At 50.8% G+C, this 58,287-nt stretch overlaps 4 protein-coding genes and 1 long non-coding RNA gene across 9 annotated transcripts; 1 reads left to right on the top strand and 4 right to left on the bottom strand.

Annotated features, from left to right (window-relative positions):
• Positions 1–525: 525 nt before the first annotated feature.
• Positions 526–26,098, bottom strand: USP49 (ubiquitin specific peptidase 49). Of its 3 annotated transcripts, none has more exons than XM_058855940.1 (7): positions 26,037–26,098; positions 10,354–10,479; positions 7,911–9,300; positions 5,987–6,191; positions 5,508–5,616; positions 2,515–2,720; positions 526–844 (listed from the first exon to the last, which is right to left on the bottom strand). In XM_058855940.1, the coding sequence occupies exons 3-7, from the start codon at positions 9,270–9,272 to the stop codon at positions 678–680; spliced, it is 2,049 nt and encodes a 682-aa protein (XP_058711923.1). In that variant the 5' UTR covers positions 9,273–9,300; positions 10,354–10,479; positions 26,037–26,098; the 3' UTR covers positions 526–677. The 3 variants fall into 3 exon arrangements, with proteins under 3 accessions (XP_058711923.1, XP_058711924.1, XP_058711925.1); XM_058855941.1 differs by having other exon boundaries at positions 2,515–2,636; XM_058855942.1 differs by having other exon boundaries at positions 672–844; positions 2,666–2,720.
• A 3,001-nt stretch (positions 26,099–29,099) lies between these two features.
• MED20 (mediator complex subunit 20) lies at positions 29,100–33,180 on the bottom strand. The gene is made up of 4 exons (XM_058855840.1): positions 33,075–33,180; positions 32,239–32,390; positions 31,213–31,466; positions 29,100–29,691 (listed from the first exon to the last, which is right to left on the bottom strand). The coding sequence occupies exons 1-4, from the start codon at positions 33,086–33,088 to the stop codon at positions 29,476–29,478; spliced, it is 636 nt and encodes a 211-aa protein (XP_058711823.1). The 5' UTR covers positions 33,089–33,180; the 3' UTR covers positions 29,100–29,475.
• LOC131587705 (uncharacterized) lies at positions 29,879–31,206 on the bottom strand. Its single transcript, XR_009279411.1, has 3 exons — positions 30,268–31,206; positions 30,050–30,215; positions 29,879–29,997 (listed from the first exon to the last, which is right to left on the bottom strand). It is a non-coding gene; the product is annotated as an uncharacterized LOC131587705 (long non-coding RNA).
• On the top strand, positions 33,137–37,206 carry BYSL (bystin like). Its single transcript, XM_058855836.1, has 7 exons — positions 33,137–33,484; positions 33,566–33,722; positions 34,013–34,151; positions 34,279–34,412; positions 34,516–34,676; positions 34,861–34,963; positions 36,511–37,206. Exons 1-7 carry the CDS (start codon positions 33,220–33,222, stop codon positions 36,857–36,859), a joined length of 1,308 nt encoding a protein of 435 aa, XP_058711819.1. The 5' UTR covers positions 33,137–33,219; the 3' UTR covers positions 36,860–37,206.
• A 591-nt stretch (positions 37,207–37,797) lies between these two features.
• On the bottom strand, positions 37,798–51,344 carry CCND3 (cyclin D3). 3 transcript variants are annotated; one of them, XM_058855839.1, is made up of 6 exons: positions 51,229–51,344; positions 50,692–50,999; positions 49,243–49,458; positions 42,610–42,769; positions 42,046–42,188; positions 37,798–39,438 (listed from the first exon to the last, which is right to left on the bottom strand). In XM_058855839.1, the coding sequence occupies exons 2-6, from the start codon at positions 50,887–50,889 to the stop codon at positions 39,280–39,282; spliced, it is 876 nt and encodes a 291-aa protein (XP_058711822.1). In that variant the 5' UTR covers positions 50,890–50,999; positions 51,229–51,344; the 3' UTR covers positions 37,798–39,279. The 3 variants fall into 3 exon arrangements, with proteins under 3 accessions (XP_058711822.1, XP_058711821.1, XP_058711820.1); XM_058855838.1 differs by lacking the exon at positions 51,229–51,344 and adding an exon at positions 51,106–51,127 and having other exon boundaries at positions 50,692–50,996; XM_058855837.1 differs by lacking the exon at positions 51,229–51,344 and adding an exon at positions 51,099–51,117.
• Between the last annotated feature and the right edge of the window lie 6,943 nt (positions 51,345–58,287).

Here is a 58,287-nt window from a genome sequence, read left to right as displayed (position 1 = left end):
TGATCCCATTCCTGCCTTGATCCCATTCCTGCTCCCATCCCATTCCTGCTCCCATCCCATTCCTGCTCCCATCCCATCCCATCCCTGCCCTGATCCCAATCCTTGTTCTGATCCCATCCCTGCCCTGATCCCAGTCCTGCTCCCATCCCATCCCTGCCCTGATCCTGTCCCTGCTCGATCCCATCCCTGCCCTAATCCTATCCTTGTTCTGACCCCATTCCTGCTCCCAACCCCAATCCTGCCCTGATCCCATTCCCACTCTGATCCCATCCCAGTTCCGATCCCATTCCTGCTCCCACCCCATCCCTGCCCTGATCCCACCCCTGCTCTGATCCTGTTCCAGCTTGATCCCATCCCTGCCCTGATCCCATCCCTGCCCTGATCCCATCCCTGCCCTGATCCCATCCCTGCCCTGATCCCATCACTGCCCTGATCCCATCCCAGTTCCGATCCCATTCCTGCTCCCACCCCATCCCCGCCCTGATCCCATCCCTGCCCTGATCCCATTCCTCCTTGATCCCATCCCTGCCCTGATCCCATTTCCACTCTGATCCCATCCCTGTTCTGATCCCATTCCTGCAGTTTTCCCCACAAAGAAGGGGAAGATGAACACCAGAAGTTCCCAAAAGAAGCTGGCAGTGTTTTCCCCTCGTGGGAATGTCAGTCTTGTGTCCTTGTCACTGGTTTTGGGTGGCAAACACCTGAGCTTGGAGTTGTTTTTCTGGGATTCCAGCTTTGTCCTGCAGCGTTCTCTGAGTGTAGAAGAGGATGTAGGCCTGGGTCTTGCACACCTCCTCCACGCTACATACATTCAGTTTGGAGTCATTGCAGTGCACCCAAAAACCTGGGAAAAAAGGGAAAAAAAAGCTCTTAGCTGAGGCAGGATCCCTTTGGATTCTGGAACTGCTCACAGGAAACATCCACAGGAGAAAAGGAACCTCTGTCTTTCCCTCTAACCTGGAAAATGGTTTTAATGTCATTTTTTTAATATATATGTATTTTTTTTTGTGCTTTAGAAATATCAGCTCTTCATTTAATCAGCCCAAGAACTCAATTAGGCAGCCAGCGATTCCCTGGGGCCCGGCAGGAAGGCAGAGCCCATCCTGATCCAGCTGCTGGGATCTCCCAGCCCCCTGCGGATGTTATTCATGAATAGTTCCTGTTTTTTCCCAGCCTCAAAACACTTTCTGTTCATCTCCTCAATCCCCAGGATCCTGAGCAAACCCAGCTGCAGCAGCTCCGCCTGGCAGGATGAAGAATTCACACCATTCCCAGGGAAAAAAATCCCTGATTGAAACAACAAAATAAATAAATAAAAATGAATAAACATAAATAAAAATAAATAAACATAAACATAAATAAATAAAAAGAAATAAATATAAATAAATATAAATAAATAAAATAAATATAAATACATATAAATAAATACAAATAAATAAAAATGAACAAACAAATAAAATTAAACATAAATATAAATAAATAAAAAGAAATAAATATAAATAAATAAATATAAATAAATAAATAAATATAAATACATATAAATAAATACAAATAAATAAGAATAAATAAAAATTAATATAAATAAAATAAAGATAAATAAAAATTAATAAAAATGAACAAAATAAAAAATAAAAATAAATACTAAAAATAAATAAAAATAAAAATTAATAAAAAGAAAAAAGGAAATAAAAATAAATAAAACAATTAAAAATAAATTAAAAATAAATAAAAAAATTAAAAATAAATAAAAATGAACAAAAATAAATATAAATAAATAAAAATAAGTAAGAATAAATAAAAATGAATATAAATATGAATAAAGATAAATAAAAGTAAATAAATATGAACAAAAATAAATATAAATAAATAAAATGGAACAAAAAGAAACACTAAAAATAAATAAAAATAAATAAAAATTAACCAAAAATAAATATAAATAAATAAAAATGAACAAAAATAAATACTAAAAATAAATAAATAAAAATAAATAAGAATAAATAATAATGAATATAAATATAAATAAAGATAAATAAAAATAAATAAAAATGAACAAAAAAAATACTAAAAATAAATAAATAAAAATTAAAATTAACAAAAAGAAATAAAAGGAAATAAAAATAAATAAATAATTAAAGATAAATTAAAAATAAAGATAAATAAAGATAAATAAAAATGACCAAAAATAAATATAAATAAAAATAAATAAGAATAAAAATGAATATAAATATAAATAAATAAAGATAAATAATAAAAATAAATAAAAATAAAAATTAACAAAAAGAAATAAAAATAAACAAAAATCAATAAATAAAAATAAAAAAAAATTAAAAAAAGTATAGTAAAAATATAGGAATATGGGGAAGGGATGGGGAGAAACAAACTACTGAAGGGCAAGGAGCGGATCCTAAGGAAATGGAATCCCAGGGAAGGATTCCCAGAGAGGGAAATGCAGGGAATGCCGAGGGGAGGAAGAGGATGGGGATGGGATTTGCCCCACGCCCCCAGCACACGCACCTCCCTCCGTGTTGTAGCAATAGGCTGTGTAGTGTCCTGAGCCAAACCCCTTGCCGTGATGCATCACCACAGCCGAGAGGTCATACACAAAGGTCTCAGAGGCAAGGGAGGGCAGACAGTCCCTGCAGCAGTAAGGTTCCATGTTTAATACCTGCTCAAAGAGGACATGGACCCCGATCTTCTCGCGGTGATTGCGCTCAGACCACCTGCCAACACAAATCCCACACTCAGGGCTGCTCAGCATCACTGCATCCCGGCTCTTCACCCCAAAATCCCCAGCAGACACCTCCCCCAACCCTGCAGCTCCTGCTGCTGCTCCTGGCCTTGCCTGTGCTGGGGTCTCCTGACATCGAGGCCTTCAGCTGGGGGCTCCCCCTAACACCGAGGGCTTTCATTTCAGGTGGGGTCTCTTCCTACCATGGATGACTTCTATTTTAGATGGGGTCTCCTCCTACCATCAATGATTTTTATTTCAGATGGGGTCTCTTCCTACCATCAATGTTTTTTATTATAGATGGGGTCTCTTCCTACCATCAATGATTTTTATTTCAGGTGGGGTCTCTTCCTACCATCAATGATTTTTATTTTAGGTGGGGTCTCTTCCTACCATGAATGATTTTTATTTCAGGTGGGGGTCTCTTCCTACCATCAATGATTTTTATTATAGATGGGGTCTCTTCCTACCATCAATGATTTTTGTTTTAGATGGGGTCTCTTCCTACCATCAATGATTTTTATTTCAGGTGGGGTCTCCCCCTGCCATTTCAGGTTTTTATTTTAGTGGGATCTCTTCCTACCAGAAATGATTTTTATTTTAGGTGGGGTCTCCCCCTGCCACTGAGGGGTTTTATTATAGATGTGGTCTCTTCCTACCATGGATGATTTTTATTTCAGGTGGGGTCTCTTCCTACTATCGATGATTTTTATTTTAGTGGGGTCTCCCCTTGCCATTTCAGGTTTTTATTTTAGGTAGGGTCTTCCTCTGCCATTGAAGGATTTTACTGCCCCTGCTATTTAAGGTTTTTATTTTAGGTGGGGTCTCCCCTTCCACTGAGGGTTTTTATTTCAGGTAGGGTCTCTTCCTACCATCAATGATTTTTATTTCAGGTGGGGGTCTCTTCCTACCATCAATGATTTTTATTTCAGGTGGGGTCTCCCCCTGCCATTTCAGGTTTTTATTTTAGGTGGGGTCTCCCCCTACCATTTCAGGTTTTTATTTTAGTGGGATCTCTTCCTACCAGAAATGATTTTTATTTTAGGTGGGGTCTCCCCCTGCCACTGAGGGGTTTTATTATAGATGTGGTCTCTTCCTACCATGGATGATTTTTATTTCAGGTGGGGTCTCTTCCTACTATCGATGATTTTTATTTTAGTGGGGTCTCCCCTTGCCATTTCAGGTTTTTATTTTAGGTAGGGTCTTCCTCTGCCACTGAAGGATTTTACTGCCCCTGCTATTTAAGGTTTTTATTTTAGGTGGGGTCTCCCCTTCCACTGAGGGTTTTTATTTCAGGTAGGGTCTCTTCCTACCATAGATGATTTTTATTTTAGGTGGGGTCTCCCCCTACCATTTCAGGTTTTTATTTTAGTGGGATCTCTTCCTACCAGAAATGATTTTTATTTTAGATGGGGTCTCTTCCTACCATCAATGATTTTTATTTTAGGTGGGGTCTCTTCCTACCATCAATGATTTTTATTTTAGGTGGGGTCTCCCCCTGCCATTTCAGGTTTTTATTTCAGGTGGGGTCTCTTCCTACCATCAATGATTTTTATTTCAGGTGGGGGTCTCTTCCTACCATCAATGATTTTTATTTCAGGTGGGGTCTCTTCCTACCATTTCAGGTTTTTATTTTAGTGGGATCTCTTCCTACCATCAATGATTTTTATTTCAGGTGGGGTCTCTTCCTACCATCAATGACTTTTGTTTTAGATGGGGTCTCTTCCTACCATCAATGATTTTTATTATAGATGGGGTCTCTTCCTACCATTTCAGGTTTTTATTTTAGATGGGGTCTCTTCCTACCATCAATGATTTTTATTTTAGGTGGGGTCTCCCCCTGCCATTTCAGGTTTTTATTTCAGGTGGGGTCTCTTCCTACCAACAATGATTTTTATTTTAGGTGGGGTCTCTTCCTACCATGGATGATTTTTATTTCAGGTGGAGTCTCCCTCTGCCACTGAGGGTTGTTATTTTAGGTAAGGTCTCCCTCTGCCATTGAAGGATTTTACCCCCCCTGCTATTTAAGGTTTTTATTTTAGGTGGGATCTCCCCCTGCCACTGAGGGGTTTTATTTTAGTGGGATCTCTTCCTACCATAAATGATTTTTATTTTAGGTGGGGTCTCTCTCTGCCACTGAAGGTTTTTATTTTAGGTAGGTCTCCCTCTGCCATTTAAGGTTTTTATTTTAGGTGGGGTCTCCTTCTTTCATTGATAATTTTTATTTTAGATTTAGATTTAAGGTCTCCTTCTACCACTGAGGATTTTTATAGATGGGGTTTCTTGACACTGAAGGTTTTTATTTTAGGTGGAGTCTCCCCCTGGCATTGATATTTTTTGTTTTAGGTGGGGCATTTTGGGGCCAGATTTCTCCTCTGACCACCTTTAAAAATCCTCAGCTCTACCAATAACCTCCCCAAGCCCAGCCTAACCACTTTAGAAACTTGTCCTAACATTTTCAGCTTTTTCTACTTTCTATTTAACAGGTAATTTAAGGAATTTAATTCTCTCAATCTCCCACCTTCACCAAATCTTTCATCAGCTTGTTTCTCCTTCCAAGCTGCCTGCAAACTCGAGTCAAACCCGAGGAAATTAAGGATTAATATGCACAAAATATTAAATTGTGGCAGAAAAACGCCCTGCAAATGGGTAATGGGAGGGGCTCTCACCAACCTGATGGCTCAGAAATTACACAGCTGCTTTCAGCAGAAATTGAGGGAAATTAAAGGCCCACTTTTGGTCACTTTTTCCCCCAAAAATGCAGGGCCCAGTGCCTCACCTGAAGCGTTTAAGGTGCAGCCGGAGGACCTGAGGTAGTCTGTAGATCAGCAACTGCTTTTTAGCTTCACTCAGAACAAGAGGTTTGGGAGAAGATTTTCGCCGTTTGCCTGTCAAAAAAACCCCCCCAGAAAACCCCCAAGGCAAAGATTATCAGGATTCTGTTAATTGCCCCAGGAGAAAAACCAGCACAAGGTAAACTCTTTTTTTTTTTTCCTTTTTCCAGCACGGGGATGGCCACAGGAATAAATATTTCTAAATTCCTCCAGAAGTTCTGTGAGATTCAAACTTTCCCTTCTCCTCATCACACAAACATTTGTCACCTCTGAGCTGTTCCTGCTGGAAAAACACCAGGAAACATCGAGCCAAAGATATCCTGGGCTGCAGCAGTTCCAGCAGGTGAATTCCAGCTCACAAATATTGGATATTTTATTCTCCCTGCTGCTTTGTGCTTTAAAAAGGGGAGGAAGTGGCACTCACTGTTGCACTGGTCACAGGCGTAGATCCTCCCCTCCAGGGCTTCTGTCTCGGTGAATTTGGCCAACATTTCGGTCAGCAAGCACTCAGCCTGGGGCAGGGGCACGATGCCTTTCTCCAGGGAATGGTAACGCTCCGGGAATTCCAGGGAAAGGTCCCAGAAGGGCTCCACGGTGTTGGATTTGTAGTTGCACGTCCTGCAGGTGACCTGCAGGGGACACAGGGACAGCCAGCTGGGTGTGGAGCTGCACGGGGATGTTATTGTACGTGTGGGATTGTTTTTATGTGGTGTTAGGAGGTGTTGTGCATGGATTTAGCTGGTTGTTAATTACTGAAATTAATAAAAAGTATTGAAAATTAATAAATAAAATAAAAAAGTGATAATATATAATAATATAAATAATATAAATAAATATAATATATATAATATATATTATATATAATACATACTACATAATATATTATGTATTATATATATCTATATATATTATAAATATATAATATATAATATAAATAAATATAATATATATATTATATATATTATATATAATACATACTACATAATATATTATGTATTATATATATCTATATATATTATAAATATATAATATATAATATAAATAAATATCATATATATGTATATTATATATATTATATATAATACATAATATATATAATATATTATGTATTATAAATATTTATATAAATTATGTATTATATATATTTACATATTATATAGAATACATATTATATATATTATATTTTACATATTTATATTATATATTAATAATATAAATATATATTTAATATGTAGAAATATATAATATATTCATATATAATATAAATATATTATATATTAAAATATATTAATATATAATATATAATATACAATAAGATAAATTAATAAAAAAATAATAAACCCCTAATTTATTGGTTATTTAGTAATTTTATAATTTGTTAATAACTTAATTTAATAATTTAAAGTAATTAATAAATTAATTAATAATTATTAAATTAATAAATTTAAATTTATTAAAGTGATTAATAAATTAAAAGTAAGTTAATTAAATTAATTATTAAATTAACATTTAATAGGTAAATTAATTAAAAATCGCTGTAGGTCCCTTCCAGTTCAAGATATTCAATAATTCTATGAACCATAACTTCAGGCATCCTTTCCCTGAAAGTCAAAAGTTTTCAGTGGAAAAATTCACCTTTTAATCTCTGACAAGCACAAAGTCCTAAATATTGCTGAGCTCAGTGGCTCGGGGCAGGGTGACAGAAATTTTCCTGACCACAAACAGAGAACACACTTTGTGTCTGATCTCACAAACCACCAGTTCTGCTCCCCATCCATTTCTCCTGGAAACCAAAGGGAGCTGGAACTTCCAGAATTCCTGGGGATTTTGGGGCTCTTGGGCTCTGCCTTGTGGGGAATGAAACGTTTCCAGCAAGGAACAGCACAGGAAAAAGGGATCAAACAGCACCACAGGCACCTTCACCTCCTACAGGAACCTTGGTGTAGTATGTTCAGCATCTCTTGTGCCAGCAAAAATCAAATTATCACAAAGAGATTGTACAGAGGTGTCTCACCATGCTCTTCCCAGGCACAGAAACACCACCAGAAAGGGGCAAAAAAAAAGCAAAGGCACCTTAAAAACACATTGAAACCCTAAAACCAGGGGCTCAGGGCTTCTGTGCTTGTGCAGGTTTCATCCACAAGTGGCACAACTGAAGTGAATTTGTGCCAAATGTGACAAGGGTGGAAACGGTGGCACCTGCACAGCAACCCAAGGGATTTTTTTTCCTCAGGAATTGGGATGTTGGGAATTCCTAAGACACTTCTAAATGGGATCCTCAACATGCAGAGCCTTTGCTCCTCGGTGTTAAAGCCTCAGCTGATCCCTGTGGGAAAGCAATTCCATACCTGACTGAGCAACTGCCCGTGGAAAATGGTGTTGACCACCTTGAGGACCTGCTTGGTGAGCTTCCTCTGCGAGAAGGGGATGAGGATCCTGCGCCTGGTCCCCTCGGACTCCAGCTCCTGCTGGACCTTGTCCAGGAGCTCGCAGAGGAACTCCTGAGCGTCCTGCTGGTCGTAGCCGCGGAACGCCGGGATCAGGCTCCACACGGAGTGCAGCATGGCAAAGGGGGACACCAGGGCCCACTTGCCAGACCACATCACCCTGAACAGGGTGTGCAGCTCGTGGCACAGGGAGATGTGCTTCGAGCTGGGCTCCTTGGGCTGGATCAGCTCTAAACTGCGGCTGATGGAGGAGCCGCCGTTCAGGCTGGCCGGAGAGCTCTGCGTGCCGGATGATCCCACCCTGTCAGGCTTCCCCGGCTCGCCGGCAGCAGCCCCGTTTGCCAGTCTGCCAGGCATCCTGGCCCTCCCGTTCACAGTTTTAGCTAAAAGTTCTTCTGTTTCACAGAGATCAAGAGTCAAGAAACATTCTCGGAACTTCTGGAGGTGGCTGAGCACCTGCAGGATGGAGTTCATGTAACAAGTGTTGCCCAGGTTCCTCAGCCCCGTCACCCCCGGCGTCATCAGGGGCTGGCGCCGGATGGAGTAGAACTGCTTGAATCTGCTGCTCTGCACCTGCCTTGAGGTAGGGGAAGCTGTGGCCACTTCCCTGAATTTCCTTGGGATCAAGCTCTCCCTGTGCACGTGGGACAGCAGCCTGGCGCTCTTCCTCGGGGGAGTGTTGGCCAGCTCCTCCAGGAGCTGCCTCTTCATCTCCTGCCGCCGCTGCCGAGCCGCTTCCTTCTTCTTCTCCAGCTCCTCCAGCTGCTTCTTCTCCTTCAGCTTCAGCTGCCCCCGGGAGCTCTTGTGGAACCAGGTGCGCAGAGCCCTCGCCAGCAGGGCCTGGCGCCGGTGCCACAGCGCCACCAGCATCTGGGACTGGCCCTGAGGGCTCCTCCTCCTCCAGGCATCCTCCGCCAGCGCCATGGAGCGCAGCGTCCTGCCGCTCCTCTGCCCCTTGATGGCCGACAGCGAGCTCCTCAGCAGCTTCAGGTCGCCCTCGGGGTTGTCGTTCAGGACGTAATCCTGGCACAGGTAGCAGAAGACGTAGAGCTCGTGCACTTCCATGGCCAAGGGGTGCCGGGTCTCCTGGAAGTGCCTCAGGGCGTGCTCCTCGATGTAGCGGCCGCAGGCCACGTGCGAGCACTTGAGGCAGGCCCAGAGCGACTCGGTGGTGTGGCAATCCACGCAGTGCCACTTCTGGGGGTTCAGGATCGAGTGGTCCTGGGCGAGTCGTAGCCGCCCCACATGTTTGCATCTATCCATGTCTCACAGGAGGCGTCGCTGCTCTGACCTTTTAGGGGGGCAAAAACACAAGGAAAAGGATTTTAGAGCCGTGACACACGTTTGAAATCTCCTTGTAGGGTCGTTGGAAGGGTTAGGATCATTAAATCTGACTCCTGGCCCTTCACAGGACACCCTAAATTCCCTACATGTGCATCTATCCATGTCTCTTACAGGAAGTGTTGCTGTTTTCACCTGCAGAGGCAAAGAACACAAGGAAAAGGATTTTAGAGCTGCAATGTGGATGTGAAATGTCATTGCAGGGTTATGGGATATCCTGATTGGAAGGCAGCCAAAAGCATCATCAAATCTGACCCGTGGCCCTGCACAGGACACCCTAAATTCCCTACATGTGCATCTATCCATGTCTCTTACAGGAAATGTCACTACTCTGACCATGGGAAGCAAGAAAACACAAGGAAAAAGGTTTTAGTGCTGCAACCTGGATTTGAAATCTTTTTGTAGGGTCATGGGATATCCCCAGTTGGAAGGGGGTCAATAGGGTCATCAAGCCTGACCCCTGATCCTGCTCAGGACACCCCAAATTTCTCCTGTTTGCATCTCTCCATGTCTCACAGGAGGTGTCACTGCTCTTTTGGGGGGCAAAGAACACAAGGAAAAGGATTTTAGAGCTGCAATGTGGATTTGAAATGCGATTGTAGGGTTATGGGAGATCCTGATTGGAAGGCAGCCAAAAGGATCATCAAATCTGACTCCTGGCCCTGCACAGGACACCCCAAATCCCCCATCTTAATCTTCCAATTCCAGCTTCAGGTAATGAAGTCATTTACCCTCAAAACTCCCTTTTGTTTCCATCTCTGGGGGCCTGAGGCAGTGAATTGTTGTGTCTGAGCAAAACGGGAAAGCAGCAGCTGACCCTGTGTGTGGAGTTTAGAGTTATCCACTGAACAACTGCAGGACTATTCCATTTTCTAAAATAGAAAAGCTAAAATCCTAAAGCATCAGATTGATAAAAGATTCCCAGTGAGCTGTGGATCCCTTTTTCCAGTCCTTGCAAGGCTCTGAGGGCAGGGAAGGAGGTCAGAGCAGCCAGGCTACTCACGGAGTGCAGGTCACACATCCTTTCCTCCGCCACGCCGCGTCCCGGGCGCGGAGCAGCCCCATCTTCCCACGGATCCCGGAGAATTTAATTACTGGGAAGTCCTCACTGCCAGGCAGCTTCAAAGCCCTGGAGAGAGAGGGAAAATATCCTGGTGATGCAAAGAAACCAACCCTGAAACGCTGGCAGGAGCATCATTAACCCCTCAGTGCAGAACTCATTTATTCCAGAAATAATTCTCTGGAATTACCCCCAGGATCCCGAATTCTCAGATGTGGAGACACGTCACACACAGAATCCCATTCCATTTCATTCTCTGCTTTCTTTTCTTTTCTTTTTTTTTTGGTAGGCTGTAAAAATCTGCTGATCACATGGAGCCTTTTCATGGTGAGGCTTTTGTAGTGGATGACCCAACATATGGCAGAGGGAAAAAATGGGAGTCAAAATAAAAAAAACCAAAAAACCAGGAGGAAAAATGTGCCCCTCCTGTGATCACTTGGATTTTTTTGGCTGCTTCTATTGCCTGGTGAGAGACAGGGGGAGGAGAAGGGGGAAAGACAAAAAAAAAAAAAACAACAAAAGCTGTGCTGAGTTAAATTTCATTTCTAGGTGTTTTTTTTTCCAAACAATAAAAAGGAAGCTATGAGGAGTTGGCAGGTTTGAACTGCTACAAAGTAAGAACCACAGATGAGAGAAAAATGGGAAAAAACCAGAGGTAGAAAAGACTGGAGTAACAGATCTGAATTCAGTTGGTTACACAGGGACCTGGCACACAGAATATGTGGTTAAAACATCATTTTATGAGGTGTAAAGTTTAACACTTGCCAGAGTTTTGAGGCAGGGACTGAGTCCTCACCTGCGTGGGTGGCAGGGACCTGGCCAGATGAAGGAAATGCATTTTTAGTGGCCCTAAATGACACAAATTTGCTTTAATTACCACCTTTATCAGTGCTATTGCTGCTGAGGATGGAATCTCTTAGAGAAAAATCAAAGCTCTTCAGTTTTTTCTCCTGGACTCCACTGAAAGCTCAAGTGGCCACTTCAGCACCCAAAGAACCACCGAGGTTTTTATTTGAACCAGCTCAGAAATTCCCACATTTCCCTTGAGCTGGGTTCATTCCCTCCCAAATCCCAGGACGTGGACAGGATTTTGGAAATCCTCACTTAAACAAAGGATTGATTTGATCTCTTTTTTCCAAGTTGGAAAAACCCCTTCCCCACCTTTTCCCCTCCTTGAGCTTTTTTTCTCCTCTTTGCTCTTCATTTTCCTCCTCAGGGGTGGGTATAAAAATCATGGAATTTTGTTTAGAATCCTGTCTAGCCTCGGTGAGAGCAAGTGGCAGAAATTCCAGCTTGCAGGAGTGCAGACACTGTGGTAACATTGACAGCCTTCATTTACATAAAAGAATACTAATTATGTTGTATCATCAACATCTGTGATTCTGCTCACTGCCATATGCGACAGTGTGGGGAATTTAACCCTTCAGCCTCCTCAGCACACCAGATTTATAGTTTGGAACAAAAAATAGGCCTGAAAGACACCATTTTTTAGGGGTTCATCAAACAGCCGGTCGCTCACAGGCTCTGCAAAGTCTCAGCACACAAAATTTTCAAAAAACACTGAATTTCTCCTCAATTCCCAAGGAGGAAGAGCTGCTGGATTCAGGCTCCCAGGGAATCACTGCCCAAGCAGATCCAGGGAATTACAAAAAATACAGATTAAGGAATCCTGTTTGACATGCAGGAGATAAATCAGCAGCCTTTTGTCAAGTGCTTTGACTTTTCCTGTGCTGAGCCAGAAGATTTCCTGCTTGGAAAAGGGAAGAGGTTCCAAACACCTCAGTCAGCTGACAAAGCAGCTTTGTTACTTCTAAATTCAGAAATTCTCAGCACAAAAGCACCTTTGATGCTACATTTGATATCCCCAACCTGGTTCTCTTTAGGTATCTGCAGATAATTCCCTTACAGATCCAAGCTGTAATTCCATGTGCATCTGAAAGTTAGGAAGGAATTGTGTTTATTTAACCCCAAACCGCTTGAATGAGAGGTTTTTCCTCGAAAGTGAAGCTTCTCCACCCAGCACGCTTCAGAGCTCTCATTCACTTTCAAGATTTCTCTTGCTGACTCATATTTTTGACTCTTTCCATGAAAAAAAAGAAGGATTGGAATCAACTCTCACATGTTCCAAAGGCAGCTGGAGCAGCTGCAGGTCCAGCCCTGCACCCCCCACACACCGCAGAGTGGAACAAATCCCTGGAAACGCTGGCACAGGAATAAGGAGAGGAGTTTTCCTCTCTTTTCCACATGTACACAAACACTTTGCCACAATCTCCTCCCGGGAACACAGAGCTGCAGCTCCCAGGGGGAATTCCAAGGCTGGGATTAAAGGAGAGGAGGATTTGTGAGTCAGGAGCTGTAAACACAGGCACGAGGTGAGGGAAAAACAAACCTTGAAGAGATCACAGGGCTGGAGCTGCCCCAGAGATCCCAAATTGCTGCCGTGGATGGGATAAGCCATGAGCAACGCCAGGATTTAAGGATAGGGAATGAACACCTTGGATTTTAAAAGCTCTGGAAAGAAACACTCAGAGCTCTGCTCTCTGTAATTACAGGTTTAACTCCTGGGTTTGGTTTTTGTTTGTTTTTTTTTTTTCCACCTAAGCTGATTTTAAGGAATCTCTATAAAATCTTCCTTTTCTCACCTACTTGGATCTTTTCCAGAGAAGGGCTGGGGAGGGAGAAGAAGAGGGAGAAGAAGAGGGAGAAGAAGAGGGAGAAAAAGAAGAGGGAGAAGAAGAAGAGGGAGAAGAAGAAGAGGGAGAAGAAGAGGGAGAAGAAGAGGGAGGAGGAATCACGTGGTTGCTCTTCGTGGAGGGGGGGAAGGAAAAGAGGGAGAAGGAATCACTTGGAGCACCGCAATCCACTAAAGATGACTAAAACACAAATAAAAAAAACCAGGGAATAAAAGCGAAACAGGGGTATTAGTTCAGCTAATAACATTTTAGAGCCTGTTTGAAAACTTCTCACCTTGTAAATCACTTAAAACACTGGGGCAAACCCCACTTTCTTGCCTTGCATGGCTCAGAATCCTGGAAAAAACTCGTGGTGAGATCCTCTAACAGCTCCCAGAACCAAATGCAGCAGCAACAATTTGGCTGCTGCCCCTATAAGAGCCTTACAAGAAACCACCCGAGCTCATTCTGCTCCTTTGTGCCATTGTTGCACATTTGGAACCTGATTAAAGCCATCTGCAGGCATCTGGTGACAACAGCTACTTTCTTTTTCTAAATCAATCTGCAAGAAGCCAAAAAAAACCAGTCCAGGGGCCAGGAGAGGTGCTGGATGTTCAGCCCTGGAATGATGCTGCTTTTATTTGTCCAAAAGGTGATTCCAGAATAAATAAGAGAGCACAACCTCCTGGGAATCGTCTGCCAGGACAGGTGGGAAGCCCAGATTGAAGGATTTTTTCACTCATTCCTTCATCCCTCTCCTGGGAATGGCAGAAGTGAAGCACAGAGACTTTTGAGAGTTGGTGCCACATTAAATAAAGCACACTTGCCTTTTTTTTACCAATTTTTTGCAGCACTGTAGGAAAAAAAATCCTTGGATAGTCTTGTTTTCCACCAAAATTACATAAGGAATAGACAGAGTTTGGTCAAATCATAGTGACAGGACAAAGGATATGGCTTCAAACTGAAAGAGGGAAGGTTTAGGTTGGATATTGGGAAGAAACTCTTCCCTGGGAGGGTCAAATGGAATTCCCAGAGAAGCTGTGGCTGCCCCTGGATCCCTGGAAGTGTCCAAGGCCAGGTTGGAGCAGCCTGGGATAGGTGAAGGTGTCCCTGCCTTGGATGAGCTTTAAGATCCCTTTTCTAAACCATTCTGGGATTCTATGGAATAGGTTTAAAAATCCTGGATGCAAAACCCAAGTTCCCACCCCAATAAACCACTTTTTATGTGGAACTCTCCAATTTCTCCTGCAAACACTCCAAAATGGAAATCTGGGGGTATCAGAGCAATCTCCTAGAATTCCATACAAAAGAAAAAAAACAACCAAAACTTTCTTCCCCTGATTGTTTTCACCTCCCTGTTTGTGAGGCACCAATTATTGAAACAGATGTGCAAATGCAAACTTGTAATCTGAGCTGCCCAGAAAATGGGGAATAAAATCCTGCTCCAACATCCCCATTCCAGCTCTGGCAGGAGCTGTCCCAAGAGGCAGCCAAGGCAAAATCCTTTATTTATGGAATTCCAGAATCACTGAGGCTGGAAAAACTTCCAGGATCATCAAGCTTTGCTTGTCACATTCCTTGGACACCTCCAGGGATGGGAACTCCAAACCTCCCTGGGCAGCCCCTTCCGTGGAGAAATTCCTCCTGAATTCTTCCTTGCTTCCCAAAGACACCAGAAATGACACTTTTCCAAGGAAAAAAACTCTCATATAATTGATATTCTGTTAGAAAATAGGAATTGATGCTCCAAGGAAGGAGTAGCACCACCACACCCTCTTATACTCTGTCCTTAGAGACCTCGTGCTCCAGAATTACTCACTCAGAGCATGGAAAATTCCCAGGAAAAGACGCAGGAATCTCATTTTCCTGCTCTTTTCTCCAAAAATCCAGCAGGGTTTCTTCCCTTTACGCCTCTCCTTCAAACCCCGCTGGGTTCTGACTTGCAAATTCCATCCCTGAGGAGCAAGAGATTTTCCAGAGAGATTTTTCCAATGATTCTGGAGCTCTTTTCCTGAAAACTCTCAGGTTTTCTAGCCTAGAATTGCTGCTTTCCCTCTCTCCAGGCTGGCACAACAGCCAGCTGGGTACAGGAAAATTAACAAGGAAAACAGAGGAAGACAAATCCTCCACACCTGGATCTCACCAAATCCTGAGAATTCCCAACTTTCCCATGCCAGGAGGGAGTCAGGATGCCACAGGAGCCATGGAGGAATTCCTGCTGGATTCAGCTGTTGGATACAGGAATTGGAGGATTCCACACCCCATCCAGCTGTGCTGAACTCCAGCTCTGGCCACAGGGGAGCTTGAGGAAAATGGGATTTTCCTGCCAGCTTCGCCAGCCAGTTCAGGTTTACAAAGTCCTCCCAGTTAATTCCAACTCTTCCTGGGAGCTCCCAAAATCCACTCTAGGCTCAAAGCTGGAATTGTCAGGAATCAGTTTTCAAAGGAATATTGAAAAATTCCAACCAAACCCAAAAAAAAGAGTCAAAAAACCCAAAGTACTCAGATTAGGAAAATCCCATTCCCTGCATTGGCAGCATTCCTGGTGGGAACAAGGATTCCTGCAGGATTTGGTTGTCTGGATCCTGTCAGGAAGCTGAAGTTGGCAGATTTTGATCCATCTTTGACTTTGGAGCACAACAAATATAAAAATGAAGCATTTCCAGGTCCAACCTCCACACAAACCAAACTGCTCCAGATAATTTAAACGCTCAGGGAATGGAGTCCCAGGGATGAAAAAGCTCCTTTCCTAAAAACTCTGGAATTCTGAGCACTTTAGAAAAGCCTTTAAGGCCTTCAAGAGCGCTTTAAATACAACTTGGGGATTTCTGTGAACTGGAATGTGCTGTTACCTCACCTACAGTGAAAAGGGAATTAAACATTCCCATTCCTAAAGGCTGGAATGGATAAAACAATCAAATTCTGCCTTTTTTTGTTCCTGGGGAACTGGTGGAGCTGCACTACCCCAAAACCTCCTCTCTCTGCTTTTCCTGGTGAATTCCAAGGAGTCAGAGAAGGCACCAAACTCCTTTTGGGTTGGTTGGGAGAGAAATTTATGACTCCACCAAAAGCCTTGGCCTCTTCCAAGAGCTGGAATTCCAACTCCACACAAAGGGCTGCACATGTGTCTTCTATTCACATTCCTTCCTGATGAAGATCCCTGGGAATGGAGCAGGGTTTGGAAATAATCATGGAAAAGGCAAAGAGGAGGTGAAATCCTTCAGTCCACAAAGGGATGAGTTGTTGTGTGTTTGCACTGCCATGGGAGTTTCATGTTTTTTAAATTTAATGTATTTTAAAGATTTAATTTAATTCAAATTTAAAAATTCGAATGTTCTTATTGAGCCAAGCTCAGTTTTTCATCAGAGAGATGAACAAAAGTAACTAAAACCTCAAGTAGATGTATTTTTAATTTTCACCTCTTGACTTCAGCTTTAAAATTCCATTTCCAGGTGAAATATTGTCTATACATTCCTTAGAATCACTGAAAACAAACAAACAAGATCCATACCCTACAAATCTGTGAAAATGTGGGAATTTCTATGTCATGACCCTGGATGTTAAAAAGCATTGTTAAAATGCTATTTAAGTCATAGTTCACAGCTTTCTAGAAGTTAATTTCTCTGTTTACTCCAGCACATAAAAATCCCTTCTCCCCTTTCTTTCCATCCAGGTTTTATTTTTGGGATGGCTTTTGGAAGGGTCAATAAACTGGGAAACACGAGCTGAACACTGATCTGGCATTAAAACAATTCACTACTTTCCTGAGCAGTCCTCCTGGACCAGTCCAAAGGGAAGGAAGGAGTTCACAGCAATTCCCTGCTGGAATTCACAGCATTTCCCTGCCTCTTCCATCTGCAGAAGCCTGAAGGAATTACAGCAAAACCACACAATTGGAATTATCAGCCTGGAGCAGGAAAAAGAATGGAATTAGAATAGGCTGAGAGATTATTTTGACTGAGAAAAAAAGTTCTAATTTCAATTTACAGTCAGCTTGGCACAACCCAGGAATTCCCAAAGAATTCTGTGTCCACAGAGGTGACAACAGCAGAGGGTGATATCCCATATCCTGAAGTTTTCCACACAAACTTCCCTCCTGGAACAGCTCAGCTACAGCAGGCAGGAGAGGAGCTTTAGGGGCACAAAATCAGCAGCACAAACTCCAAATCCACTGGAAATCCACTTTTTTTTGTGCCCCCCATCCCCAAACTGTTTGGATTCATATCACACCCAGCATCTTTGCTTCCTTTTACACTTCCTGTTGCCTGGGGATCCTGCTCCAGGGATCTGTGCCATGGAATAATAAACCAGGGACAGGTTAAACCAAATCATCCCAAGGTGACAAAGCAGGAGCAGAGATCAGCAGCCTTCCCTCAGACTCCCACTTTCCCTGCCTTATCATTCCTTTAAATCACAGCCAGCCACACAAATCCCTACATTTTCCAGCCTGCTGGAAGCATTTTTGCTTTTCCCCATGCTCTTGAACCATTATGATCCCACTCAGCACATCCCATTTATCACCAATCTGCAGGAAAACAACACATCCAGAGTTGAGGTTCACAGCAACAGTTCACAGATGATGGATTAAAAATACCAAAAATCAGCCTTTTCACAGGGAAAATCCTACTCCAATCCCATCCAGCTTCCCAATAACAACAAAATCCAACCTCGTTTTGGACTCGATCACCTTAAAGGTCTTTTCCAGTTTCAACAATTCCATGACTGAAAAGCAAAGCCGGTTACATTCTGACCCTGAGCACCTTCAGCATTCCCAAACCTGATTAATTCTGTCTCAAACCTCAGGGAATTTCAATGAAACCAACCCCAAACCCCTCCATGGCACAGGGACGAGGGGAAGTTTGGCAGCTCTGGCACCTCGGTCGGCCGCAGGGATCCACGAGCAGCCGCGGGATTGGGGATTCGGCAGCGGAATCCCAGCCTCTCGCAGGATCTCTTTGTGACAGACACAAAGAGGGATTACGGCACAGAGCCAACACTTGCTGAGTTCTGGGGTGTCCTCTGCTGTTCTTTCTGGAACAAAACTCAGATCCATGCTGGTGAAATCTCTGCCGGATTAGGAAGGAGCCCATCCTGGGAGCGGATCTGGGAGCCATGGGTCACAGCAAGGTGGCAGAGCCATCTCAGAGTGAATAAAACACCAGCCAAGCCCAGCAGGCTGTGCCTGATTCTCTCCCCAGCCAGAAGGAACAGAGCATTCAAGAGGAGAGCACAATTCCACAGCCTGGGCTCGGAGCAGGGAAAGAGCCTCTGATGCGTTCAGGATCCAGAAACAAAAATAACGCCTGGTTTTGACTGCCCTCTCCATCATTTGCTTTGCCTTCACTCGCCAATCAATTATTTGGGGTTTTTAACCCCAAATGAGTGAGGTAGAACAGCAGAAAATTTTCTGTGGGTTTTGTAACAGCAGAAAAATTTCTGTGGGTTTTATGAATGCTGTGAATTGGTAAAAATGAGTAAATCACAGCCATTTATCCAAATGCAGCGAGAATTTTGGTGTTTGATTTGTCTGCCCAGCAAACCCCAAGGTGCTCGATGGGATTTCTGTAGAGGATCCGTAAGGATTCCCAAATTCCCATATGGAGAGTGCTGCTGTACACCCAGCTCTGGAAACAGAAAATCTCTGAGCCCTCCATTTGGACCCTGGGCCTCCAGCAAGGGCTTCTGTGTTTTCTTGCCAACAAAGAATTAAGGGATTTACACATCCTCTTCCCCTGCTCAGCTGCTGGGCCTGGTTTGTGCTGGGAAAAGCCAATCCATCCAGCAATCCCTGCTCTTCCTCAGTGTCCAAACAGGGATCTGAAGTGGCATCAATAAAACTGAAATTTGTGTTTTCAGCCCCAGCCTCACCCAAGGTTTGTGCCTCTATTTTCTGGTACAAAAGGAAGAATTTCACTTGTTCAAATTACCTTTCCCTGCCGTTTCCTGATGGAATGATTCCTGATTTGCATGTTAGGAATCCTGCTCTGGCTGAAATCCTTTTTTTTTTCCTGAACTACAGGATGTGAGTGCTGCCTTTGTCCTGCTCACAAGCCGAGGTCGGAAGCAGGACCCCGATTTGTGAACTCCCAGGTTGTTAATCTTCCTTAAGAACTGCAGATCAAGCCAGGCCCCATTCTGCAGCATCTGTTATTTTAATAAATTATCCTCCTAAGAGGTTAAAGTTCATCCCTTCAATTTGTCCTGAGATGAAACAACAACAGGACAAGGAGAGTAAAGAAGGAGAGGTGAATTTGGGTTTGATGCTACAAAAAGCTGTTCCTAAACCCTTCCAATTTTGGGATGAATAGGGTATTTCCTTCCTTACTCTGACTCATTTCCACATTACCCAAACCAGAAGCTCCAACCATCCTGGGAAGTGCAGGAAAAGAGCAGAACAAATTCCAAAGGAGGTTTTTTCCCCCCGCTCCTTTGAAAACCACTTGCTGTTTCCACTCTCCATCATGAGTATATTTTATTTCCTCCAAATAAACTCTGGTGAGCAGGATCTTCATCCTTGCTCTGATTCAGGTGAATTAACTATTCTTGGTTAAACAGATTTATTTCTAGTCTTAGTCTGATGACAGATTAACTCCTGACTGGTCGGATTATGGATTTACCTCTGGAACTAAATCACTTTTGAATCTGAGTTATAGCTATTAGTTCTTTCTAGCTCAGCTGAACAGCTTTTAGTGCTTCCTTTGTGTTTTTGAAAGAATGATTAAACATCATTAAATCCAAGCTCAGGGCTCTTTCTCACAACTCCAGGGAATAAACAGCTGATTTCAGGGGGTTTTTTAAGAATAGCAGAGTTTTACATGGATTTTTTTTCAGCATAATTAGTGCCATTCTAAATCTATAATGTTTGTCCTTAAAATTACAACATGTTTTTTGTGCTTGTGTGGTTTTAAAGGACACAACCCCCACTTTGTTCTCCTCACAGGATCAACCTCCTCTTCCCACATGATATTGCCATTATTTTTCTCCAGCTGCAGAAGACACAAAAAATTCCCAGAATCACAGAATATCCTCACAAAAATCATGGAAGTCCAAATCCTGACTTCTATACAGCAACCAGCAGACATTTAAACATGGTTTGCTCTTAAATGAAACATTAAATATTCTAAATATGCCACCAGGAGAAGCAGCCACTAAGAGGAGTTTCAAGAACAAAAATAACCCCACCTGTAACTGCCTTGGGAGGTCACTGGATGCTGAAATCCAGGATTGAGACCCCCTCATCCCAAATCAAGGGGTTTTTAAATAGCACAGCCCAAATTTCAGTTAATTCATCTTAAAGCAGCCCTTTGAGCCAGCTACAATGTCTGAATTATTTAATTTCTTACTGTTAATGACTTGAAAAGCCCTTAAACATCCAAAATCAGACTGTGCTGTTCGGTTCTACCACCACACACAAATATATATCCATATATATTAAAATATATCCCTGGATTTGTGTAACTCAATCCTTACACCCCTCCCTCCACCCAGAACCCTGATAAATCCCCACAGTGACTACAAATGCAAACAAAATTAATCAATAAAACCCATGAACTCCTCAATCCATGAGTTACATCTGAGGTGGGGGGAAGTTTCCATGACCAGTTTTATTTGCTGAAGTTCAGTGCATGAAGAAATGATTTGGTTCTGGGGGACCCCAATACAGAATTTATCAATAAAAATATAATAATAAGATAATGCTTGATGTAGGAGTCAGACAAAACAGCATTTTCCTCATAGACACAGCACTTGTTATTTAACCTGCAGCACAAGGTGCTGCTCTAAGCCAGCTGAAATTCCTGGATAAAGTCAATTCCAGCACCAGGCAAGAGCTGGAATGGTTCCAGCACATCCAAATAAAGGATTTACAAGAGCATGGAGTGACAGGACAAGAGGAGATGGATTTAAACTGTCAGGGAACAGGTTTAGATTGGAAAAATTCTTCCCTCTGAAGGTGGGGAGACCTTGGTACAAGGAGTTGTGGCTGCCCCATCCCTGGAAGTGCCCAAGGCCAGCTTGGATGGGGTTTGGAGCAAACTGGGATGGTGGGAATTGTCCCTGCCCATGGCACTGGATGAGCTTTAAGGCCCCTCTCAACCCAAACCATTCTGGGATTCTGAGCTTTAACAAAACAACAAATCACAAAATACAAGAAAGGTTCCCAGTTTTGTCAGAAATTACTGGAATGGAGTCAGGCTCACAGACACCCATCCCTGGCAGGAAATAAAAAATGGGAACCAAGCCCCCAAGGCAGCAGCGAGTGCTCCCCTCAGGACACTTTTAGGATTTCCAGCTAAAAGCCACTTATCACTTCCTCACCCAGCCCAGCTCCTTCCACACCGCTTTTATTTCAACTCCAAACCCTCCAATTGTCTTCGGAGGCTTTTCAAAGCCTGGGAGAGAGGGGCAGAATGCAATTAGAGGACAGTATTTCTTCATCAAATCTAAAGCCGCCCACTGAAAGCGAGTGGGAAAATGCGGTCCCAAGGCAGCGCTGCTCCATGGAGGGGATGGATTTGCCTTTCACAGGGAAAAAGGGATGGGAGCTGTGCTCACCGTGCCTTAATCAGCTCAGCTGATCCCCTATAGAACATCTCAATGCAGGGCCACAGCTGCAGCCCATAACTCTTGGCTTGATCTTCCATGGTTTGCCTGAAAAGGGCAGAAATGCACTAAAGCTTTGCTGCAGTAAATTGGTCTTTTGGAAAAAAATAAACAAACCCATCCCTGGCTGCACCCAGAGAGGGGGAAAAACAGGTTGGGTTGTTTGTTTTTTTTTTTTCAGTGTGAAAGTTTTTATGGTCTACATCACCCCCCAAACAATTATTTCCTTTAAAATTCAAGTTATTTAGCGATTCCAGCCTTCTGGGGGGATTCCCGTGCCTGAGGATGTGCTTTTTCCTTTGGCATTTCAGTCAGCAAACTCCACAAAATGCTGAAAAAACACCTCCTTAGTCAGAATCTTGCTTTAAATAGTCCATTTGTCACGACTGACACGTCACACAAGACACATTGCAGAGGAACTTGGAGCTGTCACATCCCTGGATTCCAGCTCTCTGTCTCCATTTGGAAAAGCAGCTGAAAGCTGAATTACAGAGCCGAGCAAAGTGTGAGCACCGTGGGGAGGAACAAGAAAAGCTCCTGGTTTTCAGATATTTTTTACTTCCTCAGCAAAGCCAGACCTCTCAGTGAATTACAGCATAATTAGCTAATTAAAGGAACTCACCTAGTGAGTGTTCTTTCAAAAATCTCAAGGTATGTCCCAACAATTTGCCGTTTTCTGAGGGATTTCAGCTGATTTGTCACCAACTGGAGGTGTAACAGCTCACGTGCTCCTCATTATCATCTTGCAAGCTAAAAGCTCATTAACAACAATTAGGAAAAAAATATAAACTTGGCAGCTTTGTGTCATTTTCTGCCTACTACAGACACTCCTTAATGCTGTTGCAAAAAGGGATTTTTTTTTTTTTTCCTTTCACACCCAGCAGAACAGTGGGCTTTAATCTGAATTTTCCTCAGTGCACCAGGATATCAATTACAGCAAACAAACAAATAATCAGCTTTAGCCCACCTAAAATTCCATCCCAAAGACACTGGCAAAGGGCAGAATCTCACCTCCAGTTTTACCTCCTCTGCCTTTTAATCTGTTTTGTTTTCATGGGGTGTTCTGGCTGCTCTGTGCTGGAATTCCCTGGCTCCTGAGCCACAAAAGCCTCACCTGATCCATCTTTGAGCTAAAATCTCCTAAAACCCCAAAGTGAAGAGCATTTGTGGGCACACAGGGAAACATCAACCAACAACCAAGATATTTTCAGCTCTGAATAGGATTTTAAAATAATTTCTGTTCAACAATTTGGATTTGCTCAGCACCCTTAGGAGCAAAGACTCATTAAAGGTTTCACACTAACGAGGATCCTCTTTCCTTCACTGGAATTCAAGGGGGGCTTTTTCCTAGACAAGAGCCTGGGATGAAGGGTTTGGGGAAAGGTGAAGGGGTTTGGGAAAAGTGAAGGACTTATAAATATCAGGCTGCTGAGATAAAAACATCTCCCAAGGTTTCATTCCCCAAAGGGGAAAAAAAAAAAACAAAAACCCAGGAACAAACCCAACCCTTGATGAAATATTCAAGCTGAAAACCACAAAGGTTGTTAAACAAAGTGAGAAAACTTCTCATTCTCACTAGAAAGGATTCCTGCAGAAAATAAAGGATTGGAGGGGGTCCTGACCTCAATCACTGCTCCAAGTTACAGGCAAAGTTGTCAGACAACTTATTATTTCTCTGTTTATTTATAACCATTTTAAACCAAACCACTCAGTTTTGTTTTGCCTCAGAGCTGGGGTCAACTTCAGAAAACCTTTCCCACTTCCCCAAAGCTAAAAACACTCAGGAAGAAATCCACACTTACACACCAACAGCTGAATTTTGTAGTATTTTTTAGAGTTTTGTAGTATTTTGAAGTATTTCCATTTGTTAACTGCTCTAAATCAATCCATTAACATATTCTGAGGGCTGAGAAAGCACTAAATTTCACTTTATGAGTCCCAGCAGAAGACCTGTGACATTTCAGTATAAAAACAGTTAACAAAGGGAAAAAAAGGCCAAGAAAAACAGGATCTAAAAGACATTTTCAGTCCTTTATACTGAATAAACGACTTTTGGTGCTGAGAAAGTGCTTCTTGTCACGTGTTTAGAGGTGCTGAGACAACACAGGGCTGCTTAAAAATAATAATTAACAAGTGAGTGTGTTTTAGCACTGAGGAAAACAACCTGCAGCGTGTGATGTGGGCAGAGCTGCAGCAGCCACAAGAAATCCTCTGAAAAAAAAAGAGACATCCAGAAACTGATTGTGCCTTTTTCTGTCCCCACTGAGCAATTGTCATCATTCCCTTCCCAACCCAAAGGCTCCTCCCAGCCCTAGCACACGAGGCTGATCCCAAATTTCCCCATCCTCACAAGCCTTGGACCACATGGAGCCGGCATCTCGGCAGGAATTGCAGCAAGAGATTCCTTCCTAACAATCCTTGGACACACAACAGCCAAACAAATCCCCAGTTTGGGCTTTTTGGCTCTTTTCTAGCCCTTAACCCGTTGCATGTGTGACTATTGTGCAAGCCCTGCTCCTGAACAAGCAGAATTCTCTTTTAACAAACCCAGCTTGCACAAACCCCAGAATTATTCCTCGCTGGAGAAAATCTGCCAACTTCAAAACACCCTCTTCCACTTGGACTCAGCTCGTATTCATTGGGAGAATGATCAGGGGAGGAATAAATGCACATTTATGGTTTGCTGAAAGCTCAGAGACATCAAATGCTGCTCACACTTGGCACATCACTCCCAAATATTTGCACCCAGCCCGTTCTCAAGGCAATTAAAAACACCAAATAAAACCCCAAACGCTTTTGTTGCCTTCTCCTTTTTGGGTTTTTAAGTATCACTCAACCTCTCTGACCCTGGATAAGCCACAGGAGCCCCTGAGTGCAGCTGCCCAAGGCAGAGCAGCCAAATTTCAGTGAAAATTCCACACGGGGCAGCTCCCAACACTTTACAGCAACAGTCATTTAATCCAAGTTTAATCCACGCTGCTCGCATGCACACGGAGTTTTTAATTCACATTTCCACTGGTTTATCCCCTCTCATCCTCCAGCTCTTTTTTCCATCCTCATTCCCACATCCCAGCCACGTTTCCTCAGCTCCAGCAGCAGCTCAGCTCTCAGCCCCCTCCCCAACACCTTCTTTTTGCTTCCAGCCCCCCAAATCATCCCTTTTAATCCGCTGGTTTCTGCCTTTCTCCCTCAAAAGAACGACTGACTACTCCAGGAAAAATTCCCGCTGAAATCCATCAGTTTTCCCTGGAATCACCACCTTTCCCTGGGCTCCACAAGCATCTTCCCCGAGGCAGCGGAGCGTGGAAGGACCAAATTTTGCATCGTTTCACACCAGACGAGCCCAGCGACTCCAGGCATCTCTCCCTGACTAAAAAGTACAGCAAAGAACTCCGCAAAGTAAAGACAACTTCCCACTCTCCCAGCTTCAGTATTTCGGGATAACGGGATGCTTTCCCCACGCTCTTCGACCTGGAGCTGTTTTGACACAGGGATCAGCCTTGTTCCCTACGTAAAGCGATTAACGGGCGCTTTTTCCTAAAATTAGCAGCTTTTCCAGGGCTGGATTCCCGTTTGTAGGGGCTCGGTTATCCCTGATCCGTGATTCCCGTGGCTCTGGGAGTCCTCGTAGCAAGGGGAATCCCCTTGGAGGTTTAAAAATGGGGATTTTGGAGCAGTTTTGCTGCCTGGAGCTGACACCAAGCCTCCCGCGGATCAAGTTCAGCTCTTTCCCCCTCTTGGGGACACAAACTCACGGATTTTTGGGGTTTTTTTCTAAATAAATACAAACCCGCACCGATTTTTCTCCGTTTTCGTGCCCTCTCCCCGCTCCACCACGCTTAGCACGGAGGTTTAAAGGGAGTTTTTTAAGGGCTTTTTTTCCTCCCTCCCAGCAAAGCCACGACCCCAAGCACCCCCTCACGGTCCCGGGAAGGGGGTATGAGGAGGTGGAAGGGGGTTTGGAGGATTTTAGGAAGGGGGTCTTGGGGAGGATAAAGGGGGGTCTGGGGAGGTGGGAGTCGATCCCGAGGATGAGGGGGATAATGTGGAGAGGGGAGGATGTTCCCTCAACAAAGGGAAAGTTGCGGAGCCGCCGAGCCCGGCGCGGGGGTCCCGCCCGCACACAAAGGCGGCGACCCCCGTGATGGATGGGGGGGGGTAGCGGGGTCCGCCTCAGCCCCACAACCGCACCACGGAGAGCGGGGGGGTCCCTTTGAGGGGGGAGCAGCAAAGACCCCTCCTCTCCTCCTCCTCAGCCCCCATTTTCCCCCACCCCTCTCTCCCTCTCTGTCCTCAGGAGGGGTCGCGTCCCGTGTGTCCCCCCCCCTTCGCCCCCCCGTCCCCTTTATTTACCGCCATCACCAGCACGCGCGAGCTGTCACCCAGCGCGAGACGCCCCGGCCGACCACGCCCCCTCCCCGCCCATTGGCCACCGCGCCCCGCCCCGCCAGTCCATTGGCTGCAGTTCGCGTCACTCAACGCCAATACCCGCCTCCCTCTCCGCCGCTTACTCCAATTGCGTAGCGCGGCACACAGGCTAAGACCGCGGGTATTTACGCTGTGAACGTAGAGTACGCACCCCGCTGGCGTAGCGTACGCCGCCGCGGGCAGAGCGGTGTCGGGGCGTACGGAGTCTGCGCAGCCGGCAGGGGGCGCTGTTCAATGGGCGCCGGGGGGGGCGGGCCGGCGCGGGTTCGAGTCCCGCCCCCGGCCGTGACGTACCGGGCTTTGTGAATCGCGGGGCCGAAGTTCGGTTGAGGCACGGGAGGGTAAATAAGGGTGTCTCGGAGACAAAGAGGCTCTTAAAAGGGCGGCGCGGGGGCCCCCGAGGGGGTGGCGTGGGGTGGGAGGTACCCCACGGGGGCCCTGAGGTGATGGGGGTGCTGAGGTGACTGGGGGGGCGCACCCCACGGCGGTCCCTGAGGTGATGGGGGCACAAGGGGAGACTGTGAGGGCGCTGAGGTGATGGATACCTTGAGATGGAGATCCTGAGGGGATGAGGGGGCACCCCAGGGGAGCCCTGAGGTGGGGGGGGGGCAAAGGAGTTCTGAGGTGGTGAAGACCCTGAGGGGATTTAGGGTCACCTTAAAGGGTCCCTGAGGTGATGGAAGGGCCAAGGGGGGGGGGGGCGGTGGAAGACCCTGAGGTGATGTGGGGACACCCTAAAGGGTCTCTGAGGGGATGGAGACCCTGAGGAGACACCCCAAAGGGTCTCTGAGGTGATGGGAAGGGTCCAAGGGGGGCTGTGGGGACCATGGGGTGATGTGGGGACACCCCAAAGGGTCTCTGAGGCGATTGAGACCCTGAGGGGACACCCCAAAGGGTCTGTGAGGCGATGGAGACCCTGAGGGGACACTCCAAAGGGTCTGTGAGGCGATGGAGACCCTGAGGGGACACCCCAAAGGGTCTCTGAGGTGATGGGAAGGGTCCAAAGGGGGCTGTGGGGACCATGAGGTGATGGAGAAGCTGAGATGGGGGCTCTGAGATTAAGGGGGTCATACCCCACATGGCCCCTGAGGTGACAAGAGACCCCAAGGCGATGGTGGCACCAGTGCCTGGCCCACTCTGACCCTGTGCCTGCACAGAAATCCACAGCTGCAATGAGCCTGCAACATCTAAATTAAAATTGGAGAGTAATGAGCCACATTCACTTGTGAGATTAAAAAAATGCCACAGCACAACAGAACAAAAGCCCCAAAAATCCCCTGGGGTGGCAGCAAGACTGGCTCTGCCACTGAACCGCTCGTGACCCTGATAACATCACCAGTATAAATAAATAAATTATTATTTATATTATCACCTGTATAAATATATATTTATATATATATTTATACCTGTATAAACCTTAATTATATATAATATAGAACTAATTTTTATATTATTATGATAAATATTATTACTGTTATATATTATACAAGTTAGATATGACTAGTATATATTTATATCTGTATAAAGTAATGCATTATTTATATATCACCTGTATAAATAAATAAATACTTTTTAGGAATATATTTTTTAGGAATAAATATTTTTTGGGAATGAAGGCTGAGGCCTTCATTCCCCAAACCCCTGTTCCATCTTGGTCAGGCTTCAGTTCAGGGAATGAAACAACACTGACAGAGATTTTGAGAGGTGCAGAAGCAGAGAAAAAAAAAAAAAAAGGATCCACGATCAACAGGCTTGGCTGGGACATAAAGGACTAAATCCTCCTCATCCTCACGTCTCTGGAAACCCACTGACGTCAAGGGGTTAATGAAAGGCAGAACGTGGCTCCAGGGCTCCCTTTTTGGAGCTCCAGGAACAGCACAATGTATTAATAAAACCCCAGCAATCCCCAGGGATCCCAGCACACATTTCCATGTTTTTTAGGCACACGAGCAGAGTTTTGACATCTCCCATTCCGGAGCAGCCTCGGGAATTAACAAAGCATTACCAACATTCACCGTGACTAATCTGCTCATTAAGAGGGTTTTGGGGTTTTTTTTTAACTGTAAGGCTTGTAATGGGAAACAGGACAGGGATAACCATCCCTACAAATCCTAGTTTTTTTCCCGTAAGTTTTCCCAGCTGAACTAGGTGAATTTTCACCACTGAACAGTTCCACACAAGTCATGAACTTGGGGCTAAAAGGTGCAAAAATTCAGTGTATTCCTCATGCTACCACACTTAAGGGACATTGTGCCATTTCTTATAGCTCATGAACCAGCTCTTTCTGGGTCCTGTGCTGATTAAATTTATTAAATGCTCACAACTAAAAGCTCTGAGCACTCCAACAGTTGATTAGGTTTGCAGGTAAGAATGATTAAATCATATTATAAAATCAAGCCACCAATCAGCTGGGTTTTTTTTCCTTTTTGCTTCAGAAAGAAAACCTGTTCAAGATAAATTATTTCTGTTTTCTTTGCTCTTCAGACTCGTATGGGCAAGGAACCAATTATATTTTTTCTGGAATGCTGGTGCCTTCCCAGGAATATGAAGGAAAAAAATATATTGAAGAGATACCATTATGTCTTAAAATTAATTTTTGGCTGGTAGTGCCCAAATCCTTCCTTATTCCATTGAATCTGAAGCCATCAGGATTCCTCAAACGGTGTGCAGGGACAGGATATTTATTACCTATCTTAAAAACAATGGGATAAAGCTGCTGGAATTCTCTCAGTGACCGAAAAAGCTCCTGCCAGGCTCATTCATTTTATTTTTTAATTTATCCAGAGCCTTCATAGAGAGCCAGCAGATTTTGACATTCCCATCAGCTACAGAGGATGAAGGCAAGGTAAGAATGTGCCAGGAACGGGAATATGCAAGAAATCCTGGATTTTTTTTTTCACAGGGAAATGTTTGCTTTGGGGGCATAAAGCTCCTGAAGCAGATCCAAGGGAAGAGTCTGTAAATAAACAACACAAACCAGCACAACCCTCACTGTGCAGGGACAACTCCTCCTCCCAAAATCCAGTGTTTTATTGGCATGAAATACAACAAAACACCAATGAGCACATAAAAAAATATAAATTTAAGAGATTTCTCCTGTAGCTGTAGTCACAGAAGCTCTGCCCTTGCTTTTGGCTGGAATTTCTCTTTTCCCTGTGGATAAACAGTGATTCCCTGCACGAAACACTGTCCAAAGAACCACGGATCCAATAATCCCAAACCATGGAGGACACCCAGAATTACACATGGCATCGGAAAACATAGAAATGGGAAAAATCAAGCAGGGAAAAAATCCTGGGGCTGCCTCCTGTGCTACACTCTGGAGGGATTCCTGATCCAGTCCAGGAGCTCCAGGGAATTCTGTTCACCTGATTCCAGCCACGGGCACCTGCTGCTGCTTGCGGATCTTGTTGAAGAGCTCCATGTACTGCACCATGGTGTCCCCGGGGCTGTAGGCGCTGTCGTGCTTGGAGCCGAACACCGACGGGATCCCGGGCGTGTGGCTGCCCATGAAGCTCTGCATGAACTCCATCAGCAGGTTCCAGCAGTCGTTGGCAATCACACAGGGACAGTATTCCACCTGGGAACACATCCCACAGCCCTGGAGCTGGTGGCAGGGGCAGTATTCCACCTGGGAACACATCCCACAGCCCTGGAGCTGGTGGCAGGGGCAGTATTCCACCTGGGAACACATCCCACAGCCCTGGAGCTGGTGGCAGGGACAGTATTCCACCTGGGAACACATCCCACAGCCCTGGAGCTGGTGGCAGGGACAGTATTCCACCTGGGAACACATCCCACAGCCCTGGAGCTGGTGGCAGGGGCAGTATTCCACCTGGGAACACATCCCACAGCTCTGGAGCTGGTGGCAGGGGCAGAATTCCACCTGGGAACACACCTCAAACACCACAGAGCTGCTGATAGGGGCAGAATTCCACCTGGGAACACATAGAGCTGGGCACTATTCCGCCTGGGAAGCAGCCCTGGAGCTGGCAGGGGCACTATTCCGTCTGGGGAACAGCCTTGGAACTGGTGGCAGGGGCAGAATTACACATGGGAATATACCCCAGACCCCTGGAGCTGGCAGGAAGGACAGTATTCCACCTGGGAACACACCCCAGAGCCCCTGGAGGTGACAGCAGGGGCAAAATTCCACCTGGGAACACATCCCAGAGCCCTGGAGGTGACAGCAGGGGCAAAATTCCATCTGGGAACACATCCCACAGCCCTGGAGCTGGTGGAAGGGGTAGTATTCCACCTGGGAACACATCCCACAGCCCTGGAGCCTTCCTGCAGGGAAGGCTTTTCATGGAAACACCCCAAAATATTCACCATCTAACAAAGATGGGTAAATATAAATGAGACAGGACATGTTGGGAACATGCAAGAGGACTCTTTCCAAAGGGAAGGGAAGGTAAAATGCAAAGGGAAGGACAGCAAGGCCCAAATCAGTAGGGAATTAGCACTGGAAAGGTTGTTTTATCCCCTTGGCCATCCTGAGGGATGGTGCTCGTGTTGTGCAGCTGGAATTTAATCAGCTTTTTATCTGGATGGCATTCCTGCAGGGATTCCCTGTGCAGGGACAGCCCCAGAGCACCTGCCTGGATTAAACCTTGGGAGAGGAGATCCAACCCTGCCTCCTGCCCTAGCAACATGACTGGGACACAGACAGGGACAGACAGGGAATTACAGGATCATGGAATGGTTTGGGGACAGGACCTTAAAGCTCATCCAGGGCAGGGACACCTCCCACTGTCCCAGGCTGCTCCAAGCCCCAGTGTCCAACCCAGCCTTGGACACTTCCAGGGATCCAGGGACAGCCACAGCTTCTCTGGGAAATTTATTCCATGGCTTTCCCACCCTCACAGGGAAGAATTTCTTCACAATATCCCATCTGTCCCTGCCCTCTAGCAGTGTGAAGCCATTCCCACTTTTCCTGACACTCCAGGCCCTTATAAATAAAACATCTCCCTCCATCTTCCCTGTTGGCTCACATCAGACACTCTCAATTAGATCACACCTAAACCTACCTTCTCCAGCTTCTCCCATGGAATTTCCCCACCTATCCATGCATTCCCCACCCTTCTGAAATGGCTCTCACCTCCACAGATATGCCCCTGGCGCTGGGGCCCATGGTGACCGTGCCCAGCTTCACCAGGAAGTCGCAGTACTGGTAGCGGGTGCCGCGGCTCTCGATCTTGTTGGCCTTGGCGTTCTGGAAGAAGCCCTTGAGCTTCACCATGAGGGTGTCGAAGTTGGCATCGGCCACCAGGCAGGGCCCGTTCTCGAAGAGGGCGAAGCAGCTCAGGGGGTACTCGGTGTTGTGCATGACGTACATCAGCTTCCCTGTCTGCCCTGGAACGACAGCGAGGGAGCAGGGCTGGAAAACCAATATTCCTGCCTTTAAGCAGCTCCTCCTCCTGCCTGTAATTCCAGATCCTCACGTGTTTATTGTGGTATCCATTCAGGGAAGAGCTTGGATTTCTTTCTGGAGATTCATGGGGAGAAAGAAATCCTCGGCAGGAACAGGATAAAACACCAGCATGGCTCGAGGGGAGGTGACAGGAGAACCCCAGGAACACCCACCTCCCACGGGCATGGAGGGAGCTGGGCTCTGCCTCTCCTCCAAGCTCCAGCTGCCAAAAAAGCAGGAAAATGCTGCTCTGGAAGATTCCAATGGGTCTGGCCGGGAGCAATGGCTGAGCAGAGCTGGGGCTGCAGGGGCTCAGTGCAGTGTGGTGAACATCACATAAATCAGTGCTTGAAAGGGATGTGGGCACCCAAGGGGAGGAAGATGAAGGGAAAGGGAAAAGGAACAGGAAGAAAGGACAAGAAGAGGGGAAAGGAAAAGGGAAAAGGAGAAAGGGAAGAAGGAACTGTAGAATCATAGACTAATGAAAGTTGGAAGAGACCTTCAAGATCAGCCAGTCCAACCCTCAGCCCAGTGCTACCACTGTAACCCCTCAACCACATCAACCAGCATCAGATCCAGGAGCCTCCTCCACACCTCCAGGCCAGGTGGGGAAGGAGAAGGGGGAGAAAAGAAAAAAGAGGAAAAGCACAGGAAGGAAAAGGGAAAGAGGAGCATGGAGAAGGGCTGGCCCCGTTGCCCCCCGGCCCTGCTGACCCTGTGTGCCGAGGGCGGCCGCGGTGTGATAGGTCTCGCAGTCCACGCCGAACGTCCCCTGCTTGTCCGCGCCCAGCGCCTCCAGCCGCCGGGCCAGCAGCTCCACGGTCTGCTGCACGCTCTTACCCTCGGCCACCGGCACCTGCGACACGCTGCGACACGGCCCGGGGCTCACGGACCCACCGGGGCACCGCCGCCCGCCCCCCGGCCCTGCCCGTGTCCCCGGGGCTGCTCCGCACTCTCCATCCGGACACTCTCCCCGTGTCACCGGGGCTGCTCCGCATCCTCCATCCGGACACTCTCCCCGTGTCCCCGGGGCTGCTCCGCACCCTCCATCCGGAACCTCTCCCCGTGTCCCCGGGGCTGCTCCGCACCCTCCATCCGGAACCTCTCCCCGTGTCCCCGGGGCTGCTCCGCACCCTCCATCCGGACACTCTCCCCGTGTCCCCGGGGCTGCTCCGCACCCTCCATCCGGAACCTCTCCCCGTGTCCCCGGGGCTGCTCCGCACCCTCCATCCAGACACTCTCCCCGGGGCTGCTCCGCACCCTCCATCCGGACACTCTCCCTGTGTCCCCGGGGCTGCTCCGCACCCTCCATCCGGACACTCTCCCCCGGGGCTGCTCCGCACCCTCCATCCGGACACTCTCCCCCGGGGCTGCTCCGCACCCTCCATCCGGAACCTCTCCCGTGTCCCCGGGGCTGCTCCGCACCCAAAGCCCTCCCGGGTCCCCCCCTCATTCCAGGAGCCCATCCCAGTGCCGCCCCCCACTCCAGGAGCCGCTCCCGGTGCCGTCCCCCCCGTCCCGGAGCCCGTCCCGGAGCCCCCCGCTCTCACCAGGTGACCCCCATGGTGCCGGTGCCACCACCGGAACGGGCGGGACCGGAGGCACCGGGAAGAGGCGGAGCCGCCCCGGAAAAGGCGGGGACAGGCCCCACGTGTCTCCCCGGTCCGGAGCCGGTGTTTCCCCGGTTCCGGCGCGATGCCCAAGGCCCGGCGGGCGCGGGGCTCCGGCGCGGCCCCGGCGCTGCCCTTGGCCGAGCAGATCCTGCAGGACGCGGCTCCGCGGGCGCGGGCGAAGCGCGGGGCCCCGGAGGAGCAGGACGGGGATGGCGGCGGGGACGGGTTCGTGGACGCGCGGCTGTCCCGGCGCATCCTGGAGCAGGCACGGCGGCAACAGGAGGAGCTGGAGGCCGAGCACGGCCCCGGAGCGCCCGCAGCCCCCCGGCAGCGCAGCGCGGTTCTCGGTGAGCCCCGGTAACCCCTGGCACGCTCCGGGACCCCCGAGCGTGCTCGGCCCCGGGCTAAGGCAGCGCCGCTCCCCGCAGGCCCCGGCTCGGACTCGGAGGATGATGAGGAATGGCCCTCGCTGGAGAAGGCGGCGGCGGCCGCGGGACGGGGCGGGGATTACGGCGGGGAGGTGGAGGTGGACCCTGAGGACGAGAAAGCCATCGAGATGTTCATGAACAAGAACCCGCCGCTGAGGTGAGGAGGGGGCTGCACCGAGGCAGGGACCCCGACTGAGCCCTGTCCAGTGTCGGCCCCGTGCGACCCCCGACTCACCCCATGTCCTGTCTCAGCCCCTGACTCAATCCCTGTCCCACATCAACCCGCAATTCAGCCCCATCGTGTCATCCCCCGGCGACCCCCGATTCTCCCCCTGGTCCCGTGTCGGCCCTGCACAGATCCCAGCTCGCCCCCGTCCCTTGTCAGCCCCCGACTCGCCCCTGTCCCCTCCCTGGTCCCCCAGTGACCGTGTCCTGTGCCGGCTGCAGGCGCACCCTGGCCGATATCATTATGGAGAAGATCACGGAGAAGCAGACGGAGGTGGAGACGGCGCTGTCGGAGCTCTCAGGCTGCCCCATGCCCCAGCTCGACCCCCGTGTCCTGGAGGTCTACAGGGGTGTCAGGGAGGTGAGGCTGGAGCAGCCCAACCCGCAGCCACCACCCTGAGGTGCTGAGGGAGGGGACAACGCATTCGTGTCCCTGCTGTCACTGCCCCCTCTCACGTCCTGGCCCGTGTCCCTCCCTGTCTTTGAAGGTGCTGTCCAAGTACAGGAGTGGGAAGCTCCCCAAGGCGTTTAAAATCATTCCTGCCTTGTCCAACTGGGAGCAGATCCTCTACATCACTGAGCCAGAGACGTGGACAGCTGCTGCCATGTACCAGGCCACCAGGTAAGGTCACCTCAGGGACCCTCTGCCATGGGATTTTTGGGGTTTTTTTCCCCCTGTTTGGCCTCCTTTCCTCATCCATCCCTTCATGCTTTGCTGTTGCCAGGATATTTTCCTCCAACCTGAAGGAGAGGATGGCCCAGCGGTTCTACAACCTGGTGCTGCTGCCGCGGATCCGGGACGACATCGCCGAGTACAAGCGGCTCAACTTCCACCTGTACATGGCTCTGAAGAAGGCTCTGTTCAAGCCAGCAGCCTGGTTCAAGGGTAGGGGTCCTGCAGGGTCCCCTCTGGGGCTTGGCTGGGTACCTGGGGGGCTGTTGCATGGCAGGGACCCTCCAGCTGCTGCTGCGAGAGTGATGATTTCCTGGGCTTGGGGAGAAGGGGCTGAGCCCCAGGGAGGATGGGATGTGGATGAAGGTGGTCGGTGCCTGACTGTCCCCATTCCCAGGGATCCTCATCCCGCTGTGTGAGTCCGGCACGTGCACGCTCAGGGAGGCCATCATCATCGGCAGCATCCTCACCAAGTGCTCCATCCCCGTCCTGCACTCCAGGTGAGGCCCTGAGGGGCTGGGGGGAGCAACTTCTCCTCCAGGGACCCTGGGAAGTGCCTTGGATCCATTCCTCAGCTTCTCCAGCCCCTGGGAGATGGTGAGGGGTTGCTCAGCTCCCTCTGGGGTTGAGATTCAAGGCTCAGCTTTGTGCCTGAATGCCTGGTGCTCCATGGCTCCAGTCTGGTTGCCCCTCCATCCTTGTTCACTGTGGCTGTAGCCTGGTCCCTCTCATGTCCATTCCTTGGTCCCCATGACTTCAACCCAGCACCCCCTGACCTTGTGCCCGTTCTTCTGTCCCCATGGCTCTGTCCCCTGACCCTGAGACTGCCATGCCTGTCCCTCGGTCCCCGTGGCTCCAGCCTGGCTCCCCTGGCCCCTCACCCCCTTCTGTGTCCCCATGGCTCTGTCCCTTGGCCCCAAACCCCCTCCTGTGTCCCTGTGGCTTCATGCCATGACCCCTCACCTCTCCTGTGTCCCCTTGTCCCTGCCCCCTCACCTGTGTCCCCTTGTCCCTGTCCCCTGACCTCTCCTGTGTCCCCGTGGCCCTGTCCCCTGTCCTCTCTGTGTCCCCGTGGCCCTGTCCCCTCACCTCTCCTGTGTCCCGATGTCCCTGCCCCCTCACCTGTGTCCCCGTGGCCCTGTCCCCTGACCTCTATGTGACCCCATGGCCCTGTCCCCTGACCTCTCTGTGTCCCCATGGCCCTGTCCCCGGACCTCTCTGTGTCCCCGTGGCCCTGTCCCCTCACCTCTCCTGTGTCCCCATGTCCCTGCCCCCTCACCTGTGTCCCCGTGGCCCTATCCCCTGACCTCTCTGTGTCCCCGTGGCCCTGTCCCCTGTCCCCTCACCTCTCTGTGTCCCTGTGGCCCTGTCCCCTGTCCCCTGACCTCTCTGTGTCCCCGTGGCCCTGTCCCCTGTCCCCTGTCCTCTCTGTGTCCCCGTGGCCCTATCCCCTGACCTCTATGTGACCCCATGGCCCTGTCCCCTATCCCCTGACCTCTATGCGACCCCGTGGCCCTGTCCCCTGACCTCTCTGTGTCCCCGTGGCCCTGTCCCCTGACCTCTATGTGACCCCATGGCCCTGTCCCCTATCCCCTGACCTCTATGCGACCCCGTGGCCCTGTCCCCTCACCTCTCTGTGTCCCCGTGGCCCTGTCTCCTCACCTCTCCTGTGTCCCCATGTCGCTGCCCCCTCACCTGTGTCACCATGGCCCTGTCCCCTGTCCTCTCTGTGTCCTCGTGGCCCTGTCCCCTGTCCCCTGTCCTCTCTGTGTCCCCGTGGCCCTGTCCCCTCACCTCTCTGTGTCCCCGTGGCCCTGTCCCCTGTCCCCTGTTCCTTTCTGTGTCCCCGTGGCCCTGTCCCCTCACCTCTCCTGTGTCCCCATGTCCCTGCCCCCTCACCTGTGTCCCCATGGCCCTGTCCCCTGTCCTCTCTGTGTCCCTGTGTCCCTGTCCCCTGTCCTCTCTGTGTCCCCGTGGCCCTGTCTCCTGTCCCCTGTCCTCTCTGTGTCCCCATGGCCCTGTCCCCTGAGCTGTCCCCGTCCCGCAGCGCGGTGCTGCTGAAGCTGGCTGAGATGCAGTACAGCGGTGCCAACAGCATCTTCCTGCGCCTGCTCATCGACAAGAAGTACGCGCTGCCCTTCCGCGTGCTCGATGCCCTGGTCTTCCACTTCCTCGCCTTCCGCACGGACCAGCGGCTCCTGCCCGTGCTGTGGCACCAGAGCTTCCTGGCCTTGGCCCAGCGCTACAAGGAGGACCTGTCCTCGGAGCAGAAGGAGGCCCTGCTGGAGCTGCTCAAGTTCCACAGCCACCCGCAGATCTCGCCAGAGATCCGCCGGGAGCTGATGAACTCCAAGACGAGGGACGTGGAAGGGGAGCAGCCAGTGGCCATGGAATGAGCAGGGAAATGCTGGAGCCTGGCCTGCCCTTGGGACGCTGCTGGGATCCTGGATTAGGAGCATCCTTCCTGGATCACTCACTGGGAACAGACTGTGCCTGCAGAGCTGCACCGAGCGCCCTGTGCAGCCCCTGTCCCACCCAGGAGCCCGGTGCCACCAGCACTGGGACACTTTGGCTTGTCCCTGTACTCGGAAATAAAACCAGAGCTGTGTCAGCCACTCAGGGCTGGGTCTGCCCAGCTTAGTCCCAGCCTGTCCCTGTCCCCACCAGCTTCTGGAGCTCCTTGTCCAGGGGTTTTCCCAAACACTCAAAGCCCCTCAGGGTTTAACTCCTGAAGCTGCAGTGCCACCATCCTCACCTGGCCATGAGGGCACCTGCCTGGCCTGCTCCTGCCACTGTGCCCAAGTGCCACCTCTGCTGCAAAGCCCAGGGGGGACTTTCCCAGGAGGCTGCACTTCCCTGGGACCTGCTGCCACTGCCAGGCCTTTGCCTTGCAGCTTTGGGCCACGGCGAGGAGCCCCTGCTGCACCCTGAGCTGTGCCAAGGGCAGCTGCCTCCTGCTGTCACCTCCCACGGCAGGAGCAGGAGCTGGGTCCCCACACATCACCGCCTCTTCCGTGACTTCCCCATTTTCTCTTAAAGCCAAAAGCTGATGGCACAAGAGGGAGCCTGGGCTGGCACAGAGCACGTGGCACTCCTGAGCTGCTCCAGTGCCCACCACCCTCCAACCTGCTGGGAAGAAGGTGCTGCCTCAGCTCCGGCAGCACCTCACCTGCAGGAAGGTGTTCGGCTCCATCACCATCCCTGAGCTACCCTGGGTGTCCCTCAGGGTCCTGCCTGCCCTGTTCCATCCTGGGAAAAGCAGGGCTGGAGCTCCCAAGGGAGCACCAGGGAAAGATCTGAGCATTGGGAACGGCGCAGGGAAACCCTCGAGCCACTGGGGTTTTTTTTGTTTAAAATATTTTATTGCAACATCACGGGGTTCTCTGGCTCTCCCAGCAGCGGGACTCGTGCGAGTGAACACCAAAACCAGTTTACTCTTAAATTAAAAACTCAATTTATATATATATATATATAAAAAAGAAACACATTTCCTTTTGCACAGCCAGGCTCTGTCCCAGCCCTCCTGCTCGCAGGAGGCAGCGGCTCCGTGGGTTTCCGGACCAGGCAGGCTCAGGGAGGAGCAGCAGCCCCACCTTTTTCCGCCGGATTTTTTTGTGGCTGGTGGCATCCAAAAAGGAAGATTTCTGCCTCATTTTCCACATCCCCCACGGGAGGACAACAGCCACATGTCCAGAGGTTCCCCAGGCAGCAGCAGCATCTGCCTCCCATCGCTGTGGAGTCTCCGGCTTCTCCTGGTTAATTCCACTCTGTAATGGTTTTCTCATAGAAAAGCAGCATTATTTTTTTTTTTTCCCTGTTTTACAACAATTTTTATAAAAAACTAACAGGATCAACAACAACAATACAAAAATGCAGTAATTGCTTTTCCAACTCAAGTGCGCAGCAAAGTTTTTCCACCCTCTCAGGAGGCAGCTGAGATCCACCTGGGTGAACACAGCCCCCTCCTGAGCATAATCCGAAATCCCTGCCCTGGAAAGAGTGGAGATGCATCCCAGACTATAGCAGCACATTCAAAGGTTTTCCTTAAATCCTAGTCTGATGCCTAAGCTACCAAAGGACCCAGCAGCCTCCCAGGAGAGTCTCCCACTGCCCAGGGAGCCAGGGAAGGGGCGAAGGGGGAAGGCACTTTTTTGGGAAGGAGAGGAGAGTGGCACCTCACCCTGAGGAATCCCAGCTCTCCTCCCTCCCCATTTCCCAGCAGTGAACAATAAATTAAGCAGCCTCCGTGGGCCGGCGGAAAAGCCGAGGGGACGACGCCCGACCCCCAACTCCTCGCAAGGCACGGACGGGGAGCGCATCCCCAAAATCCCACATCCAACAGCAAAAACAAACAAGCCCCACAGGTCCTCTCCAAGCAGAAGCAGCTGCACGACTTCCCCAGGAGCTGTGGGGATGTGGCACGAAGCAATGGGGACCGAGGGGCCACCAAGCAGCTGCTCCACGAGCCCCGCAGGAGCTGGCGGTGACGAGGATTGGGGTCCTGCAGGGCTGGCTCTCCATGATTTTTGTCCCTCACAGGGCTGGAAGTCACCGTGAACAGCCCAAAGAGCCAGGGAACACCAACACAGAAACAATTCCAAATTCATCCAGGCTCCTGCTCCCTGTCCCCAGCATTCCTGTGGCTTGGCACCACCTCGGTCACATCCCCCCGGCCACCTGCAGCAGCTCCGAGCTCGGATCCCGCTCCACAATCCCAGCCTGGGAAGGGCCCCTCGGAGGTGCTGGGTGGGCAGGGGGGATGCAGCGAGCTGGGGGTGTCCAGGGAGGGGCTGGAGTTCTGGGGAAGGGCGGTTGGTCACAGGTTGACGTCGGTGACGTCCGTGGGGGTGCTCGTGGGCTGGCTGCCCCCGTACGCCGCCGTCTTGGAGCTGAATTCCTGCTGGGATTGGGATGCCTGCTTCAGGCTCTCGGCTAAGGCCGCCTCGATCTGCTCCTGACAGGCCTTCAGGCAGTCCTGGAACAGGGAAACACACAGGAGGCATCAGATTCCTGCTCCTCAGGGCTGGGAGCTTTAGGAAAAGCTCAGAGCAGCTGCTGGGCTGCGCCTCTGACCCCCCAGAGCATTTTTTCCAGAAAAAGGAGATTTTTCTCCATCAGCTTGTCCCTCCCCAGGCAAAGCCCCACACTCTGGTTGTCCTCCCCCCTCCCTGCTGACCCCATTCTGCAGGAATGCTGTGTCCAGCAGAGCTTCCCCAAGTCCTGGAGCCAGGGTGTGGCTCCGGCAGCGTGGCAAGGGCAGGGCAGCTCTGCACAGCCCAAACTTCCCCCATCCCAAAAACACGGCTGTCCTTGGATCCCCCTCCAGCTCCAGCCCAGCTTTCCCAGAGCTCGGGGTGATCCTGCAGCAGAGCCAGAATTCTGCTGGATGCCCCTGAGGCAGCAGGACCCTCCCTGGCCCAAAATCCACCCTACACCCCCTCCCACCCACGCTGGGAGAACGGTGCTGTGGCTACCGAGCTTCTCAGGAGGTTTTCACCCTCCTGTCCCCTCTGTGACACCCCCCAGGGGACCCTGAGCTGGGGGACACGCACAGGAAGGCGCAGGGGGCTGCCAACAGCAGCAGCACTTGCCACAAATGCAAACCCTGCTCTGTTTTTTTCCCCATGAGCTGTAAGCAGAGGAGGAAACTCCCACTCGGACACAGCCCGGCTCAGCCCGGTGGCAGTTTGCACCTCATGGGACATTGTCACACCCGAAATCTCTTACCAGGAATCCGCCAGCACTTCTTAGAAACTGACAGAGGATGTGGTGAGTGAAAATAGCAACGCCCAGCTCCCCTTCCCTGGCTCCCCATCAGCACAACTCCTCCTGCCCCAGCCCTGAGTGCCACGGACACCTGGACAGGGGCTGTGCATCACCATGGACACCTGGACAGGGGCTGACCATCACTATGGACACCTGGACAGGGGCTGACCATCACCATGGACACCTGGACAGGGGCTGACCATCACTATGGACACCTGGACAGGGGCTGACCATCACCATGGACACCTGGACAGGGGCTGACCATCACTATGGACACCTGGACAGGGGCTGACCATCACCATGGACACCTGAACAGGGGCTGACCATCACTATGGACACCTGGACAGGGGCTGTGCATCACCATGGACACCTGGACAGGGGCTGACCATCACTATAGACACCTGGACAGGGGCTGTCCACCACCATCCTGGGCTCTCTATCACCATCCCCAGCTGTCCAGCACCATCCCTGGGCTGACCATCTCCATGGGCTGACCATCTCCACGGCCAGACCATCCTAGGCTCTCCATCCCCAAGGCCAGACCATCCCAGGGCTCTTCCAGCTCTCCACCAGTAATTCTGGCTGAGATGCCAAAGCCAGCCTGGTCACACCCAGCCAGGCTCCCGCTGGCCACAGAGCTGGCCCAGCCCTGCAGCACCATCCCTGCATTCCCACACTGCCCAGCTGGGCCTGGGAGCTGCAGGAAGGGGATGGCTCCTCCAGAAGGGAAACTGAGTCACAGCCTGGTGACTGTGTCTCGGCTCAGGGAGAAGCAGCAGCACCACAGGTGGGGGAGCCCGAGCCCAGGTGCTCTCCCAGGAGCCCCAAATTCTGTGGACACATCCCAGGAGGAGCTGCCATGGTCCTGAATGGGCTGGAGCTGTTTGTGAGGCACCCCACACCTGGGCAGGGAGCACAGCAGATGCTGGGGAGGGACAGGAGGGTGCTGGGCTCCATTTCAGCTCCTCTCCCTCCACAGAACCCTCCCTGCTTCCCACCTGTTCCCTGCACAGCCCCGACCTCCTGGAGCAGGTTGGGAGCAGGTGGCTGCACTGATTTCTCTCTTTAAAAAGGAGAACAAAAAAATTCCATCTGCACAAACGGATCGGGAGCCTCCCGCCCGGACAAAGCCCCGTGGCAGCCACCCCCACCCCTGATCCAGCTCCTGTAACTGACCTGGGCAGGGAGGAGATCAAAGGGGAGAGGAAAAACTCCCAATTGGAGTGACCTGGAGAGCCCAGTGGGATCCCTGTCCCTGCTCCAAGGGTGGCAGAGGGGCTGGAGAACCCCCCCATCCTGATGTCCCTAAAGCTGGAATGTCTCATGTCCCAGCCCCCTTTCCCCCCCCAGCCAGGGCACCTGCAACCGGACACTGAGGGGAGCAGATGCCGAGCCCGACGTGTCCCTGTCCCCATCCCAGGCAGAGAACCCGATCCTGCCACCACCTGCCCGGCAGGGAACAGATCCTGCCCTTTGTGTGCCATTTCAAAGGCTCCGAGCCCAGCCCGCCCTGCCCGGGGCTGTGTTTGGGATCATCCCACAGCCCTTGCTTCTCCTCAAACCACTCTGGACAGCACAATTCCACCGAATCCCAGAGGAGCTGGGGCTGGAAGGGCCCTCTGGAGCCCATCCCTGTGCCTGGCTGCCCATCACCACAGCCAGTCCATCCCAGGCTGTCCCTCCTCGTGGCCACCCGCAGCAGGTGACACGGGGACACATCCAGGTCAGACACCCCACACCCTCCCCAGTCCCACCCTCCATGGAAAATCTGAAGAATGGAGGATCCCAGCAGCTGGAATTGCCGGTGTCCACTCACCACCTCCGTGCCCGTGATCCCGGCCAGCAGCTCCGTGATGGCCTCGCCGCTGAAGCCGTTGAGGGAGAGGCTGAGGCCGTGGATGGCGGCTCCGATGCTGCCCGTGGCGATCATGGACGGGGGGTACATCACAAAGGTGTAGTCTGGAGCCAGCACAGGGACACGAGCGGGGAAGGAGCCGTCAGTGAGGATGCAGGGGGAGATTGGGAGAGGGATTTTCCCTGGGGAGCTTGGGAGCCTCGCAGAGGGCTCTGCGTGGCGGGGAGAAACTGGGATGGAGGAGCATGGAACAGGCTGAGCACCAGGGCCTTCAGGAGAAGTCCTGGGATGAGGTGGCTCCAGAGGCTGAGGGAGAGGCCGAGAAAAGTTGGGATTGAACCCTGGGCAGCCTCCCACAGGCACAGCAAGAGGCTGGCACAGCTCTCCCGGCATCTAAGAGCCCCCAGGAGCGTTATCCCGCCCTGAACGGCTCTGACTGCAATGAAGGCAGGCACCCAGCTCCCAGAAAAGGTGGGGAGCCCATCCCAGGTGTCCCAGCACCCCTGGGCCCAGCCCAGCACCCACCTGTGGCACAGAGGGCGATGAAGGTCTGGGCGTGTTTCTTCACCAGCTCTGCCTTGTCGGCGGGCAGCGGCAGCCGGTGCAGGATGTGAGGCAGGAAATCGTTGGCAATCACCGACACCAGGTCCCACTTGAGCTTCTCCAGGACCAGCAGCTCCCAGTGCTGTGGGGTCAGCGAGGACAGGACGTTATGGGATGGCTCAGGAGGCTCCGGGGCCAGTGCAGGATGGGGAAGGGCAGAGGGGCTGTGCCCACAATTCCAGCCCTGGGCTGTTCAGAGCCGGGAGCAGAGCAAAAAATGTGGATTTTGCTTTGCAGGGATTAGCCCTGGACACTGCTCGGTTTGCAAGGTGCTGTGAGAGCCCAGGGAGGGAAACCCAGAACAGGGACAGAGGGAAACCCAGGGCAGGGACAGAGGGAAACCCAGGGCAGGGACAGAGGGAAATCCAAGGCAGGGACAGAGGGAAACCCAGGGCAGGGACACCATTCCCAATCCCTTCCCCACTCCCAAGGAGACAGGCTGATGTCCAGGCTCCCAGGACAATCCAGCTCAGGGTAGAGCAACCACAGGGCTGTGACTGCCCCACAAATCCTGAGGCAGGAGGGAATTCCAGGCTGGGAATGCTATTTTTTTCTTTTTTTGGCAGAAAAAATCCCTTTTCTCCACCAAGAAAGCCTCCAAGTGTGCTTGGATCATCCCCAGCACTGATCAGCCACACCAACACCCCCTGGGCGTTCCCAGGTGCTGCCAACACCTCCAAACCCAGCCTGGGGTGTTCCCTCCAAAAATCCAGCAGGGATTTCTGGGATCTCCAGGAGCCAGCCAGGCTGGGAGCAGATGGTGGAAGGCTTGGAGCCCCTTGAGCTCCAGCTGGAGCTCCGGCTGCTCCTGAACCTCCTGAGCCCCTCCTGGCTCTGCTCCTGCCAGGGACAGGGACGGGGACAACCCTTGGCAGAGCCATCCCCCCACAGCTCCCGGGCTCAGGGGGTGCCAAGGTGAACACAAGGAGAGCCCCACTTGGGATCCCACAAAATTTGGGATCCCTGCCCTCAAATCCCGGCTCTGGCAAGGCTGGAGCAGCAGCTGAATCCAACTGGGGGCCACACACGAGGAGGCTGGGCTGTCACTGCTGTCACCTCTGCCAGGATCAATTCCCCCATTTCCCAGGATTCTTCCAGCCCCTTTTCCCCTCATCCCGTGGGTCAGCAGCAGATCTGGGGTTCAGAAAGGCCTGAGGGTGTCCCCAGGTCCCTCCTGCCCAGGACAGGGGACAGCAGCACTGCTGGGAAAGGAAAACCCCCCAGGAGCTGAAGCTGAGGGTCCAGAGCTCATGTCAAGTGTCCCCAATTCAGGATCTCACCCTGCCCAGCACAAATCTCCTTTTTCCCCAAAAAATTCAGGATTCCAGAGCTCCAGAACAGACAGATTTGAGGAAGTGACATTTTTTCCTAAGCTCAGATCTTCACTTTCCCCTTTTTTTCTTATTGTTCCCCCCCTTCCCTCTTTCCCCTTACACAACAAACCCACCCTGAGTTGCTCAAACACGTTGCTCAACCTGCTCCAAACCCCCACCCTGGGCCCAAGCTGCCACTTCCCAGCCTCTGCTTTTCCCCCCAGGAATCCATTCCTGCCTCCCACCTCCCAGATGGATGCCCAGCCTGCCAGGATTGGGAGTTTTTTAAGCCAAATCCACGGGAAAAAAGCAAAAAGGAGCTTTGGGAAAGAGCTCCAGAGGATGAGGATCATCAAGTGCAAGGGTGGAGGGAGGGACTGGAGCAGAGGAGGAAGATCAGGCTTGGGAAAAGGAGGAAAGATGGGTGTGGAATGTCCTGAGTGGGACACACAGCCAAGGGACAGTGGGGAGAGCCACTGCAGAGCTCTCCCTCACCCAGGAGCCTCCAGAGGGCTGGGAAAGCTGCTCCAGGTCCTTGGGAAGGGACACAGGACACGTCTGGCAGTCCCTCCCCACTGGAGCAGGGCCTGGAGCTCCCTCCTCACACAGCAAACCCCAAAGGAATCCCCAAATCCAAGGGAAACAAACCCCAAAGGAATCCCCAAATCTAAGGGAGGCAAACCCCAAAGGAATCCCCAAATCCAAGGGAGGCAAACCCCAAAGGAATCCCCAAATCCAAGGGAAACAAACCCCAAAGGAATCCCCAAATCCAAGGGAGGCAAACCCCAAATCCAAGGGAGGCAAACCCCAAAGGAATCCCCAAATCCAAGGGAAGCAAAACCCAAAGGAATCCCCAAATCCAAGGGAAACAAACCCCAAATCCAAGGGAGGCAAACCCCAAAGGAATCCCTGAATCCAAGGGAAGCAAAACCCAAAGGAATCCCCAAATCCAAGGGAAGCAAAACCCAAAGGAATCCCCAAATCCAAGGGAAACAAACCCCAAATCCAAGGGAGGCAAACCCCAAAGGAATCCCTGAATCCAAGGGAAGCAAACCCCAAATGCTCCCCCAAATCCAAGGGAAGCAAACCCCAAAGGAATCCCCAAATCCAAGGGAAGCAAAACCCAAAGGAATCCCCAAATCCAAGGGAAACAAACCCCAAATCCAAGGGAAGCAAACCCCAAAGGATTTTCCCCAAATCCAAGGGAAGCAAAACCCAAAGGATTTTCCCCAGATCCAAAGGAAGCAAACCCCAAAGGATTTTCCCCAGATCCAAAGGAAGCAAACCCCAAAGGATTTTCCCCAGATCCAAGGGAAGCAAACCCCAAAGGATTTTCCCCAGATCCAAGGGAAGCAAACCCCAAAGGATTTTCCCCAGATCCAAGGGAAGCAAACCCCAAAGGATTTTCCCCAGATCCAAGGGAAGCACGATGCCCAGCAGAGGCCCTGCCACCCTGAGCCATGGCACAGGAGCCAGCACAGCCTGTCCCAGGGATGGATCCTGCCCACGGACAAGCTCTGGCTCCTCGTTATCCCTCAGATCCCTGAGGCCACCCTGACCTGGCAGTGCCAGCTGGAGGTGCCAGGGATTGTCCCCAGGCCCAGGGACTGTCCCCAGGGGCCAGGACAGAGCTCAGGGCAGATTCTCCTGCCGAAGCTGCCCCGTGCTCGTCCCTCTCCTCTGCCCCAGCAGCCTCTGGATTGGGATCTGGGCTGGATCCCTTCAAGGAACAGAACAAAAGCGGCTGGGCCAGGCCAGGCCAGGGACAGCTGATGGAGCAAACATCAAACATCCTTTTCCTGGCTTTTCCTCACGGAATCAGCCCCTGCCCGGGGAGTGGAGCAGAGGAAGAAACTGGAAAATGTCCTTTTGTTTCTCCTGTTTCTCCTCCCTGCCCATCCCAGGGCTGGGAATGCAGCAGATTCCCCTGTGCCAGATCCCCCCAGGGCAGGGCTCTGTGGGGCTGGTAATCACAGGCAGGGTGTGAGTTTGATCTCTCCTGGTTGTACCCCAGAGGAAAAAAAAAACCAACCAAAAAACCTCAGCCAACCAAAAAAAAAAAAAAAAAACCCCAAAAAATAAAGGAGGAAGGAAAATTCCCAAAATTCCCAGAGCCTTTCCTGCTCTGCCCAGGTGAGAAGAGTCCTGGTGCTGCCAGAAAAGCTGCAGCAGCCTCAGAGGAGGGCAGGGAATGTCTGGCTCCAGCTGGGATGTGACAGTGACAGCCAGCCCTGCCCTCGCTGGGAGCGATTTTGGGTTCTGGCCCTGTGGGTGGGAAGGGCCCTCGCTGCTGTCACATCCTTGCGGACACTCCTGAGCTCACTCCCAGGGGCTGGGGGAGCTGCAGCACCAAAATCCATCTGCAGATGGAAAATGTGGGGAAAAGGCTGGATTTCCACGGTCTGAGCAGAGGTCAGGGTGTGAAGGGACAGGTGACAGCTCAGGATGGAGCTGAGCCACCAGAAGGGAAACACAAATTCTGGGAACACCCACTCAGCTCTTATTCCCTGATTTTCACTCCCCACTGCTGCTCCTGCATCTTCTCCCTGGAGGCTCCTCATTCTTTTTCCAGGGAATCCCTTGGCAAAACCGAGGCTGAAGATTTCCAAGCCAAAGCAGGAGGATGGAGGTGATTTCCAGCTGTTCTCCCCAAGCTCTGAGCAGCTGAACCCCCTCTCCCCCAGGCCAGAAAACTCTTTATGAAGATAAAGAAAATTTAAAAAAAGCATGAAAAAGAAAGAATTACAAAAAAAAAAAAGCAAGGTGGGTTAGAGAACGGCCTGGACGGAAATCCAACTTCCTCCAAATGGACAAATCCCTCCTTGCATCATTTCCTTCTCCCCCAGAATAACTCCAGCGAGGTTCTGTGTCCTTTCTGAAGGGCTGAGCTGCTGCCAAGCATCCCGAGGAGGAGGAGGAGGAGGAGGAAGCAAAGCCCCCGGGAATGTGAGCCAGCTTCCTGCTGGGATGGCCCCGGGCCATGGAAGGGAGGCCAGGATTGTCCAGAGGCTGCTGAAGAAGCTCCCCTGCCCCTGCTCTCCCCACCCTCTTCCAGGGGGTTGGGAAAGAGCAGGGCATGAGCACAGAGGGGGAAGCAGCAGCTCTGAGGTGTTGTAATTCAGATTTAACTCCCTCAGGGCTCTCAGCCAGGGCAAATCCTTCACAGATCCCTGGATATTCCCTCCAGTCCCTCTCTGTTGGAACAGAATGTGCTCCAAAAGGGGTTAAAATCCATAAAATCCATGGAAATCCAGGGAAGATGACTTTTCCCATGGGTGTTGTAATCCGGATTTAATTCCCTCAGGTCCCACAGCCAGGGCAAATCCTTCAGATCCCTGGATATTCCCTCAATTCCCTCTTTATTGGAGCAGAATGTGCTCCAAAAAGAGTTGGAATCCACGGAAATCCAGGGACTCTCCATGGTCAGGGATCTCCCAGTGCCTCAGTTTCCCTCCCTTAGGGCCAGGCTGGTTCCCAATTCCTCTGTCCAGCCCTTGGATAATAAACAGGAATAAACCTCTGCTCTGCTGAGCGCTCACATTCCCATCAGGAAAGAAGAAAAGGATCCAGTTTGCCTGGAAAAGCCCCCCCAAAAAGCTCTTTTGACTCCCAAGTTAAAGCTGTTTTCATCCAGATCGACTCTGGAGTGCATCACGAAGCATCCAAGAGCGACCCAGGATCATGGGAGGAAAAACTGGATGGAAGGAGAATTCCAGGACTGAGACCTGCAGGATCAGGAGTGAGGAACAGGGAGCAGAGTTTTCCTCCTCCATCCCCAGCTCCCAGGAGGAAGGAGCAGGAAAGACCAGCAGGAATTAACCCTGGAGCCTGGGAATGAGGGAGAACCTCCAGGGATGCTCTGCCCACTCCTCACCTGCTCAAGATTGAGCTGGGAACAGCAAATCCTCACCAAAAATCAGAATTAAACCCAACTGGGAGCCACAATTGGGAGCTGAAGGAGTCAGGGATGGGGACAGGGCTCAGCATCCAGGGAAAAATGAGTTTCCTGTGGGCATCCTCAGCACTCATCAGCTCCTGAGGGCTAATTAAGGCAATCACCACCCACTAATGACTGCAGGCAGAGGGCTCTGGAGGGGAGGGGATTTTCCCCAGCCTTGGGAAAAACCAGGCTCAGCTCAGAGAGCTCTGCAGTTCCCAGAACTGCCCTCGAGTCACACCTGAAAGTTCTGTGGCTTGGCTGCCCACCTGGGGCACGGATCACACTCAGATCAGCCCAGCCCGAAAGAACCAGAGCTGCTGAGCTCGGTGATGAGTAACCCCGAGAGATTCCCGGAGCCCACGGTCCCCAGGGATGTTCTGTCACCGAGGGGAGGTCACTGCTCCCTCCTGAAGCCCCAAAAAAAGGGCTTTGGGAGGTCACTGCTCCCTCCTGAAGCCCCAAAAAAAAGGCTTTGGGAGGTCACTGCTCCCTCCTGAAGCCCCAAAAAAAGGGCTTTTCTCCCATTTCCTGCCTCGTGGCAGAGGCTGAGCTCACGGGTTTGGATCTCATCAGACACCACCAGCGAACATTTGGCCTTTCAGAGCCTCAGAACGGAACTTTCTGGATGTAGGGTGAGAAATGGAGGGGAAGAGCAGGAATTCCACTCATTGCCACCACCCTGGAACACCAAGTGACCTTCCCAGGAGCACCCCAGGCCAGAAACCCCTCACAGCCACTCTGCTGCTTCACTCTGCACCTAAAATCCCATTTTTCCTGCTGCTGTGGAAGTGAATCTCCCACATTCCCTGCTTTTTGCAGCTGGGGGGAGGCAGAACTCTGACCCAGAGCTCGGAGATGTCACTGGAGTGACAAAACTCAGAGTGACAGCTCAGAGTGACAGCTCAGTGCTGGCACAGGAAACTTCCTCCACAACCAGGAGGGGACAACTCTGCTCCCCAGCACGGGGAGGATGGAAAACCCTTCCCCAAGGAGAAGGGAAGGCAGAGGGATGGGATCAGGAGGGCAGGAGGGTGATGCCAAGCAGGAGCTGGGCACTGGGAGGGGGCACAGGGCATTACCAGACCTGCCTGACCAGAGCCTGGAGCCTTGGAGACATCACTGGAGTGACAAACTCAGAGTGACAGCTCAGTGCTGGCACAGGAAACTTCCTCCACAACCACGAGGGACAACTCTGCTCCCCAGCACGGGGAGGATGGAAAACCCTTCCCCAAGGAGGAGAGGAATGGGATGAGAGCAGGACAGCGATGCCAAGCAGGAGCTGGGAGGGGCACAGGGCGTTACCAGCAGCTCCTGGGCCGTGATGGAGTTGTCGGTGTAGATGCAGAGCTTCTCCACGGTCAGGGGCATGGTTTCCCTCAGCTTGGAGGCCAGGAGCATGCACACAGCTCCCAGCAGCTGCAGGTGGTTCTTCTGCACGGCCACGGAGGACAGGTAACGATCCACGTAGTTCATGGCCAGCGGGAAAACCTCCTCCTCACACTTCTGCTCCTCGCACACCTGGCCAGCCCCGGGGGCAGAGACACGAGAGAAAAGGAAGTTTTGGTGAGCGCAGGAGAGCTCAGCACAGCTTCAGAGCTGCTGTTTCACACTTGGCAGGCGGCCTCGGCAGGGAAGGAGCCGCAGGCATCGCCCCCGTCGCATCCTGAGGCTTCATCTTCCTGTGGAAAGCAGCAGAACCGAGCTGCAGCTCCAAAGAGTGCATGAATAAATCCGAAATTGCCTGCTTTGGCCCCGTTTCTGCTGTGACCTGCTGGGGATGGCTCCAGCCAGCTGCCACCCCTGCCCTGGGGAGCTCTGGAGCAAAGGAGCAGCTCCAGCTGGAGAGTGGAGAGAAGGATGCAGGGCTGGCAGCTCCACCTGGAGCACCCCAGGGACACGAGGAGAATCAATGGCAGCACCCAAATCAACGCCGAGTCCCCAAAGTTCCCTCCCTCAGCCACCAGCAGAGTCCAGCAAGTCCAAATTTCAGCCCTGTGCTCTTATCTGCCACCAGCATCATGACACTTGTCACTCTGAACTTCCTTCTTTCGACATAACCATAAAAATATTGCGGTTTCTCCTCATTCTGCAGCAAACACCACCCTCCTCCTCCTCCTGCCAGCCGCGGCTGTCCCGGCCATGGGGACAATGACACGAAGGTCGTGACAACCGCCAGTGTCATCTCTGCCTTTAGGGCTCCACAGGAGCGGCTTCCAACGCGGCATTTATCAACCAACCCTTCCTGAAAAGGGGATTGCGGGAACAGAGTGACAGCAGGGCGGGAAAAAAAACCCTTTAAAATTAAAATATTCATTATTTCTTTGGAAGAGCTTCCTGCTGGGAAAAGACAGGAGCCAGCCCTGCAGAATCCTCATTTATTGAGATTTTTCCCTGCGAGCCCACCATGAGATCCCCCCCGCTCCGAACTCCATCCCGGAGAGAGCCAGATTCACTTTTAATTTAGGGAAGTCAATAGTAGCGTTCTTATTTTCCCCAGCCTCGGGGCTGCCCGGCAGAGCGGAGCTTTTGGGGGGGGGGGGGGGGTCTCTCACCCCCTGGTTTTGGGTTCGGGGGAGGGTCCTGCATGGGGAAATCCCAATTCCAGCACAGCCAAACTCAGGGAGAGGCTGCAGAGCTGATGCGGAGCCTGCACCCGCAGCGGCATCACCCCCCCGGCCGGACACCGGGACAGCACCGCTGTCCCCATCCCGTCCCCTCCGCAGCTCCGGGGACCCCGCTGTATTTCGCTACCTCCAGCATCCAGAAGGCCAACATCTTCCGCATGTAGGGCTGGATGTCGCGCTGCACGCACTGGAAGTAGGACAGGCGCGGGCTGTAGCGCTCCTCCAGGCTCAGCAGGTTCTGCAGCACCCGCCGGTCCCCGAGCAGCTGCGGGTCCCGCCCGGCGCGGGGAACGCGGGGAGCGGACTCCGAGCACAGCAGCTCCATGGGCCCCGGAACCCAGCGGGATGGAGCGGCCGGCAGCGGGACAGGAGCGGGGAACAGGGGGAGAACAGGGGTGCAGGAGGGAACAGAGGGAAGCAGGAAGGAGCAGAGGGAGCAGGAGGGAGCAGAGGGGTGTAGGAGGGTGCAGGAGGGTGCAGAGGGGAGCAGAGGGGTGCAGAGGGGTACAGGAGGGTGCAGAGGGGAGCAGAGGGGTGCAGGAGGGTGCAAAGGGGAGCAGAGGGGTGCAGAGGGGTACAGGAGGGTGCAGGAGGGAGCAGGAAGGTGCAGAAGGGTGCAGGAGGGAGCAAGAGGGTGCAGAGAGGTGCAGGAGGGAGCAGAGGGGTGCAGGAGGGTGCAGGAAGGTGCGGGAGGGAGCAGAGGTGTGCAGGAAGGTGCAGGAAGGTGCGGGAGGGAGTAGAGGTGTGCAGGAAGGTGCAGGAAGGTGCAGGAGGGAGCAGCGGGCGGAGCGAGGCGCTGCAGCCGCCGCCGGCTCCGCCGCGGGCCGCCGGGAACTGGCGGCGCTCCCGGCCGGGCCCCGAGCGCCGCCGAGCGCCGCGGGGCGGGGCCGCAACGCAACGCAGCCAATCACAGAGCGTTCCGCCGCGCTGAGGGGCGTGGTCACACACGCTCTAAACCAATCAGAGGCAAGATCTCCAAAAAGGGGGCGTGGCCCTCCCGCGGTGGGCGGGGCCAGGGGCGCGCCGGCGGGACGGGCGCACGTGGGGCGCGGCGGGCGCTGCTGCCATGTTGGGGGGGGGGACACGGGGACACCGCGCGGTCCCCGCCACCCCCCGCCACCCGCTTCCGTCCCATCCCCTTTATCTCCCCGCTCCCAGCCCTCTGTCCCTGCCTGACACTTAATTTTTATTTTTTAGTGTTGAATCCTATGACTTTTTAATTTTTTTTCTTTTTTTTTAGCGCGGTTTTTTTTTTCCAGGCTGTGGAAATAATCAGCTGTGCACATGCTTGGAGCCGCGCCGTGCCGAGCCTGCTGGCTTCCAAAATTCACCCTGCTGCGGCTCCGGGGGAGATTAGAAGCGCGGGGGCTGCCGAGATAAGGCTTTGTCAGCCGAATAATTCACAATTGTTCGGGAACACCTTTGAGAAGTACGAGGCTGCTCAGTCCTCAAAGGAATTTCAAATAGTTTTGTACCGTGGCTTCCCCAGCTCTGTGCTGGGACCTGGTCCTGCTTCTCTTTGAGCCACTGGAATTCTCTTTGAGCCTGACTGGTTTGGGAAGCTGTGGCTCGCTCCCTGATTTTTGTCACTGGCTACAGAAACTGCGACTTTGTTGCTGGGAAGCGTCAGAAAAGAGCATAAAATATATAAAATAAACAGCGGATTGTCCACACAAAACTCAGGAACGGAGCAATGGGAGCTGCAGGAATCCCAGAGCAAAACCTGAATCCCTAAAGGATCCCAAAGTGGGCTCCTCTGGACACCTCTGACCGATCCTGCTGGAATATTCCTCTGTAAATAAATTCATTTTTAGGTTAAGGAACAAAGATGTGCCACCACAGCTGCTCCCACACTCACAAGTGACACTTAAGCCGCTTCCACCTGTGCCATTTTGACACATTTGGCGCTTCTTTGTCATCTAAAGAATCTTTTAGTGACAAAAGAACACCTCAAATTAATAAGAGCAAGTAAGACAAGCCCGAAGTCTTTGTTCTGTCAGCTCAGGATTTTTTTGGGAGTTGTTGAAAATGAAAACCATCTTTGTGATCAGAGCTTTAGAGGCTCAAAATGCCCCCGGTGACAGCGAGGTCACATCCACACCGCTCTTCCCAAGTGCAGGAATCCCATTCCTGCCCCGGGCACGTGGCTTTAATTGATGCAATTTAATTATTGCAATTTATGCAATTTATGGATGGCAAGTTTTTAATGATGTCATCGGCGTGGATTTGCTGTGCTGAGAAACCCAAGGATGATGCAGAACTGAAGGGAAAGAAAGGGGGGAGAAAATTCCATAAATTACCATGAGAAAGACGGAATTTTTCCCAAAAACCTCCCTTTTCCCCCCAACTTTCTTTCACCTTACAAAAAAATCTTCCCGCAGTGTGGGCAGGAAATATTTGAGGAATCCATGGGAGAGAGCCCTGTGGATCAGTCAGCTGCTTTTAATCCGGGGTGCAGCATCCCCCCCTTCCTGCAGGGGAAGAGAAGGGCCCCAGATCCCACATTTTTAACAAAAATAGCAGCTCTTGACTCCAGCAAAGGGAAACCACAGCGGTGGCTTTTGGGCCTTTTGGTTTTGGGGCTGTGTCTTTGGAAATTGAAAGTTTCAGGTTTGTTTTTTTCTTCTTTTTGGTTTTTTTTTTTTTTTTTTTTTGCCCCAGACTTCCTGGGTTTCCTCCTGTTCCCGGTGGTTGTGGGGTCGTTGTGGCCCCACAAAAGGGGGAAGGGAGCGTTGCACAAGGAGGATGACGGGGCAGAAGTGGAGCCTCTCTGCAAGCCACAGCAGCAGGCTGGAAATGCCAAATTAGACTGCACCATCCTAAAAAGCCTGAATCGTGTGGGTGTGCGGAGGGAAAGGGGGGAAAATTCCAGGAAAACCAAATTTTGGGCACTGCTGGCCATAGATAGGCGGCTTCCTGGCTTGGGCAAGGTTAAAAAAGGAAATTCCTTGGGAGTAGAAATGACAAAACCCCAGTGGCTTCCAGGAGCTCGGCCGGGTGAGGTTGGTCTTTGCTGAATCATAAAATCGGGATTGTTTTTTTGGAATGTTGATGATGAGGGGAAAAGTGGGAGTTTTCAAAGGGCAGTGTGGATGTGGGGCTGGTTCTGGCAGTGCACAGATGGAGCCTGATGCCATTTATCCATTTTCCTGGAATTGCTGGGGCTGGAAAATCCCTCCAGGATCATCGAGTCCAACCTGTGACCAATCCCCAGCTCGTCCCCAGCCCAGAGCACTCAGTGCCACATCCAGGAATTCCTTGGATACCTCCAGGAATGGGGACTCCAAACCTCCCTGGGGTCTTCCGAGGCCTGAACACCCTTCCCATGAGGAAATTCCTCCTGATTCCATGGGGAAATTCCTCCTGATTCCATGAGGAAATTCCTTCTGATTCCATGGGGAAATTCCTCCTGATTCCATGAGGAAATTCCTGATTCCATGAGGAAATTCCTCCTGATTCCATGAGGAAATTCCTCCTGATTCCAAGAGGAAACCCCCTGGAGATTCCCTGGATCCCTGGCAGTGCCCAAGGCCGGGCTGGACGGGGCTTGGAGCAGTCTGGGACTGGGGGAGGTGTCCCTGCCCTGGCAGGGTTTGGGATGATCCCCAAGGTCCTTTCCAGCCCAAACCATTCCAAGATTCCATGCAGGAGGTTTGGGAGGAGCTGGGACAGCGCAGGGACACCTTGGCCCATCTCAGGTGCTCCTGAGCCCACGGCTGAGGAATCTTCCTGCTCATCCAGTCCTTCCCTGCTCATCCCATTCCCTTTCTCATCCCATTCCCTTCTCATCCCATTCCTTTCTCATCCCATTCCCTTCCTCATCCCATTCCTTTCTCATCCCATTCCTTTCTCATCCCATTCCCTTCCTCATCCCATTCCCTTCTCATCCCATTCCCTGCTCATCCCATTCCCTTCCTCATCCCATTCCCTTCCTCATCCCATTCCCTTCTCATCCCATTCCCTGCTCATCCCATTCCCTTCCTCATCCCATTCCCTTCCTCATCCCATTCCCTTCCCATCCCATTCCCTTCCTCATCCCATTCCCTTCCTCATCCCATTCCCTTCCCATCCCATTCCCAGCTCATCCCATTCCCTTCCTCATCCCATTCCCTTCCTCATCCCATTCCCAGCTCATCCCATTCCCATCTCATCCCATTCCCTTCCTCATCCCATTCCCTTCTCATCCCATTCCCTTCCTCATCCCATTCCCTTCCTCATCCCATTCCCTTCCTCATCCCATTCCCTTCTCATCCCATTCCCTTCTCATCCCATTCCCTTCCTCATCCCATTCCCTTCCTCATCCCATTCCCTTCCTCATCCCATTCCCTTCCCATCCCATTCCCTTCTCATCCCATTCCCTTCCTCATCCCATTCCCAGCTCATCCCATTCCCTTCTCATCCCATTCCCTTCCTCATCCCATTCCCAGCTCATCCCATTCCCAGCTCATCCCATTCCCTGCTCATCCCATTCCCTTCCTCATTCCATTCCCTTCCTCATCCCATTCCCTTCTCATCCCATTCCCTTCCTCATCCCATTCCCAGCTCATCCCATTCCTTTCTCATCCCATTCCCTTCCTCATCCCATTCCCTTCCTCATCCCATTCCCTTCCTCATCCCATTCCCTTCTCATCCCATTCCCTTCTCATCCCATTCCCAGCTCATCCCATTCCCTTCCCATCCCATTCCCAGCTCATCCCATTCCCTTCCCATCCCATTCCCAGCTCATCCCATTCCCTGCTCATCCCATTCCCTTCCTCATTCCATTCCCTTCCTCATCCCATTCCCTTCTCATCCCATTCCCTTCCTCATCCCATTCCCAGCTCATCCCATTCCCAGCTCATCCCATTCCCTGCTCATCCCATTCCCTTCCTCATTCCATTCCCTTCTCATCCCATTCCTTTCTCATCCCATTCCCAGCTCATCCCATTCCCAGCTCATCCCATTCCCTGCTCATCCCATTCCCTTCTCATCCCATTCCCTTCTCATCCCATTCCCTTCCTCATCCCATTCCCTTCCTCATCCCATTCCCTTCCTCATCCCATTCCCAGCTCATCCCATTCCCTTCCTCATCCCATTCCCTGCTCATCCCATTCCCAGCTCATCCCATTCCCTTCTCATCCCATTCCCTTCCTCATCCCATTCCCTTCTCATCCCATTCCCTTCCTCATCCCATTCCCTGCTCATCCCATTCCCAGCTCATCCCATTCCTAGCTCATCCCATTCCCAGCTCATCCCATTCCCTTCCTCATCCCATTCCCTTCTCATCCCATTCCCTTCTCATCCCATTCCCTTCCTCATCCCATTCCCTTCCTCATCCCATTCCCAGCTCATCCCATTCCCTTCTCATCCCATTCCCTTCCTCATCCCATTCCCTGCTCATCCCATTCCCAGCTCATCCCATTCCCAGCTCATCCCATTCCCTGCTCATCCCATTCCCTTCCCATCCCATTCCCTTCTCATCCCATTCCCACCTCATCCCCTTCCCTTCCTCATCCCATTCCCTTCCTCATCCCATTCCCAGCTCATCCCATTCCCTTCCTCATCCCATTCCCAGCTCATCCCATTCCCTTCCTCATCCCATTCCCTTCCTCATCCCATTCCCTTCTCATCCCATTCCCTTCTCATCCCATTCCCAGCTCATCCCATTCCCTTCCTCATCCCATTCCCTTCCTCATCCCATTCCCAGCTCATCCCATTCCCTTCCTCATCCCATTCCCAGCTCATCCCATTCCCTTCCTCATCCCATTCCCTTCCTCATCCCATTCCCTGCTCATCCCATTCCCAGCTCATCCCATTCCCAGCTCATCCCATTCCCTTCCTCATCCCATTCCCTTCCTCATCCCATTCCCTTCCTCATCCCATTCCCTGCTCATCCCATTCCCTGCTCATCCCATTCCCTTCCTCATCCCATTCCCTTCCTCATCCCATTCCCTTCCTCATCCCATTCCCAGCTCATCCCATTCCCTTCCTCATCCCATTCCCTTCCTCATCCCATTCCCTTCTCATCCCATTCCCAGCTCATCCCATTCCCTTCTCATCCCATTCCCAGCTCATCCCATTCCCTTCTCATCCCATTCCCTTCCCATCCCATTCCCAGCTCATCCCATTCCCTGCTCATCCCATTCCCTTCCTCATTCCATTCCCTGCTCATCCCATTCCCAGCTCATCCCATTCCCTTCCTCATCCCATTCCCTTCTCATCCCATTCCCTTCCTCATCCCATTCCCTTCTCATCCCATTCCCTTCTCATCCCATTCCCTTCCTCATCCCATTCCCTTCCTCATCCCATTCCCTTCCTCATCCCATTCCCTTCCTCATCCCATTCCCAGCTCATCCCATTCCCTTCTCATCCCATTCCCAGCTCATCCCATTCCCAGCTCATCCCATTCCCTTCTCATCCCATTCCCTTCTCATCCCATTCCCTTCCCATCCCATTCCCTTCTCATCCCATTCCCAGCTCATCCCATTCCCTTCCCATCCCATTCCCAGCTCCAGAGGCATTTTCCAGGCTGTCTCTCCCTCCCTCTGGAATCTCCTTCATTCCCAATTTTAAACCAAAATGATCCCAAGGGAAGTTTGGTCCAGCAGAGGTTGAAGCTCTGCCCCAGGGGATATTTCCCAATATTCCCATTCCAAGCTTTTATATTCTGTCTTAGTTTAGGGCAAATTAGGGAGGAAAACTCTGGATGGGGATTTCCCCAGGGAAATGCCCCTCCCCACCAACCGGTCCGGGAAAGGGAAAAAATTTCTTTGGAGAGAAGTGGAAAAAGCTGTTTATTTAACAGAAAATTGAATAATATTAAATAATAAAACCTCTTGCTGTTCGATGGGATGGCAAATCTAGGAAGAAAAGTCCTTTTCATGTGGTGTGTAGCTCGGCTTGCTCAGTTTCTTATCAGTCCCTCCAGCGCTGGAAAAGTGCCGAGGCCCAGGCCCTGGTGGGCCACAGGCGTGGGCTCCCGGGGTTTAGCTGGGTGCTCAGTCCAGAGCAGGCTTGCACAGATCCAAGAAAAAGGAAAAAAAACCAAAGGTCCGGGGAATTCTTCTGCCTCAGCTAGCTAAAACTAACTAAAAGCCAGGGAGAAGCTCTGTCCCGCTGTCTGTCTGTGCTGCAGACAACACAGTCCAGGAGCGAGATGTGTGGGAGTTATATTTTCTTTAACACAAACTGCGGCTTCTTTTTCCCCCTCTTTTGCTCTCAGAGCCAGTCTTAAAGGTACAGAGCCTAATATATAACATAAACCAGACGATTGGGGATACCAGTATCATAAAGTCACCCCAGGACATATTCCAAAACATGGATTTTTCCTTGACTTAAATCTCTCTATCAGGAAAAAATTTGGCCCAGTTTTGCCCAATTTTCTATAAAAATAAAAATAAATTAAGAATTAAAATAAAAACAATAAAAATAAAAACAAAAACAATAGAAATAAAAATTTAAACATAAAAATAAAAAATAAAAATACAAACAAAAATAAAAATAAAAACAACAACAAAATCCCAAAATAAAAATAAAAATAAAAAAAAAGAAAAATAAATTAAAAATAAAAATAAAAAAGTGGGACTGGTGCTGCTCTTTGGGTTTATGCTCACAGAGGTATCAAAGAATTCCCATTCCTGGGGTATAAATCCATTTATTCACAAATATTCCAGGATTATTCCAGGGAAAAAGGAGATGGATGTAGGGAAGTTCTTGACTGTGGTGGCTTCCAGAAGAAAGCAAA

Source organism: Poecile atricapillus, chromosome 23 (assembly GCF_030490865.1).
Source record: "Poecile atricapillus isolate bPoeAtr1 chromosome 23, bPoeAtr1.hap1, whole genome shotgun sequence".
NCBI classification, from domain to species: Eukaryota; Metazoa; Chordata; class Aves; order Passeriformes; family Paridae; genus Poecile; species Poecile atricapillus.
The sequence above is the reverse complement of the archived record's forward strand: the minus strand, read 5'-3'. Positions and strand labels throughout refer to the sequence as shown.

What these genes read in the sequence shown, in the direction of transcription:
- USP49 (XM_058855940.1), bottom strand. Translation starts at nt 9,272, where the DNA reads ATGGATAGATGCAAACATGTGGGGCGGCTACGACTCGCCCAGGACCAC. An exon ending in CGCCTGTGACCAGTGCAACA is followed by an intron (nt 5,617 to 5,986) that starts GTGAGTGCCACT and finishes TTTTTTTGACAG; the next exon opens with GCAAACGGCGAAAATCTTCT. An exon ending in TTGCTACAACACGGAGGGAG is followed by an intron (nt 845 to 2,514) that starts GTGCGTGTGCTG and finishes CTTTTTTCCCAG; the next exon opens with GTTTTTGGGTGCACTGCAAT.
- CCND3 (XM_058855839.1), bottom strand. Translation starts at nt 50,889, where the DNA reads ATGGAGCTGCTGTGCTCGGAGTCCGCTCCCCGCGTTCCCCGCGCCGGG. An exon ending in TGGCCTTCTGGATGCTGGAG is followed by an intron (nt 49,459 to 50,691) that starts GTAGCGAAATAC and finishes GGGGCTGGCCAG; the next exon opens with GTGTGCGAGGAGCAGAAGTG. An exon ending in CATCGCCCTCTGTGCCACAG is followed by an intron (nt 42,189 to 42,609) that starts GTGGGTGCTGGG and finishes TGCTGGCTCCAG; the next exon opens with ACTACACCTTTGTGATGTAC.
- MED20 (XM_058855840.1), bottom strand. An exon ending in GGCCGCCCTCGGCACACAGG is followed by an intron (nt 31,467 to 32,238) that starts GTCAGCAGGGCC and finishes CTGTCGTTCCAG; the next exon opens with GGCAGACAGGGAAGCTGATG. An exon ending in CCAGGGGCATATCTGTGGAG is followed by an intron (nt 29,692 to 31,212) that starts GTGAGAGCCATT and finishes ATGTGTTCCCAG; the next exon opens with GTGGAATACTGTCCCTGTGT.
- BYSL (XM_058855836.1), top strand. Translation starts at nt 33,220, where the DNA reads ATGCCCAAGGCCCGGCGGGCGCGGGGCTCCGGCGCGGCCCCGGCGCTG. An exon ending in GCAGCGCAGCGCGGTTCTCG is followed by an intron (nt 33,485 to 33,565) that starts GTGAGCCCCGGT and finishes CGCTCCCCGCAG; the next exon opens with GCCCCGGCTCGGACTCGGAG. An exon ending in AACAAGAACCCGCCGCTGAG is followed by an intron (nt 33,723 to 34,012) that starts GTGAGGAGGGGG and finishes TGCCGGCTGCAG; the next exon opens with GCGCACCCTGGCCGATATCA.